The 72,089-nt window shown below is 39.4% G+C and overlaps 1 non-coding gene across 1 annotated transcript; it reads right to left on the bottom strand.

Annotated features, from left to right (window-relative positions):
* Window positions 1-44,195: 44,195 nt before the first annotated feature.
* LOC112719257 (small nucleolar RNA R71) lies at window positions 44,196-44,303 on the bottom strand. Its single transcript, XR_003161566.1, has one exon. It is a non-coding gene; the product is annotated as a small nucleolar RNA R71 (small nucleolar RNA).
* Between the last annotated feature and the right edge of the window lie 27,786 nt (window positions 44,304-72,089).

Raw genomic sequence — 72,089 nt, 5'->3', positions numbered from 1 at the left:
TCTTTTCCATATTATTTTTCTTTTTTCTTTTGTTTTTCTCTTTTTTTTCTATATACAACAGCATCAATACATAAGGTTTTACATTTGATCAATACATGAGCATGTGCCCAATTTCCAATATTTCCAATAAAAATACAAAACTACCCTTTGTTTCCACCCAATGTCCCAAGGTTCCCACACTTTAATGATACTCACACACACTAGCCTAAGCTAATCAAAGATCCAAATTAAGGACTTTTATTATTTTCCGCTTTAAGGCTTGTAATGTGCTAAAATTAAGAACAAGTGGGTTAATCGTAGGCTCAAATTTGGCTAACAATGGAAGATAAAAGGTAAGGCTTTTTGGGTAAGTGAGCTAAATGAAATGATGTCCTCAATCATATAAATGCATAAATACACAAAATAATGGACATAAAGAATCAGACAATTCAAAGATTACAATCATACAAAGAGAATAATGCACACAAGAAGGAAAATAAGTGGTAATAAGATGTAACCACATCATTAGGCTCAAGTCTCACAAGCTTGTGTTCTTAGCTCAAAACATGATCCATAATATATATAATTCAAGCAAGTTCTATGAAAAGTTTTAACGCAAATCAATTGGTGTGCCATATAGATAGAAATCTTGAGAAATTTTCATTATTTTGACTAAGCTTATTGTGTATATATATGCAAAAATAAGAAAATGCAACAAAAATCCTAAAATCTTAGAATGAAATGCAAAAGTGTTGGGATTAGAAATTTGTCACCCAAAATCGCCGACCGGTCGGACGACCTCCCCACACTTAAAAGTTTGCACCGTCCTCGGTGCACTTAAAGATGAGTGGTGGACGAAATTGTGATCATCAATATTGGCTCTTTGGCATATACACAAAAACTATTGTGGCTCTTGGTTAAGTTCACAACTCCGTTCAACTAACCAGCAAGTGTACTGGGTCGTCCAAGTAATAAACCTTACGTGAGTAAGGGTCGATCCCACAGAGATTGTTGGTATGAAGCAAGCTATGGCCACCTTGCAAATCTCAGTCAGGCAGATTAAAATGGTTTATGGGTTTTCGAAAATAAAGATAAGAAAATAGAAACAATAAACGAGATAGAAGACTTATGTAGATTCATTGGTGAGAATTTCAGATAAGCGAATGGAGATGCTGTATGGCTCAAGGACGCCTGCTCTCCTACTGCTTCTATTCAATCCTTCTTACTCCTTTCCATGGCAAGCTTTGTATAGGGGTTCACCATCAGCTGTGGCTACTTTCAATCCTCTCGGGAAAATGATCCTATGCGGTTGTCAGTCGCACGGCTAATCGTCTGGAGGCATCACCCATGGTTGATGGCTACATCCCATCCTCGCAGTGAAAACTAATGCTCACGCACTCTGTCACAGTACGGCTAATCACTGGTTGGTTCCCGCTCCTACTGGAATAGAATCCCTTGATTCTTTTGCGTCTGTCACTAACGCCCAGCAGGTTGCAAGTTTGAAGCACGTCACAGTCATTCATTACCGGAATCCTACTCGGAATACCACAGACAAGGTTAGACTTTCCGGATTCCCAGGATCCTACTCGGAATACCACAGACAAGGTGAGACTTTCCGGATCCTCATAAATGCCGCCATCTATCTAACTTATACCATGAAGATTCTGTTGGGGAATCTAAGAGATACGCATTCAAGCTCTGTTGCATGTAGAACGGAAGTGGTTGTCAATCACGCGCGTTCATAAGTGAGAATGATAATGAGGGTTACTTATCATCACATTCATCATGTTCTTGGGTACGAATGAATATCTTGGAATAAGAATAAGAGAGATTTGAATAAAAGAAAATAGAATTGCATTAATACTTGAGGTACAGCAGAGCTCCACACCCTTAATCTATGGTGTGCAGAAACTCCACCGTTGAAAATACATAAGTAAAAGAGGTTCAGGCATGGCCAAATGGCCAGCCCTCCCTAACGTGATCAATGATCTCCTAGGATGAAGAATAAAACAAAACTGAGACCAAAGATGAAACGTGGTCAAAAAGACCTCTAATACAATAGATAAATGTTCTATATATACTTAGACTAGCTCCTAGGGTTTACATGAGTAAGTAATTGATGCTTAAATCCACTTCCGGGGCCCACTTGGTGTATGCTTGGGCTGAGCTTGATTAATCCACGAGCTGAGGCATTTCCTGGAGTTGAACTCCGAGTTATGACGTGTTTTGGGCGTTCAACTCCGGATCATGACGTTTTTCTGGCGTTTAACTCCAGACAGCAGCATGAACTTGGCGTTCAACGCCAAGTTACGTCATCATTCTTCGAATAAAGTATGGACTATTATATATTGCTGGAAAGCCCTGGATGTCTACTTTCCAACGCCGTTGAGAGCGCGCCAATTGGAGTTCTGTAGCTCCAGAAAATCCATTTCGAGTGCAGGGAGGTCAGATTCCAACAGCATCAGCAGTCCTTTTGTCAGCCTTCTTCAGAGTTTTGCTCAAGTCCCTCAATTTCAACCAGAATTTACCTGAAATCACAGAAAAACACACAAACTCATAGTAAAGTCCAGAAATGTGAATTTAACATAAAAACTAATGAAAACATCCCTAAAAGTAGCTCAAACTTACTAAAAACTATATAAAAACAATACCAAAAAGCGTATAAATTATCCGCTCATCACAACACCAAACTTAAATTGTTGCTTGTCCCCAAGCAACTAAAAATTAAATAGGATAAAAGAAGAGAATATACTATAAATTACAGAATATCAATGAATATTAATTTAATTAGATGAGCGGGACTTGTAGCTTTTTGCTTCTGAATAGTTTTGGCATCTCACTTTTTCCTTTGTAGTTCAGAGTGATTGGCGTCTCTGGGAACTCAGAATTTCAGATAGTGTTATTGACTTTCCTAGTTAAGCATGTTGATTCTTGAACACAGCTACTTATGAGTCTTGGCTGTGGCCCTAAGCACTTTGTTTTCCAGTATTACCACCGGATACACAAATGCCACAGACACATAACTGGGTGAACCTTTTCAGATTGTGACTCAGCTTTGCTAGAGTCCCCAGTTAGTGGTGTCCAGAGCTCTTAAGCACACTCTTTTGCTTTGGATCACGACTTTAACCACTTAGTCTCAAGCTTTTCACTTGGACCTTCATGACACAAGCACATGGTTAGGGACAGCTTGATTTAGCCGCTTAGGCCTGGATTTAATTTCCTTGGGCCCTCCTATCCATTGATGCTCAAAGCCTTGGGTCCTTTTTACCTTTGCCTTTTGGTTTTAAGGGCTATTGGCTTTTTCTACTGTTCCTTCTTTTTCTTTCGAAATTTTTTTTTTCGCCATTTTTTTTCAAGCTTTTGCTTTTTCACTGCTTTTTCTTGCTTCAAGAATCAATTTCATGATTTTTCAGATCATCAATAACATTTCTCCTTGTTCATCATTCTTTCAAGAGCCAACAATTTTTACACTCATAAACAACAAGATCAAAAATATGCACTGTTCAAGGATTCATTCAGAAAACAAAAATTATTGCCACCACATCAATATAATTAAATTAAATTTAATAATAAATTCGAAATTTATGTACTTCTTGTTCTTTTGAATTAAAACATTTTTCATTTAAGAGAGGTGAAGGATTCATGGAATTATTCATAATCTTTAAAGCATGGTTACATACTAATGATCATGGAGTAAAGACACAAAACATAGATAAACACAATATTAAAAACAAAAACAGAAAGAAATAAAGAACAAGGAATGAATCCACCTTTAGTGGCATCTTCTTCTTGAAGGTCCAATGGTGCTTTTTGAGCTCCTCTATATCTCTTCCTTGTTTCTGTTGAATGATTCCTAATATTTTTGGTGTTTCTACCCTTAGTTGCTTCCAATATTTGTGTGGAGGACAACTTATCCCCTGAGGTATCTCAGGGATCTCTTGATTTGCAGCCACATGTTCTAACCAACTGAGCTATTCCAGCTTATATATAAGTCTTTCCATCTCCCATGACTCAGAGGTGGAAGCTTTTTGTCTTCCCTTTGAGGTTTCTTTGGCTTTAGGTGCCATTAATGGTAATGGAAAAGCAAAAAAGCTATGCCTTTACCACACCAAACTTAAAATATTGCTCGCCCTCGAGCAAGAGAAGAAAGAAAAGAAGAAGAAGAATGAAAATGGAGGAGAGTGAGGGGAGATGGATTCGGCTATATGGGTGGGATTGGGTGGGAAGGAGAAGTTGAATTGTAAAGGTAGGTGGGGTGTATGGGGAAGAGTGGATAGATGTAGGTGGTGAATGAAAAATAGAAGGAATGACCATGAATGGAAAGAGAGAGGGCGAGGTAGGTGGGGATCCTGTGAGGTCCACAGATCCTGAGATGATCCTGTGGGGTCCATAGATCCTGAGGTGAAAAGAAATACCATTCCTTCACCATATAGGCATGTAAATTGCCTTAGCACACCATTCTGGCGTTTAAACGCCCATTGGTGCACGTTCTGGGCGTTCAACGCCCATGTAATGCATGTTTCTAGCGTTGAACGCCAGTTTCATGCTTGTTACTGGCGTTCAGCGCCAGTTTTTCCTCTCTGGGCACATTCCTGGCGTTCAGCGCCAGGATGTTGCTTGTTTCTGGCGTTCAGCGCCAGAATGGTGCTCTGTTCTGGCGTTGAACGCCGGCCAGATGCACCTTACTGGCGTTGAACGCCAGCCCGTGCGTCCTCCAGGGTGAAAAAATTTTTTTCTTCTGTTTTTCACTCTATTTTTAATTTTTTGATTTTTTCGTGACTCCTCATGATCATGTACCTAATAAAACACAAAATAACAAGAAAAACAAAATAAAATAAAAATTAGATAAATAAAATTGGGTTGCCTCCCAACAAGCGCTTCTTTAATGTCAATAGCTTGACAGTGGCTCTCATGGAGCCACAAGGTGATCAGGTCAATGTTAGTGTAGTCCCAACACCAAACTTAGAGTTTGGATATGGGGTCTGAACACCAAACTTAGAGTTTGGTTGTGGCCTCACAACACCAAACTTAGAGTTTGACTGTGTGGGTTCTTCTTGACTCTGAACTGAGAGAAGCTCTTCATGCGTACTCTCTTTTGTCACAGAGGGATGGCCATGTGCTTTAAACACAAGGTAGTCCCCATTCAATTGAAGGACTAACTCACCTCTGTTGACATCTATTACAGCTTTTGCTGTGGCTAGGAAAGGTCTTCCTAGGATGATGCATTCATCATCTTCCTTCCTAGTGTCTAGGATTATGAAATCAGCAGGGATGTAAAGGCCTTCAACCTTTACTAGCACGTCCTCTACTATTCCATAAGCTTGTCTCACTGACTTGTCTGCCAATTGTAATGAGAACAAGGCAGGTTGTACCTTAATGATCCCTAGCTTCTCCATTACAGAGAGTGGCATCAGATTTATCCCTGACCCAAGATCACATAGAGCTTTTTCAAAGCTCATGGTGCCAATGGTGCAAGGTATTAAGAACTTGCCAGGATCTTGTTTCTTTTGAGGTAGAGTTTTCTGAATCCAAGTATCTAGTTCACTAATGAGCAAGGGAGGTTCACTTTCCCAAGTCTCATTACCAAACAGCTTGGCATTCAGCTTCATGATAGCTCCTAAATATTGAGCAACTTGCTCTCCAGTCACATCTTCATCCTCTTCAGAGGATGAATAGTCTTCAGAGCTCATGAATGGCAGAAGGAGGTTTAATGGAATCTCTATGGTCTCTGTATGAGCCTCAGATTCCTCAGGATCCTTAATAGGAAACTCCTTCTTGCTTGAAGGACATCCCAGGAGGTCTTCCTCACTAGGATTTTCGTCCTCCTCCTCCCCTATGCATTCGGCCACTTTGATTAAATCAATGGCCTTGCACTCTCCTTTTGGATTTTCTTCTGTATTGCTTGGGAGAGTACTGGGAGGAGTTTCAATAACTTTCTTACTCAGCTGGCCCACTTGTGCCTCCAAATTTCTAATGGAAGATCTGGTTTCATTCATGAAACTGAAAGTGGCATTTGACAGATCAGAGACTATATTGGCTAAATTAGAAGTGTTTTGTTCAGAATTCTCTGTCTGTTGCTGAGAAGATGATGGATATGGCTTGCTATTGCTCAGCCTATTACGTCCACCATTGTTAAAGCCTTGTTGAGGCTTTTGTTGATCCTTCCAGGAGAAATTTGGGTGATTTCTCCATGATGGGTTATAGGTGTTTCCATATGGTTCACCCATGTAATTAACCTCTGCCATGGCAGGGTTCTCAGGATCATAAGCTTCTTCAGAAGCTACCTCTCTAGTACTGTTGGATGCATGTTGCAATCAATTCAGATTTTGAGAGATTATGTTAACCTGTTGAGTCAACATTTTGTTCTGAGCCAATATGGCATTCAGAGCATCAATTTCAAGAACTCCTTTCTTCTGGGGTATCCCATTGTTCACGGAATTCCTCTCAGAGGTATACATGAACTGGTTGTTTGCAACCATGTCAATGAGTTCTTGAGCCTCTTCAGGCGTTTTCTTCAGGTGAATAGATCCACCTGCAGAATGATCCAGTGACATTTTCGAAAATTCAGAGAGACCATAATAGAATATATCTAATATGGTCCATTCTGAAAACATGTCAGATGGACATCTTTTGGTCAGCTGCTTGTATCTTTCCCAAGCTTCATAGAGGGATTCACCATCTTTTTGCTTGAAGGTTTGAACATCCACTCTCAGCTTGCTCAGCTTTTGAGGAGGAAAGAATTTATCCAAGAAGGCAGTGACCAGCTTATCCCAGGAGTCCAGGCTATCCTTAGGTTGTGAATCCAACCATATTCTAGCTCTGTCTCTCACAGCAAAAGGGAAAAGCATGAGTCTGTAGACTTCAGGATCAACTCCATTCGTCTTTTCAGTCTCACAGATCTGCAAGAACTCAGTTAAAAACTGATAAGGATCTTCAGATGGAAGTCCATAAAACTTGCAGTTTTGTTGCATTAATGCAACTAGTTGAGGCTTAAGCTCAAAGTTATTGGCTCCAATGGCAGGAATGGAGATGCTTCTTCCATCAAACTTGGATGTTGGCTTTGCGAAGTCACCAAGCATTCTCCTTGCATTATTATTATTATTATTTTCGGCTGCCATGTCCTTCTCTTGTTCGAAAATTTCTGAAAGGTTGTTTCTGGATTGTTGTAATTTAGCTTCTCTTAATTTTCTCTTCAGAGTCCTTTCAGGTTCTGGATCAATTTCAACAAGAGTGCCTTTTTCCCTGTTCCTGCTCATATGAAAGAGAAGAAAACAAGAAAAGGAAGAGGAATCTTCTATGTCACAGTATAGAGATTCCTTTATGTTAGTAGAAGAAGAAGGGGGTAGAAGAATCCAAATACAAGGGATATAAGAAGTTCGGATTCTTAGATGAAGAGAGGTGAAGAGAAGTGTTAGTAATTAATTAATTAAATAGAATAAGAGAAGAGAAGAGAATTTTCGAAAATAATTTTTGAAAAAGAGGTTAGTAATTTTCGAAAATCAAAGACAAAATATAATTAAAATTAAAATTTAAAACAAAAAGAATTTTTGAAAAAGAGAGGGAGAATTTTCGAAAATTAGAGAGGGAAAAGTAGTTAGGTGGTTTTGAAAAAGATAAGAAACAAACAAAAAGTTAGTTAGTTGATTGAAAAAGATTTGAAATCAAATTTTGAAAAAGATAAAATTTTTGAAAAAGATAAGATAAAAGATAAAAAGATAAGATAAAAATTTTAATAAAAAGATATTTTGAAAAAGATTTAATTTTTTAAAAAGACTCAACTAACAAGAAACTACAAGATAAGATTCTAGAACTTAAAGATTGAACCTTTCTTAACAAGAAAGTAACAAACTTCAAATTTTTGAACCAATCACATTAATTGTTAGCTAATTTTCGAAAATTTGATATAAAGATAAGAAAAAGATTTTGAAAAGATTTTGAAAAAGATTTTTGAAATTTTCGAAATTTATAAAAAAAATGAAAAAGATATGATTTTTGAAAAAGATTTTGAAAAGATAAGATTTTTAAAATTGAAATTTTGACTTGACTTGTAAGAAACAACTAATTTTAAAAATTTTTTGACCAAGTCAACCCAAAATTTCGAAAATTTGGAGGAAAATAAGGAAAAGATATTTTTTTTATTTTTGAATTTTTAAAGAAAAACACAAAAATGACCCAAAACATGAGAATTTTGGATCAAGACACAAGATGCATGCAAGAATGCTATGAATGTCAAGATGAACACCAAGAACACTTTGAAGATTATGATGAACATCAAGAACATAATTTTGAAAAATTTTTTGATGCAAATAAAACATGCAAGACACCAAACTTAGAAATTTTTAATGCATGGAAAATATGAATGCAAGAGTGCACATGAAAAACAAGAAAAGACACACAACAAGAAATCATCAAGATCAAACAAGAAGACTTGTCAAGAACAACTTGAAGATCATGAAGAACACTATGAATGCATGAGATTTTCGAAAAAATGCAAGAAAAATTTTTAAAAGCATGCAATTGACACCAAACTTAAAAATTAACACAAGACTCAAACAAGAACACAAAATATTTTTGGTTTTTTTTTTATGATTTTTTTTTGGATTTTTATTAATTAATTTCGAAAATATTTTTGGAAAAAATGAAAAAGAAAAGAAAAAATTTGAAAAATATTTTTGAAAGAAAAAAATTACCTAATCTGAGCAACAAGATGAACCGTCAGTTGTCCATACTCGAACAATCCCCGGCAACGGCGCCAAAAACTTGGTGGACGAAATTGTGATTTATACTTTCACACAACTCGAATAATCCCCGGCAACGGCGCCAAAAACTTGGTGGACGAAATTGTGATCATCAATATTGGCTCTTTGGCATATACACAAAAACTATTGTGGCTCTTGGTTAAGTTCACAACTCCGTTCAGCTAACCAGCAAGTGTACTGGGTCGTCCAAGTAATAAACCTTACGTGAGTAAGGGTCGATCCCACAGAGATTGTTGGTATGAAGCAAGCTATGGCCACCTTGCAAATCTCAGTCAGGCAGATTAAAATGGTTTATGGGTTTTCGAAAATAAAGATAAGAAAATAGAAATAATAAACGAGATAGAAGACTTATGTAGATTCATTGGTGAGAATTTCAGATAAGCAAATGGAGATGCTGTATGGCTCAAGGACGCCTGCTCTCCTACTGCTTCTATTCAATCCTTCTTACTCCTTTCCATGGCAAGCTTTGTATAGGGGTTCACCATCAGCTGTGGCTACTTTCAATCCTCTCGGGAAAATGATCCTATGCGGTTGTCAGTCGCACGGCTAATCGTCTGGAGGCATCACCCATGGTTGATGGCTACATCTCATCCTCGCAGTGAAAACTAATGCTCACGCACTCTGTCACAGTACGGCTAATCACTGGTTGGTTCCCGCTCCTACTGGAATAGAATCCCTTGATTCTTTTGCGTCTGTCACTAACGCCCAGCAGGTTGCAAGTTTGAAGCACGTCACAGTCATTCATTACCGGAATCCTACTCGGAATACCACAGACAAGGTTAGACTTTCCGGATTCCCAGGATCCTACTCGAAATACCACAGACAAGGTGAGACTTTCCGGATCCTCATAAATGCCGCCATCTATCTAACTTATACCACGAAGATTCTGTTGGGGAATCTAAGAGATACGCATTCAAGCTCTGTTGCATGTAGAACGGAAGTGGTTGTCAATCACGCGCGTTCATAAGTGAGAATGATAATGAGGGTTACTTATCATCACATTCATCATGTTCTTGGGTACGAATGAATATCTTGGAATAAGAATAAGAGAGATTTGAATAAAAGAAAATAGAATTGCATTAATACTTGAGGTACAGCAGAGCTCCACACCCTTAATCTATGGTGTGCAGAAACTCCACCGTTGAAAATACATAAGTAAAAGAGGTTCAGGCATGGCCGAATGGCCAGCCCTCCCTAACATGATCAATGATCTCCTAGGATGAAGAATAAAACAAAACTGAGACCAAAGATGAAACGTGGTCAAAAAGACCTCTAATACAATAGATAAATGTTCTATATATACTTAGACTAGCTCCTAGGGTTTACATGAGTAAGTAATTGATGCTTAAATCCACTTTCGGGGCCCACTTGGTGTATGCTTGGGCTGAGCTTGATTAATCCACGAGCTGAGGCATTTCCTGGAGTTGAACTCCGAGTTATGACGTGTTTTGGGCGTTCAACTCCGGATCATGACGTTTTTCTGGCGTTTAACTCCAGACAGCAGCATGAACTTGGCGTTCAACGCCAAGTTACGTCATCATTCTTCGAATAAAGTATGAACTATTATATATTTCTGGAAAGCCCTGGATGTCTACTTTCCAACGCCGTTGAGAGCGCGCCAATTGGAGTTCTGTAGCTCCAGAAAATCCATTTCGAGTGCAGGGAGGTCAGATTCCAACAGCATCAGCAGTCCTTTTGTCAGCCTTCTTCAGAGTTTTGCTCAAGTCCCTCAATTTCAGCCAGAATTTACCTGAAATCATAAAAAAATACACAAACTCATAGTAAAGTCCAGAAATGTGAATTTAACATAAAAACTAATGAAAACATCCCTAAAAGTAGCTCAAACTTACTAAAAACTATATAAAAATAATACCAAAAAGCGTATAAATTATCCGCTCATCAATGAGCAAGGGGGTACGGTGAATCTCCAGATTGCTACGTGTTCTTTCTTCCGCTTCCATGTTTCCTTGTGGTGCATTGTTCATGAAAAATAAAAATATAACACTATAAGATGAGAAGATATAAAAGCAAGGAAGCATACATTGTTGGAATAAGGTAAATCACTAGAATTGAGTGAGTGAATTAGTGTGACATTAAGACATATTAGTTATGTGAATTCTAAATTCCCGGTTTAGAACACACATTAGCATAAAAAGCTATGTCACAAAAGAAGCATGCACTTCACTTATCCTAGTGTGCTTGAGATGCTCTAAGTAAACTTGTAAGGTAAAACAAGCATTAGAGAAGCATGAAAGTATTCAAGCTAAACACATATGGATGCATAGAATCATGAAATATAATGCATTAAGATAAATGCACAACATCCATCAAGAAATTGCCCACTCAAAGAGAGAGTTCAAATCACATGGTGGCTAGCTACAACATGCAATTCAAAAGAGTTATAAGCTCAAAGGCAATTCTCATCACTTGGTATTTTTCAAAAGGTAAGCATGAAAAACTCAAAACCAAGTAACAAAATATAACCTCAATCATAGAATCCAACAAAGATTATAAACATAATGATGTTAAGAAAACATCCCTTTTTTTTATTACTCAGCAACAATTAATGGTAAACAAGAATAACAATCCAACACTTACAATGAGAAAGAGAAAATGAAATGAAAACTAACTAAGCAACTAACTAACTAACTAATTAACTAACTAAAATAAATGGTTATCAATGGTGTTTGGAAGAAGAAAGGAGAAGGAAAGAAAGAGGAGAAGAAAAGGAATGTAGTGAAGGAAGGAAATCCGCACGTACGTGCGCATGGCGCGCGCGCGTCGATGGCTTATTTCGAGAGTGGTGCGTACGCGTCATGTGCGCATCCGTGCAAGTAGGGTTGTGCCAAAGGCACAACGATGGCGTGGCGTAGGCATAACTCTCTGGAAAATGTATGGAATGTGGAACTTCTCAATCCACGCGTGCGCACGCATAGCGCGCGCGCATGGATGGTCTAAAATGCTAGATGCACGCGTACGCACGCAGTGCGCATACGCGTGGATGGTGCTCTGTTTTTTTCAAAAAAAAATTTTTTGCTATGTTTTTGCACCAATCCAAGCATTCCAAACCTCCAAACAGCTACCAAAATACCATAAAACCTTATTTAATTACCAATTAAACTCATTAAAACAATCAAAACAAGAATTTAAACTAATTCTACCAATATGTACAAAAAGATAAGATGAAAAGAAGTTACGATGGTGGGGTGTCTCCCACCTAGCACTTTTGTTTATTGTCCTTAAGTCGGACTTATGGGAGCTCCTCATCAAGGTGGCTTGTGCTTGTACTCATCTTGGAACTTCCACCAATGCTTGGACTTCCAATAAGCTCCATCATTCAAGATTAATATCTCCAAGCTTTGATGGAGTTCTTCACAAACCATGGGCTCCCACTATTGATCCTCATGTGTTCCCGGATCCCATATTTTGTCTTCACACCCATCTCCAAGTTGATTATCGTTAATCCATGTGGGTGGTGAGCAAGGTGAATTCTCAACAAAGTGACCAAACATCCTTCTAAACCCATGTATTCTAGTTATACACCAACCTTTTCTATCAAGCTTTGGACATGTGACCATAATGAACCTAGAATGATGCTTCCAATCACTAACCATCTCCTTTTTACTCTTAAAGCCACTAATTTTTCTAAGTTGACCATCTATCTCAAGAAAACCATATTCAAGGGGAATAACAAAGCTTAAGTATAAGGAATTTACCCACTTGAATGAGAGAATGGATGGTGGTGGCTTGGGGAGAGGTATCTCCAATGTGCTTGCAAGCTCTACTCCCTTGCTTGCTTCTTCGTCAATCTCCACCTATTCATAAACCTCTTCATTCTCAATCCTTTGTTCATCAACTTCATCTAACTCTTCTCCATCACTGAAGTCATAAATGGGAGGTTGAGAGAAATCTACCTCCACATCACTTTCAAATTCATTGGGAGAAGGTTCTTCAAATTCAAAGGATTCTTCACCAAGAAGATTGGATGCTTGGTCTTCATCACCACGGGAACTCAATTCTTGCTTCATTCTCTCCAAGTCTTCATATAGAATATGCCTCGGAGGTTGTGCATGATGACAGGTCATCATATACCCATTTTTCAAGCTAATTTCACTTGTTTTATTAGTCTTTATGCACTTTCTTGCATCCTAAGTAAGTAACTTGATGGTTGGAAAATGATCCAACACAAAACTCACCGGCAAGTGTACCGGCTTGCATCAAGTAATAAAACTCACGGGAGTGAGGTCGATCCCACAGGGATTGAAGGATTGAGCAATTTTAGTTCGGTGGTTGATTTAGTCAAGCGAATCAAGTATTGGTTGAGTGATTTTGTATCCAACAGTAAGTAATTAGCAGAAAATGTAAAGGGAGAGGGGTGAATTGCAGAAATTAAAGAAAACTGAAAGTAAAAGAGCTGAATCTTAAAGAACAAGAAATTAAATGACTGAAACTTAAAGTGCAAGAAATGTAAATTGCAGTAACTTAAAGTGCAAGAAACATAAATTGCTTGAATGGAAAAGGGATTTGAGGACTGGGAATTCAGAAATTAAGCAAGGGAAATTTAATTGCAGCAATTATCAAAGCAAGAAATGATTTGAATTCTGTTAGATCTCAAACAGAAAGGGAAATTTAATTGCAGCAGGGGTTCACAGAAGAACCAAAAGGAAAATGGGATCTCAGAACTCCAGAGACTAGATAGCAAAGTCTAGATCTCAATTGCCTTCCCAGATCCAAATTCACAAAGCAATTAACAAGAAATTAAAGAGGAAGCAGTAAAGGAATTGGGATTCAATTCAATTAGGCAGCAGAGAAATCAAAGAGATCTTAAATGGAGATTGAGACAGAAATTCCTCAATTCTTCACACCCAAGACTCAAACAAGAAAAGTAAAAATGCTCAAGCAAGAACAAGGAAGAAGAGAGATCAACCTTCCCAATTCTCTCAAATCTCAGTTCAAAGCTCTCAGAGAAAATTGAAGTTTCAAAATGTAAAAATTCAAAAATCAAAAGAAGGTTCACAAGTCAAAAGTCAAAGAAGCTCCTAATTACATCAAACTATCTCCTATTTATACACATTCTATTCTTGGATTTTGGCATTTGGATGGGCTTTTGATTTGGTGAAGAAATGAATTAAATTGGATTTTTAATCCAATTTTCAGCCCATGAGAAAGTAGCTTCCAGGAGGCTGCCCTGCCCTTGTGGAGGGCAGAGCAGGAAATGGTGCGTGTGGCTCATTGCGTGCGTGCTTGGTGTGTGTGATGCATCAGGATGCTGCCCTGCCCTTATGGAGGGCAGGGCAGAGTTGCCATGGTGCGCCAAGTGCTGCCCGTGCGCGCTGCTGCTGGCCGAGACTCCCTTGGTGCATGCCAATCTTGTGCGCTGGCCATACACCACAAAATGCTGCCCTGCCCTTGCGGAGGGCAGGGCAATGTTGCCAAAAAGTGAGGTTCCAAGTTCGAAACTTGGTGGAGGCACACGCTGCTTCTTTTTCTTTGGTTTTCTTGGCACCAAAGTAATGCTTAGTTCCTTGCTTCCTCATGGTGCTGTGTTCGATCCTGGGAGATTGAAAGCAAGCCAATTTTTGCTTGTTTTCATTGTGCTTGAGCGCTACTCCTTTCCTCTTTGTCCTTGGGTTCGAAACCCATAGGAAGCATTATGAATCAATTTCTTTTGAATTTATTCTTAGATGAAGCCCGATATTGCTCTTGAGGAGGGCAGGGCAGAGTTTTTGCTTCCTTTGGTCCTTGGCATCAAACTGTGCTCTGCCCTTGTCGTGGGCAGGGCAGTGATGCTTTTCAAGGTTTGGCTCATTATGTTGCTCTCCTGGAGGGCAGTGTGCCCTTGTGGAGGGCAATGTTTGCTTCCTCCTTCTATGCGCCACATTCTTTTTTCCTTGGGCCACGCTTTCTTAAGCCACGTCTTTCTTCTTTTCTTCCCTTCTTCACCTACACGAAACCAAAGCAACCAATCAAAGTATCTCTAAACTCATAAGGTTTATAATTCGTTAAAAATCAATTAATTCTTGCTCAAACCTCATGATTTAGCATCAATTTAATGGTAGTTGCTTGATTTAAAGAAGTTATGCATTTTCATTCCAAATCACTTGCTTAGGATGCAAGAAAGTGCATAAAGACTAATAAAACAAGTGAAATTAGCTTGAAAAATGGGTATATGATGACCTGTCATCACAACACCAAAATTAATTCTTGCTTGTCCCCAAGCAAGCATCAAAACTAAGAGAAAATGAAATGAACAAGAAGAGCAATTATATCCTTATTAGGCATATAACAGGACTTGATTTATGGAGTTTTTATGCAAATAATGACAACCCAAGTTATTGTTTGCTGTTACATAATATACATTTTTCCTCAAAGGCTTACTAAACTTGCTGTTATAAGGTTTACTCTTTAATTGCTCCCTTGCTAACTTTACTTTTCTCATTTTGCTTAACAAGCTTATTATTCTTTGAAGGCTTGGTGTCTAATGTTGCAGAAGTAGCCTTTGGCTTTATTTTTACTCAACATCTTTCCACCACAGACACATGGCTTACTATTTCCTCCTAGGATCATTGATGCCTAGCATCTCTTTGGATAACTAAATGTTCTGTATCTAAGTTGCTCTTTATTGTGGACTTTCAATTGGTCATCCCAAATCAGATGATCTAAGTGACCGGGTTTTGAAATACTCCTCAGAATTTACTTATCCAAGCGTATCCTAGTACAAGAACACCACGGGCATGTGTCCTAGGGTCCAAGATATTGGTGTCCAGCCTTTATTCTTTGTTTTTCTTGCCACATTGGCTTTTTCTTCTTCCTTTTCTTTCTGTTTATTTTGTTCTCAAGGGATTTTTTTCTTTATTGATAAGAACCTTTATAACAGCAAGCTAGCTCATACTTCAATGAAAATGACATTATGCAGTAATTATTTCATGAGTTATACATTTGATCAAACACATTCACCACCATTAATTTCCATTCTAACTTATGCAACATTGGATATTTACTTTCTAATTCAATCAATTCTCTTTTATTCAAGCATATGGGAAACAAAACAAAATTCAGCTAGGTGATGAATGACGAGCATTATGCAGATTAGCATTCTTAATCAAGCAACTTCACTTGCAACTAGATAAACACTTTAGCAGGATACATAATGGTTCCCATGTTCAAAACAATTCACAGCAGCAATGATTAAGTTTAGATACAACCTTTGAAGTTGCAGCCCTTTGATTCTTCCTTCTGTTGTGTTTTCTTTGAGTTAAGATGCACAATATCTTCAATTGTTGACTCATGTCCTGCATAATTCTCAAAGTTGCTTGCTTCTCAAGCCCTTAATTGCATGGTTAGTATGCATAAATTGAGTGTGTCTTTTGGATTTATTTTGGTGTGGGAACACCAAACTTAATTGCTTGCCACTGCCTCTGATGCAACAAGTTAACCATATGTGAAACCTTGTGTCCTTGCTAAAGGTTATGGAATTAAAGCTAAAATGCAGTTAAATAGTTGGATAATTTGTTTGATTGCTTAGAGCTAGCACTATGCAAGAGGTGAGAATGTGTTTTTAAATGAGATTTTTGGTGGAATACCAAACTTAGAATCTTTTGTTCTCCCTTAAATTATTTTGGTGTGCAACACCAAACTTAGCTCCTTGCAATGCATACCAATTATTCAACATTTTTATTGAAAAAGCTATGAAAAGAAAACTACCTCAGGTTGGGTTACCTCCCAACAAGCGCTTCTTTATTGTCACTAGCTTGACATCTTCTGTTTTTACTTCAAGAAGGATTTAGGTTCTGAACCTCTTTTTCCTTGTCCCATTGTCTTCCTAGGTATAGCTTTGCTCTGTGACCATTTGCTATGAATCGACTCCTTGTTGCTTCGTCTAGCAATTCAATACTCCCATAAGGAAAGACCTTAGTTACCAAATATGGACCAGTCCACTTAGATTTAAGCTTGCCAGGGAATATCTTGAGTCGTGAGTTGTACAAGAGTACTTGTTGCCCAGGTCTGAATTCTTTCTTCAGGATCTTCCTGTCATGCCACCTCTTGGCTTTTTCCTTGTATATCTTGGTATTTTGATAGGCTTCTAGCCTAAATTCATCCAGCTTATTTAGCTGCAACAACCTTTTCTCCCCTGCTGCTTCAGAGTCAAGGTTTAGAAGTTTAGTAGCCCAAAAGGCTTTGTGTTCAAGCTCTACAGGGAGGTGACAAGATTTGCCTCATGATGGGATATTCCTCGTCCTTCAACTCAAGGCCTTTCTCATAAATAACATTCTTTGTCTTCATGAATCTATGATATCTCCCTTCATGGAACTGGGACCTAAATTTTCTTGTATCATATGATGGAGGCTCGGTCACCATTGGTTCCTTTCCCGGCCTTCTTTTTGAGGCTATTAGATTTGACGTGAGAAGAAGGGAAAAATGGAAGTAAGAGAAAAATGTGTTGTGTTTGGGATGATACTCGGTTTTGTTGTGCAAGAGGAAGGAATTGTTGGCTTTAGTTTTGGGAGTAGAGGAGATTATGGTTTACAAGTGAAAGTAGTTTGTATGAATGTATAAGCCATTTAGTGCTAACGGCTATTTATAGGCAGATTCTTCAAACTTTCTAACAAAACCATAATAAATGAGGGGGGAGCTCATTGGTGATCATGAAGGGTTGAGATTGAGTTGAACATATAGACGGCTTATGGATTTGAACGGCTTACATGCATTGTTAAGGCTTGACGAGGATCTTCTTCCATTGGTTGCATGTATTTAGATGTTCGATGGTGCATGCATGCAGATTCTACTTCCCAAGGAGCACATTTCTCTAGGCACATGTGACCACTCCTCACTTAGCTTGTCCTAGCCGTGGCCCCTCCTTGTATTTGTCTCAATCTCTTCCTCCTAAATAAACCAAAACAGCTAGCCTTAGAACATTAATATATACGTTGGCAAGTGATTTGCAATAAAGAAGAAAGTTGTTTTTTTTTTCATAAATGATCAATTGTGTCCCTTAATTAGAAATGCTAAAGGTTGGTGAACACCAAACTTATCTCTTACTGAGGGGATGGCTTAGCAATGCAGACAATTCTTCACAATTGATATATTTTATATTTCAAAATATAATGATGCATGATCCCTTTCTGTATGATTTTGATTCCATGAATAGGAAATGATCTTCTGAACAGTGTTACACATGCAGACACCAAACTTAGTGTTTGGTCATATGCTTCATCAAAAATGATTATGCATATGTTCTAAGAATAGCCCCCCTTCTTTTGAAAAACAAATATTGGGTGTGCCTTAAGGTACACCAAACTTAGAAGTCTGACTTATGCTCTAAAACAATGTATGCATTTATCAATTATGAAAGTTCAAAATCATGCTCAGGTAATCATAGCTTATTGGATAAAAGAAAAGACAGAAATCTTAAATCATGGGTTGCCTCCCATGAAGCGCTCTTTTATTGTCACTAGCTTGACATTGAACTCCCTTTAGGGCGGGTGATGCTGGTGATATCTCAACTTGTCCCCTCTCACTGTAAGCTTTCTCTGTGTGCCTTGATGCTCAATTTCAATGTGCTCAAGAGAGAGTACTTGGTTGACAGTGTAATGATCTTCTGTTCCCAGCTGTTGATATACTAATTGCACCTTGTCACCTTTGGAAAATCCTTCAGTTGGGATTTTCTTATTTTTTCACCCTTTGTAAACCTTCTTCTTGTTCTTCATCTTTTTCTTTCTTGTTGATCTTTCCCCTTTGACAGTGACTTGAGTTGTGATACCTTCCTGTTTGTTTATCATCCCGGCCTCTTTTTGAATTCCTTTCCCTCATTGTACCTGCTCATTCTTCTGTTCTACTGTGTTGTTGGTTGCTTGCCTTGGAAGACAGTCACTTATCTTGCTAGTTTCTTCATTACTTCGTGATTCTGGAAACACTTTCAAGGTGATGCTCTCTGCATGCATCCTGAGGGTTAGCTCTCCCTGCTCTATATCTACAATGGCTCTAGCAGTGGCCAAAAATGGTCGACCAAGTATTATGGAGTCATTCTCATTCTCTAATGAATCTAGGATCACAAAGTCTGCAGGAAAGATGAACTTGTCAACCTTGACTAAAAGGTTCTCAATCAACCCTTTAGGATATACCACTGATTGGTCCACCAATTCCAAGGACATCTGTATTGGTTTCACCTCTCTTATGCCAAGCTTTTTCACTAAAGAATATGGAATTAGATTTATACTTGCTCCTAAGTCACACATCCCCTTGTTGATGAATAGGCTTCCAATAGTGCAAGGTAGGAAGAAACCTCCAGGATCTTCAAGCTTGGAGGGAGCCCTTTTTTTATTAGTGCACTACATTATTCGCTGAGCATTACAGTCTCCTTCTCATTCCAACTCCTTCTCTTATTGATGAGCTCCTTTAAGAACTTGGCATATAGAGGCATTTGCTCCAATGCCTCAGCCAAGGGTATGTTGATTTCTAGCTTCTTGAAAGTCTCAAGGAATTTAGAAAAGTGTTGGTCCTTAGTCTCTTTGTGGAATCTTTGGGGATAAGGCAGTGGAGATGTCAAGCTTTTCTCCACTTGATGTTGTCTTGGATTTGGTTCTTCCATGATCTGCTTTCCCTTCTTCAGATTTTGTGGTCTATCTTCTTTTTCTTGAGGTTGATTTTGAGGGTGCTTGCTTGCTGTTGCATCTTCATCATTGGCTGCCTCTTTTTCAACTTGTTTCTCGTCACTTTCCTTGGGTTTCTTGGTGGCTTCTTCATCTCTCAGCAGGATTCTTCCACTCCTTAACTGTATTGCCTTGCACTCCTCTTTTGGATTAGGAATGGTGTCACTTGGTAGTGAGCTTGATGGTTTTTCAACAGAAATCTGCTTGGAGATTTGCCCAATCTGCCTCTCTAGGTTCTTCATGGAGGCTTCTTAGTTCTTTATCATCTTCTCCATGAGCATCTCCAAATTAGTAATCCTCTGAGAGTCTTGTGAGATTGGTTAGTTTTGAGGTGCTGATGGATGATGGTAAGTGTTTTGGTTAGTTGGGTGGTTATTGGGTGGATAATGGTTAGAGTTGGGATAAGTGTTTTGTGGTTTTCTGTAAGTGTTTTGGTTAGTGTTTGGCTGGTTGTTGTGGTTTGTTTTTTTCCAATTGTTTTGAGTTGAGTTCCTTTGCCATGGCTGCTGAGTTTGATTGTGGTTGTCTCCCCATCTGAGGTTGGGATGGTTTTTCCAAGAGGGATTGTAAGTATCACCATAGACTTCATTTGATCCAGGATTTTGGTTGTGCATGTATTGGACTTGCTCTTGCTGTTGCTCCTCTTGAATTTCTTCATTTTGCCCCCAAGTAGTTGATGGTTGGCTTGTGGCACTCACTGATGCAACTTGAAGGCTATCAATTCTCTTGGCCATCTGCTCAAACTGTTGTTGAATTTGCTGCTGCATCATTTTGTTCTGAGCTAGGATTGAATCCACTCCTTCCAACTCCATTACTCATCTCCTTTGTGGTGGTTGGCGTTGCCTTTGGTGAGCAAAGAAATATTGGTTGTTGGCCACCATATCAATGAGGTTCTGAGCTTCCTCTGCAGTTTTCATCAATTGCAATGATCCTCCAGCTGAGTGATCAAGTGCCTCTTGAGCCTTCAGAGTAAGTCCTTCGTAGAAGTTCTGTAGCTTGTCCCACTCAGTGAACATCTCTGGTGGATATTTCCTCAGCAGACCCTTATATCTTTCCCATGCTTCATATAAATTTTCAGCCTCCATTTGAGTGAATGTCTGCACCTCAGTCTTCAATCTTATGATCCTTTGAGGGGGATAAAATTTGGCAAGAAACTTGCTCACCAAATCATCCCAAGTGTTGATGCTCTCCTTTGGAAATGTTTCTAGCCATTGAGTGGCTTTGTCCCTGATAGAGAATGGGAACAACAGCAGCTTGTATATGTCAGGGTGCACTCCATTGCTCTTAACTGTGTCACAGATCCTCAAGAAAATGGATAGATGTTGGTTGGGGTCTTCCAATGGTCCTCCTCCAAAAGAACAGTTGTTTTGGACCAAAGTGATGAGTTGTGGCTTTAGTTCAAAGTTGTTTGCATTGACATTAGGAGTAAGAATGCTACTCCCACAGTGTCTAGCATTTGCAAATGTGTATGAAGCCAGTACTCTTCTTTGTTGTGGGTTATTGTTGGCTCCTCCTTCTGGTTGATTGGGATTTGATGGATCTCCTTCCATCTCTTGGAATTCCTCCTCAGATTCTTCCTCTCCAACGATGTTCTTCCCTCTTTCAGCTCTTCTTAATCTTCGAAGAGTTCTTTGGTCAATTTCAGAGAGAATAGGAGAAGATCTTCCTGTACCTGACATACAAACACACAACAAGAAACACACAGTTCCAGAAAACCAGTGAAACTTCAATCTATTGCTAGAATGAAGTTTTAGTTAGTTTAAGCAAAAATTCAAACAGTTAGTGTGTTAATTAAAAATTAAAGAAACAGAAAAGAAAAAGTGCTTGATCTAGACCTCCACTTCACTTAATCATTGTCAATCTATTTCAATCCCCGACAACGGTGCCAAAAACTTGATGTGTGGAAAACGATCCAACACAAAACTCAACGGCAAGTGTACCGGGTCGCATCAAGTAATAAAACTCACGGGAGTGAGGTCGATCCCATAGGGATTGAAGGATTGAGCAATTTTAGTTCGGTGGTTGATTTAGTCAAGCGAATCAAGTATTGGTTGAGTGATTTTGTATCCAACAGTAAGTAATTAGCAGAAAAAGTAACGGGAGAGGGGTGAATTGCAGAAATTAAAGAAAACTGAAAGTAAAAGAGTTGAATCTTAAAGAACAAGAAATTAAATAACTGAAACTTAAAGTGCAAGAAATGAAAATTGCAGTAACTTAAAGTGCAAGAAATATAAATTGCTTGAATGGAAAAGGGATTTGAGGACTGGGAATTCAGAAATTAAGCAAGGGAAATTTAATTGCAGAAATTATCAAAGCAAGAAATGATTTGAATTCTGTTAGATCTCAAACAGAAAGGGAAATTTAATTGCAGCAGGGGTTCACAGAAGAACCAAAAGGAAAATGGGATCTCAGAACTCCAGAGACTAGATAGCAAAGTCTAGATCTCAATTGCCTTCCCATATCCAAATTCACAAAGCAATTAACAAGAAATTAAAGAGGAAGCAGTAAAGGAATTGGGATTCAATTCAATTAGGCAGCAGAGAAATCAAAGAGATCTTAAATGGAGATTGAGATAGAAATTCCTCAATTCTTCACACCCAAGACTCAAACAAAAAAAGTAAAAATGCTCAAGCAAGAACAAGGAAGAAGAGAGATCAATTCTCCTTCCCAATTCTCTCAAATCTCAGTTCAAAGCACTCAGAGAAAATTGAAGTTTCAAAATGTAAAAATTCAAAAATCAAAAGAAGGTTCACAAGTCAAAAGTCAAAAAAGCTCCTAATTACATCAAGCTATCTCCTATTTATACACTTTCTATTCTTGGATTTTGGCATTTGGATGGGCTTTTGATTTGGTGAAGAAATGAATTAAATTGGATTTTTAATCCAATTTTCAGCCCATGAGAAAGTAGCTTCAAGGAGGCTGCCCTGCCCTTGTGGAGGGCAGAGCAGGAAATGGTGCGTGCGGCTCATTGCGTACGTGCTTGGTGTGTGTGATGCATCAGGATGCTGCCCTACCCTTGTGGAGGGTAGGGCAGTGTTGCCATGGTGCGCCAAGTGCTGCCCGTGCGCGCTGCTGCTGGCCGAGACTCCCTTGGTGCGTGCCAGTCTTGTGCGCTGGCCATGCACCACAAAATGCTGCCCTGCCCTTGCGGAGGGCAGGGCAATGTTGCCAAAAAGTGAGGTTCCAAGTTCGAAACTTGGTGGAGGCACACGCTGCTTCTTTTTCTTTGGTTTTCTTGGCACCAAAGTAATGCTTAGTTCCTTGCTTCCTCATGGTGCCGTGTTCGATCCTGGGAGATTGAAAGCAAGCCAATTTTTTCTTGTTTTCATTGTGCTTGAGCGCTACTCCTTTCCTCTTTGTCCTTGGGTTCGAAACCCATAGGAAGTATTATGAATCAATTTCTTTTGAATTTATTCTTGGATGAAGCCCGATATTGCTCTTGAGGAGGGCAGGGCAGAGTTTTTGCTTCCTTTGGTCCTTGGCATCAAACTGTGCTCCGCCCTTGTTGTGGGCAGCACAGTGATGCTTTTCAAGGTTTGGCTCATTATGTTGCTCTCCTGGAGGGCAGTGTGCCCTTGTGGAGGGCAATGTTTGCTTCCTCCTTCTATGTGCCACATTCTTTTTTCCTTGGGCCACACTTTCTTAAGCCACGTTTTTCTTCTTTTCTTCCCTTCTTCACCTACACGAAATCAAAGCAACCAATCAAAGTATCTCTAAACTCATAAGGTTTATAATTCATTAAAAATCAATTAATTCTTGCTCAAACCTCATGATTTAGCATCAATTTAATGGTAGTTGCTTGATTTAAAGAAGTTATGCATTTTCATTCCAAATCACTTACTTAGGATGCAAGAAAGTGCATAAAGACTAATAAAACAAGTGAAATTAGCTTGAAAAATGGGTATATGATGACCTGTCATCAATGCACATTCCTCCTCAACATCAAATTTACTCTTCTTGGAGGGAGTTTCTTTGATTTTAGCTTCCTATGGAAGTTCCGCATCTCATAAGTCTTCAACTACTTCTTCCTTTTCTTCAATAATCATAGGCTTCTCCAATTGTTCTAATACAAAGTGGCATTCCTCATTTTCCACCGAAGTTTCCAATCTCTCATTCATGCTATGTTCTTTAATAGGTTCTCCACATGTGACCATGGGAGTGCTTTGAGTGCTCAAGCATTGGGAGGCTAAAATGCTTACTACCTTGGTCAAGGTAGCCATAAATTCTAGTGTCTCCCTTTGCATTTCTCCTTGCCCTTGAAGTATAAGGCTAAGGATTTCATCCATTGAGGATTGGGGTGGATAAGAGGATTCATTGTCTTGGAGAAAGGGTTCATTATAGGAAGGTGGTTCTTCTTGGTAAGGTGGTGGTGTGTATTGAGTTGATTCTTGGGAATAGTAATCTTGGAATTGTGGTTCCATATATGGCTCATATGGTTCAAAAGGTGGTTGGTATGGTGGATAAGGATTAGACTCACATGGAGGTATTTGGTAAAAATAGGCTTGTGAGTGCGGTTGAGGCTCATGTTGAGGGTATGACTCATAGGCATATAGTGGTGGTTCTTGAAAGCCACAAGGAGATTCACCATAGCCATTTGATTGGTATGCATCATGGAAGGGCTCTTCTTCATAGTGCATTGGTGGAGGTTGTTGCCATGAAGATTGATCATATGCATATGGCTCCTCCCACCTTTGGTTGTCCCATCCTTGATACGCATCTTCATTGTAGCTCCCATCACCTACAACATAGTTGTAATCACAATCATAGCCAAAACGAGAATTCATGGTGAAAAGAGAAAACAAAAATTAAAAGCTAAAAGAAAATAAGAGAAGCAAAATTCTACAAATAGCAAACAAAGCAAAAAAAACAAGATATTCACACTATTCACATATGTGCAATAACCAATAACATAAAACCATTGCAATTCCCCGGCAACGGCGCCATTTTGATGATTGGATTTTTGATGGTATAGAATTTCACAAATGAATTCTCGTTGCAAGTATAGTTTCTAAACCAATCAATAATCCTTTCATACAAAAAGTTGTTTGTCACTAGTACAAACCCCTAAAATTTATAAACCGAAGTATTCAAACCTCGGGTCGTTCTCCCTAGGAATTACACTAAAGTGTCTTGTTATTGGTTGTGATTTATATTTGGGGTTTTTAGGATTTTTAGACAAGAATTATAAATGGCAAGAAAAGTAAACTAACAACTATAAAAGGCTCTTGGTAAGGTGTGAGAACTAGAAGTCCTATCCTAGTTATCCTTCTCAATTGTGATGAGAATTGTTCATTGCTACCACTTAGCTAACCCTTACTAAATAAAGGAAAGTCAAGTGGATGAATTGACGTGAGCCACAAGTCCTAGCCAACTCCCAAGGAAAGACTAGCTTTAGTGCACTCCAAACCAATTAGCAATCTCTCCAATTATCAATCAACAAAGGAATTAGATAACTCAAGTGTCACTAATTACTCTACCTAGGCCAAGAGGAGCAAAATCTACACTATATCTAGAAGAGGCATTTCAACAAACACATAAAGTGCAATAGAAGTAAACATTATTAAATGCAAGAATTAAAGGAATCTACAACTACAAAAACAAGAGATCAACAATAGAAATGCAAAGAAGACACATTTATTATGAATTACCTCTTATTCAATTGGAAGAATGTAGAAGGAATAATACTAGATCTACAACAAAATATAAGAACAACACAAAGGAAATTACAACAAAAGAATAGAAGAAAATGAATGTAGCAACAAAGAATTGAGAGATAGAAGTGGAAGAAAGCAAAGACTAAAACCTAGATCTAAGAACTAACCCTAATCCTAATCCTAATCCTATAGAGAAGTGAGAGCTTCTCTCTCTAAAACTAACTCTAAACTAATTCTAATGAGTGTGAATGATTGGAATCCCCCTTTGCTCTTCAATCCTTGGCTTTAAATAGCATTTCTGGTGCCAACGTTAGTTGAGATTGGGCCCCACAACCCTTGAGAATTCGTTGGTCACGTTTTCATTAAAAAATCATAAACCAGCATCGACGCATACGCGCACAGCACGCGTACGCGTCCATGGGGTGATTTGCAGGTGCGCGCAAGCGCCAGGTGCACGTGCGCGTCCATGGGCCAGTTCAACTCCTTTGACTTTTCATGATTTCTCCACTTTGCATGCTTTCCTCTTCACTCCTTTGATCCATTCCTAGCCTTTTTCAATCTAAAATCACTAACAAACATATCAAGGCATCTAGTGGAATCAAAGGGAGATTAAAACCATCAAATTAAGGGTCTAAAAGCATGTTTTCACATCTAAGCACAAATAAGGAGACAATCACAAAACCATGCTATTTCATTGAATAAATGTGGGTAAAAGGTGATAAAATCTCTTAAAATCAATATATGATAAACCATCAAAACGGGGTTTATCATACGTGTGAAGAGCGTTCGTTCAATGAACGCTGCCAAGGGATGCGCAGGAATTCCTCCCTGAATTCCCAAGAATTGACTACTGGACCAGCCTAGAAGCATCTATTAACAAGCTGCAAGAGACTATGGAGCAACTGAAGGAAGAACAGCAGAATCAGAACTGCATGCTCTGCAAATTGCTGAAGGAATAAGAGAAGCAAGGGCGTGAACTCCAAGAGTTGAAACGCCAAAAGCTCTCCTCTCAAGCTGAGGGAGCATCCACTTCTCAAAATCAAGGTTGTTGAGTCCTAACTCTGTGAAAACCTCTATCATTAGGAGCCTCTGTTTTTCGTTTTTTATTTTCTTGAGTTTTGTTTTTATTTTTCGTTTTTCTAGTCTCATTCTATATCTATTTTTGAGTCTCGTTTTAATTCATAATTAATAAAATTGAACTTTTATGCCTTAAAGATATGAATGTCCTATGAATCCATCACCTCTCTTAAATGAAAAATGCTTTAATCACAAAAGAACAAGAAGTACAGGATTTCGAAATTTATCATTGAAACTAGTTGAATTAGCTTGATGTGATGACAATACTCTTTGCTTTCTGAATGAATGCTTGAACAGTGCATATGTCTCTTGAATCTGTTGTTTTGAGAATGTTAAAAAATTTTTTTTGTTGGCTCTTGAAAGAATGAGGAGAAAGAGAACTGTTATTGAGGATCTAAAAATCATTAGAGTGATTCTTGAAGCAAGAAAAAGCAGTGATACCAAAAAAAAAATTCGAAAAAAATAATAAAATATATTTTTCGAAAAAAAAAGAGAGAGAAAGAAAGAAAGAAAAAAAGAAGAAGAAAAGAAATAAAGTTGTGATCCAAGGCAACAAGAGTGTGCTTAAGAACCTTGGACACCTCTAATTGGGGACTTTAGCAAAGCTGAGTCACAATCTGAAAAGGTTCACCCAATTATGTGTCTGTGGCATGTATGTATCCGGTGGTAATACTGGAAGACAGAGTGCTTTGGGCCACAGCCAAGACTCATACACTAGCTATGTTCAAGAATCATTATGCTTAACTAAGAGAATCAATAACACTATCTGAGTTCTGAGTTCTTATAGATGCCAATCATTCTGAACTTCAAGGGATAGAGTGAGATGCCAAAACTGTTCGGAGGCAAAAAGCTACTAGTCCCGCTCATCTAATTGGAACTATGTTTCCTTGATATTTTGGAGTCTATAGTATATTCTCTTCTTTTTATCCTATTTTGATTTTCAGTTGCTTGGGGACAAGCAACAATTTAAGTTTGGTGTTGTGATGAGCGGATAATTTGTATGCTTTTTGGCATTGTTTTTAGTATGTTTTTAGTATAATCTAGTTAGTTTTTAGTATATTTTTATTAGTTTTTAGCTAAAATTCACTTTTCTGGACTTTACTATGAGTTTGTGTGTTTTTCTGTGATTTCAGGTATTTTCTGACTGAAATTGAGGGTCCTGAGCAAAAATCTGATTCCGAGACCAAAAAGGACTACAGATGCTGTTGGATTCTGACCTCCCTGCATTCGAAGCGGATTTTCTGGAGCTACAGAAGCCCAATTGGCACGCTCTCAACGGCATTGGAAATTAGACATCCTGGGCTTTCCAGAAATATATGATAGTCCATACTTTGCCCGAGATTTGATGGCCCAAACCGGCGCTGAAAGTCTCCCTCAGAAATTCCAGCGTTAAACGCCGGAACTGGCATAAAATTTGGAGTTAAACGCCCAAACTGGCATGAGAACTGGCGTTTAACTCCAGAAAACGTCTCTACACATAAAAGCTTCATTGCTCAGCCCAAGCACACACCAAGTGGACCCAGAAGTGGATTTTTACGTCATTTACTCATTTCTGTACACCCTAGGATACTAGTTTACTATTAATAGGATCTTTTGACATTGTATCAACACCTGATGACCTTATGACATTCTACACGTTTTCTTCCATAGCATGAGTCTCTAAACCCCATGGTTGGGGGTGAGGAGCTCTGTTGTGTCTTGATGGATTAATGCAATTACTACTGTTTCTCATTCAATCATGCTTGCTTCCATTCTAAGATAATACTTGTTCTTAACCCGGATGAATGTGATGATCCGTGACAATCATCATCATTCTCAACCATGAACGTGTGACTGACAACCACCTCCGTTCTACCTTAGATTAAGTAGTTATCTCTTGGATTCTTTAATCGGAATCTTCGTGGTATAAGCTAGAACTGATGGCGGCATTCAAGAGAATCCGGAAGGTCTAAACCTTGTCTGTGGTATTCTGAGTAGGATTCAATGATTGAATGACTGTGACGTGCTTCAATCTCCTGAAGGCGGGGCGTTAGTGACAGACGCAAAAGAATCACTGGATTCTATTCTGGCCTGATTGAGAACCGACAGATGAATTCCGCTATGCTGTGACAGAGCATATGCAATCGCTTTCACTGAGAGGATGGGAGGTAGCTATTGACAACGGTGAAACCCTACATACAGCTTGCCATGGAAGGAGACTTGCGTGTTTGAAGAAGAAGACAGTAGAAAAGCAGAGATTCAGAAGATGGAGCATCTCCAAACCTCAACCTATTCTCCATTACTGCAAAACAAGTAAACATTTCATGTTCTTCTGCTTTTCACAATCAATCCTGATAATTTCTGGTATCCTGACTAAGATTTACAAGATAACCATAGCTTGCTTCAAGCCGACAATCTCCGTGGGATCGACCCTTGCTTACGCAAGGTATTACTTGGACGACCCAGTGCACGTGCTGGTTAGTTGTGCGGGATTGCAAAAGTGTGATTGCAATTTCGTGCACCAAGTTTTTGGCGCCGTTGCCGGGGATTGTTGAGTTTGGACAACTGACGGCTTATCTTGTTGCTTAGATTAGGACTGTTTTATTTTTGTTGGTTTAGAGTCTTTTAGTTGAGTCTAGTCTCATATTCTAAGTTTGGTGTCAATTGCATGCTTTTGTTTCTCTTTTAATTTTCGATTTTTTGCATGTTCTTAGTCCCTTTTTGATTCATAAAAATTCTAAGTTTGGTGTCCTCTTTGTGTTTTTCCTTTAAAAATTTTCGAAAAATTTTGTGTTTGATTTTCTAAAATTTTAAGTTTGGTGTCTTTTTGTTGTTTTTCTCTTTCCTCTTTTTAAAAATCAAATCTTTTTCATAAAAATTTTTCAATCAGATCTTTTCAATCATTTTTATTTGCAATCATATCTTCTCAATCATATCTTTTTCAAAATAATTTTCAATCATATCTTTTTAATTTCCAATTCCAAAATCTTTTTAATTAGTTGATTGATTTAGTCTCCAATTTGCTTTAATTTTATTTTTTTTCTTTTAGTTTTTCAAAATTTTATTTTATTTTCCATTTATTTTCTTTTATTATTTTCGGTCACTTTTAAATAAAAAAAATTAAAAAAAAAAAAAACTTTACTTGTGAATCCATATCATATTCCCTTTCTCCATCATGGACCTAAGTGGAATTGAACAGTCCAGAAGGACTCTGGGGTCATATGCTAACCCCATTACAGCTGCATATGGGAGTAGCATCTGTACACCTCCCATCAAAGCAAGCAGCTTTGAGCTAAATCCTCAACTCATTATCATAGTGCAGCAAAATTGCCAGTATTCCGGTCTTCCACAGGAAGAACCTACTGAGTTTCTGGCACAGTTTTTACAAATTGCTGACACAGTACATGATAAAGAGGTGGATCAGGATGTCTACAGACTATTACTGTTTCCATTTGCTGTAAAAGATCAAGCTAAAAGGTGGTTGAATAACCAACCTACAACAAGCATAAAGACATGAAAACAGTTGTCAGACAAATTCCTGAATCACTTTTACCCTCCAAAAAGGATGACACAGTTAAGGCTGGACATCCAAGGCTTTAAACAAGAGGATAATGAATCCCTTTACAATGCCTGGGAGAGGTATAGAGGTATGCTAAGAAAATGTCCCTCTGAAATGTTTTCAGAGTGGGTACAGTTAGACATTTTCTACTATGGGCTTACAGAAAAAGCTCAGATGTCTTTAGACCACTCAGCTGGTGGATCTATACACATGAGAAAGACAATTGAAGAAGCTCAAGAGCTCATAGACACTGTTGCTAGAAACCAATATTTGTACTCTAGCAATGAGTTCTCTCCAAAAGAGGAAGTCATGGCTGTAGTCACTGACCCTAGTCCTCAAGAACAGATAACTGAGCTTAATCAGCAACTGCTCCTAATGACAGAACAATTAGCAGACTTTAAAGAGATGCTCCATGAAACTAAAGTTGCTAACAAGAGCATAGAACTGCAGTTGAATCAAGCAAAACAGCAATTATCTAAACAGATAACAGAGGAATGTCAAGCAGTTCAATTGAGGAGTGGGAAGACCCTGAATAACACTGTTCAAAAGAGTAAAAAGCCAAACAAGGAACAATTGATAGAGGACAACCAAACCACTGTGCAAAATCCCTCGGAGGACAGTAAGAGCCCAGAGAGGAATGTTATTGGCGTTCAAACGCCAGAAAGGGAAGGAAAGTTGGCGTTAAACGCCCATTCCTTGCCCAGTTCTGGCGTTCAAACGCCAGAAAAGGGGGAAAAGCTGGCGTTAAACGCCCAATCTCCACCCAATCCTGGCGTTCAAATGCCAAGGGAAGATCAGACACCTGAGAGTGCTGACAGTAATCCCTCTAACAAGGCTCCTTCAACCACTTCTGTAAGGAATAAACCTGCAGCATCTAAGGTTGAAGAATATAAAGCCAAGATGCCTTATCCTCAAAAACTCCGCCAAGCGGAACAGGATAAGCAATTTGCCCGCTTTGCAGACTATCTAAGGACTCTTGAAATAAAGATTCCGTTTGCAGAGGCACTTGAGCAAATACCTTCTTATGCTAAGTTCATGAAAGAAATCTTAAGCCATAAGAAGGATTGGAGAGAAACTGAAAAAGTGTTTCTCACTGAAGAATGCAGTGCAGTCATATTAAAGAGCTTACCAGAAAAGCTTCAAGATCCAGGGAGCTTTATGATACCATGCACATTAGAAGGTGCTTGCACCAAGACAGCTCTGTGTGACCTTGGAGCAAGCATCAATCTAATACCTGCATCCACTATCAGAAAGCTTGGGTTGACTGGAGAAGTCAAACCAACCCGGATATGCCTCCAACTTGCTGATGGCTCCATTAAATACCCATCAGGCATAATTGAGGACATGATTGTCAAGGTTGGGCCATTTGCCTTTCCAACTGACTTTGTGGTGCTGGAAATGGAGGAGCACAAGAGTGCAACTCTCATTTTAGGAAGACCTTTCCTAGCAACTGGACGAACTCTCATTGATGTACAAAAAGGGGAAGTAACCTTGAGTGTCAATGAGGATGAGTTCAAGCTGAATGCTGTAAAAGCCATGCAGCATCCAGACACACCAAATGACTGCATGGGCGCTGACATTATTGACTCTCTGGTAGAAGAGATCAATATGGCTGAGAGCCTAGAATCAGAACTTGAGGACATCTTCAAGGATGCTCAACCTGATCAAGAAGAACTAGAGGAGGCAAAGGAATTTTCGAAAATTCCTCAAGAGGAGGATAAGCCTCCCAAGCCTGAACTCAAACCACTACCACCATCCCTGAAATATGCATTTCTGGGAGAGGGTGATACTTTTCCAGTAATTATAAGCTCTGCTTTAAATCCACAAGAAGAGGAAGCACTGATTCAAGTGCTAAGGACACACAAGACAGCTCTTGGGTGGTCCATAAGTGATCTTAAGGGTATTAGCCCAGCTAGATGCATGCACAAGATCCTATTGGAGGATAATGCCAAACCAGTGGTTCAACCACAGAGGAGGCTAAATCCTGCCATGAAGGAGGTGGTGCAGAAAGAGGTCACTAAATTACTAGAGGCTGGGATTATTTATCCTATTTCTGATAGCCCCTGGGTGAGCCCTGTCCAAGTTGTTCCCAAAAAGGGAGGCATGACAGTGGTTCATAATGAAAAAAATGAACTGGTTCCTACAAGGACAGTCACAGGGTGGCGCATGTGTATTGACTACAGAAGGCTCAATACAGCCACCAGAAAGGATCATTTTCCTTTACCATTCATAGACCAAATGCTAGAAAGACTAGCTGGTCATGACTACTACTGCTTTTTGGATGGCTATTCAGGCTACAACCAAATTGCAGTAGATCCTCAGGACCAAGAGAAAACAGCATTCACTTGTCCTTCTGGCGTGTTTGCCTATAGGAGGATGCCTTTTGGTCTGTGCAATGCACCTGCAACCTTTCAGAGGTGCATGCTCTCTATCTTCTCAGATATGGTAGAGAAATTTCTGGAAGTCTTCATGGATGACTTTTCAGTATATGGAGACTCATTTAACTCCTGTCTTAATCACCTAGCACTTGTCTTGAAAAGATGCCAAGAGACTAACCTGGTTTTGAACTGGGAGAAATGTCACTTTATGGTGACTGAAGGAATTGTCCTTGGGCACAAAATTTCAAGCAAGGGAATAGAGGTGGATAAGGCAAAGGTAGAGGTAATTGAAAAATTACCACCACCTGCCAATGTTAAGGCAATCAGAAGCTTTCTTGGGCATGCAGGGTTCTATAGAAGGTTTATAAAGGATTTTTCAAAAATTGCAAAACCTTTGAGTAACCTGTTAGCTGCTGACACACCATTTGTGTTTGACACACAGTGTCTGCAGGCGTTTGAGACCCTGAAAGCTAAGCTGGTCACAGCACCAGTTATCTCTGCACCAGATTGGACATTACCATTTGAACTAATGTGTGATGCCAGTGACCATGCCATTGGTGCAGTGTTGGGACAGAGGCATAACAAGCTTCTGCACGTCATTTACTATGCCAGCCGTGTTCTAAATGACGCACAGAAGAACTACACAACCACAGAAAAAGAGTTACTTGCAGTGGTCTATGCCATTGACAAGTTTAGATCCTATCTAGTGGGATCCAAAGTGGTTGTGTACACTGACCATGCTGCTCTTAAATATCTACTCACAAAGCAGGATTCAAAACCCAGGCTCATCAGATGGGTGTTACTTCTGCAAGAGTTTGATATAGAAATAAGAGACAGAAAAGGGACAGAGAACCAAGTAGCCGATCATCTGTCCCGAATAGAACCAGTAGCTAGGGCGTCCCTCCCTTCTACTGAGATTTCTGAGACTTTCCCAGATGAGCAACTATTTGCCATTCAGGAAGCTCCATGGTTTGCAGATATTGCAAATTTTAAAGCTGTGAGGTTCATTCCCAAGGAGTATAGCCACGTGCAGAGAAAGAAATTAATTTCAGATGCCAAGTACTACCTCTGGGATGAACCATATCTCTTTAAGAGATGTGCTGACGGAGTGATCCGCAGGTGTGTACCCAGAGAAGAAGCACAAAGGATCCTATGGCACTGCCATGGATCACAGTATGGAGGACATTTTGGAAGTGAGCGAACAGCCACTAAAGTCCTCCAATGTGGCTTCTACTGGCCTACTCTCTATAAAGATTCCCGAGAGTTTGTGCGTAACTGTGACAGTTGCCAAAGAGCTGGTAACCTGCCTCATGGATATGCCATGCCTCAACAAGGGATATTAGAGATAGAACTGTTTGATGTATGGGGAATTGACTTCATGGGGCCATTCCCACCATCATACTCAAACACTTACATTCTGGTGGCAGTGGACTATGTGTCTAAGTGGGTAGAAGCGATTGCTACACCCACCAATGATACTAAGACCGTACTGAAATTCCTCCAGAAAAACATTTTCAGCAGATTTGGCGTTCCCAGAGTGCTAATCAGTGATGGGGGCACTCATTTCTGCAATAAACAGCTACACCTTGCTATGGTTAGATATGGAATTAGCCACAAAGTGGCAACTCCGTATCATCCACAGACAAATGGGCAAGCTGAGGTCTCTAACAGAGAGCTAAAGAGAATCCTGGAACGGACTGTGATGGCCCGAAGAAAGGATTGGGCAAAGAGCTTGGATGATGCTCTATGGGCATACAGAACAGCATTCAAGACTCCTATAGGAACCTCTCCATACCAATTGGTGTATGGGAAGGCCTGTCATTTGCCTGTGGAACTGGAACATAAAGCCTACTGGGCAACCAGATTCCTAAACATGGATGCACAGTTAGCTGGTGAAAAAAGACTGCTCCAGCTAAATGAGCTAGAGGAGTTCAGACTCAATGCCTTTGAAAATGCAAAAATTTATAAGGAAAAGGCAAAGAAATGGCATGACAAGAAGTTGTCAACCAGAGTCTTTGAGCCAAGACAAAAAGTTCTGCTCTTCAACTCTAGGCTCAGACTGTTTCCAGGAAAACTCAAATCCCGTTGGAGGGGTCCGTATGTGATTACAGGAGTGTCACCATATGGATATGTTGAGCTTCAGGATACTGATTCTGACAAAAGGTTCATTGTTAATGGACAAAGAATCAAGCACTATCTTGAAGGAAACTGTGAGCAGGAGTGCTCAAAACTGAGGCTTGAGTGATTCTCAGTGAAAGTCCAGCTAAAGACAGTAAAGAAGCGCTTGCTAGGAGGCAACCCAGTCATTAGTAGGTTGTATGATTGGTTCTTACAGAGGCAAATATCAAAAATGAAGGAATTCACAGGGTTACAGAAGGATTCAGCTCAAAAAGCAGAGAAAATGAGCTTACTGGCGAAAAAACGCCAGTAAGGTGCATTTTGGGCGTTAAACGCCAGAATGGGTACCATTCTGGGCGTTTAACGCCAGGAATGGTGCCATTTTGGGCGTTAAATGCCAGAATGGGCACCATTCTAGGCGTTTAACGCCAGGTGTGCAGCATCCTGGGCGTTCAAAAAAACGCCCAGTGAGGAAGGTTTTCTGGCGTTTAACGCCAGCCAGGGCACCTGGCTGGGCGTTAAACGCCCAAAAGGGGTGCCAAGTGGGCGTTAAACGCCAGAATGGGTGCCATTCTGGGCGTTTAACGCCAGAAAGGTGGGGGGACCACATTTTTATTTTCAACTCAATTTTTTTCAAACTTTCCTCTTTTTACCCATACTCTTCTACATAAATGCACTTCAACCTTTCATCATTCTCTTTCAAATCTCTCTTTTTTTTCGAAAATACTCTCCCCCTCACCTTATAAATTCGTGTTTGGCTCCCTCTTTCCACCACACCATTCGAATTTCCTCTTCCTCTCTCTCTCTCTTCTCTTCTTTCTTCTCTTTTTGCTTGAGGACAAGCAAAACCTCTAAGTTTGGTGTGCTTTTCCGTGATCACTAAGCCAAGATTCATCAAGATCATGGCTCCTAAGGGAAAACAAACCAACTCAAGAGGAAAGAAAGAGACTAATCCAAAGAATCTTTGGAATCAAGAGAAGTTCTTAACCAAAGAACATGAAGACCATTATCACAAAATAATAGGTCTGAGGTCAGTGATCCCGGAAGTTAAATTTGATCTGAAAGAAGATGAATATCCGGAGATCCAAGAGCAAATTCGAAACAGAGGATGGGAAGTTCTGACCAATCCTGAAATAAAGGTTGGAAGGAACATGGTTCAAGAATTCTACTCTAATCTGTGGCTAACAGATAAGCAGAGAATGACTGGAACTGCTTACCATACCTACAGAACCATGGTCAGAGGGAAAGTTATGTACTTCCATCTGGACAAAATAAGAGAAATCTTCAAACTACCTCAACTGCAAGATGATCCTGACTCCTTCAATAGGAGGATGGTGAGAGTAGATAAAGGGTTGGATCAAGTTCTAGAGGACATATGCCTCCCTGGGACTAAGTGGATAACCAATTCAAAGGGTGTCCCAAACCAACTTAAGAGGGGAGACCTCAAGCCAATTGCAAGAGGTTGGCTAGACTTTATTGGGCGTTCCATATTGCCCACTAGCAACCGTTCTGAGGTCACCATCAAGAGGGCAGTGATGATTCATTGCATTATGCTTGGAAAAGAAGTGGAGGTTCATCATGTGATTGCTTGTGAGATCTACACCATTGCAAATAAGAATTCCACTGAAGCCAAATTGGCTTACCCAAGCTTGATCTCTTTGCTCTGTAAAGAGGCTGGGGTGAAGATGGGAGTAGATGCGTTCATACCCATTGAACACCCAATCACCAAGAAGTCAATGGAAGGACAAGTGCAAGACAACTCCATCAAGAGGAGGGCGCAGGAATTCCTCCCTGAATTCCCAAGAATTGACTACTGGACCAGCCTAGAAGCATCTATTAACAAGCTGCAAGAGACTATGGAGCAACTGAAGGAAGAACAGCAGAATCAGAACTGCATGCTCTGCAAATTGCTGAAGGAACAAGAGAAGCAGGGGCGTGAACTCCAAGAGTTGAAACGCCAAAAGCTCTTCTCTCAAGCTGAGGGAGCATCCACTTCTCAAAATCAAGGTTGTTGAGTCCTAACTCTGTGAAAACCTCTATCATTAGGAGCCTCTGTTTTTCATTTTTTATTTTCTTGAGTTTTGTTTTTATTTTTCGTTTTTCTAGTCTCATTCTATATCTATTTTTGAGTCTCGTTTTAATTCATAATTAATAAAATTGAACTTTTATGCCTTAAAGATATGAATGTCCTATGAATCCATCACCTCTCTTAAATGAAAAATGCTTTAATCACAAAAGAACAAGAAGTACAGGATTTCGAAATTTATCATTGAAACTAGTTGAATTAGCTTGATGTGGTGACAATACTCTTTGCTTTCTGAATGAATGCTTGAACAGTGCATATGTCTCTTGAATCTGTTGTTTTGAGAATGTTAAAAAAATTTTTTTGTTGGCTCTTGAAAGAATGAGGAGAAAGAGAACTGTTATTGAGGATCTAAAAATCATTAGAGTGATTCTTGAAGCAAGAAAAAGCAGTGATACAAAAAAAAAATTTCGAAAAAAAATAATAAAATATATTTTTCGAAAAAAAAAAGAGAGAGAAAGAAAGAAAGAAAAAAAGAAGAAGAAAAGAAATAAAGTTGTGATCCAAGGCAACAAGAGTGTGCTTAAGAAACTTGGATACCTCTAATTGGGGACTTTAGCAAAGCTGAGTCACAATCTGAAAAGGTTCACCCAATTATGTGTCTGTGGCATGTATGTATCCGGTGGTAATACTGGAAGACAGAGTGCTTTGGGCCACAGCCAAGACTCATACACTAGCTATGTTCAAGAATCATTATGCTTAACTAAGAGAATCAATAACACTATCTGAGTTCTGAGTTCTTATAGATGCCAATCATTCTGAACTTCAAGGGATAGAGTGAGATGCCAAAACTGTTCGGAGGCAAAAAGCTACTAGTCCCGCTCATCTAATTGGAACTATGTTTCCTTGATATTTTGGAGTCTATAGTATATTCTCTTCTTTTTATCCTATTTTGATTTTCAGTTGCTTGGGGACAAGCAACAATTTAAGTTTGGTGTTGTGATGAGCGGATAATTTGTATGCTTTTTGGCATTGTTTTTAGTATGTTTTTAGTATAATCTAGTTAGTTTTTAGTATATTTTTATTAGTTTTTAGCTAAAATTCACTTTTCTGGACTTTACTATGAGTTTGTGTATTTTTCTGTGATTTCAGGTATTTTCTGGCTGAAATTGAGGGTCCTGAGCAAAAATCTGATTCTGAGACCAAAAAGGACTACAGATGCTGTTGGATTCTGACCTCCCTGCATTCGAAGCGGATTTTCTGGAGCTACAGAAGCCCAATTGGCACGCTCTCAACGGCATTGGAAAGTAGACATCCTGGGCTTTCCAGCAATATATGATAGTCCATACTTTGTCCGAGTTTGATGGCCCAAACCGGCGCTCAAAGTCTCCCTCAGAAATTCCAGCGTTAAACGCCGAAACTGGCATAAAATTTGGAGTTAAACGCCCAAACTGGCATGAGAACTGGCGTTTAACTCCAGAAAACGTCTCTACACATAAAAGCTTCATTGCTCAGCCCAAGCACACACCAAGTGGACCCAGAAGTGGATTTTTACGTCATTTACTCATTTCTGTATACCCTAGGATACTAGTTTACTATTAATAGGATCTTTTGACATTGTATCAACACCTGATGACCTTATGACATTCTACACGTTTTCTTCCACAGCATGAGTCTCTAAACCCCATGGTTGGGGGTGAGGAGCTCTGCTGTGTCTTGATGGATTAATGCAATTACTACTGTTTCTCATTCAATCATGCTTGCTTCCATTCTAAGATAATACTTGTTCTTAACCCGGATGAATGTGATGATCCGTGACAATCATCATCATTCTCAACCATGAACGTGTGACTGACAACCACCTCCGTTCTACCTTAGATTAAGTAGTTATCTCTTGGATTCTTTAATCGGAATCTTCGTGGTATAAGCTAGAACTGATGGCGGCATTCAAGAGAATCCGGAAGGTCTAAACCTTGTCTGTGGTATTCTGAGTAGGATTCAATGATTGAATGACTGTGACGTGCTTCAATCTCCTGAAGGCGGGGCGTTAGTGACAGACGCAAAAGAATCACTGGATTCTATTCCGGCCTGATTGAGAACCGACAGATGAATTCCGCTATGCTGTGACAAAGCATATGCAATCGCTTTCACTGAGAGGATGGGAGGTAGCTATTGACAACGGTGAAACCCTACATACAGCTTGCCATGGAAGGAGACTTGCGTGTTTGAAGAAGAAGACAGTAGGAAAGCAGAGATTCAGAAGATGGAGCATCTCCAAACCTCAACCTATTCTCCATTACTGCAAAACAAGTAAACATTTCATGTTCTTCTGCTTTTCACAATCAATCCTGATAATTTCTGGTATCCTGACTAAGATTTACAAGATAACCATAGCTTGCTTCAAGCCGACAATCTCCGTGGGATCGACCCTTGCTCACGCAAGGTATTACTTGGACGACCCAGTGCACTTGCTGGTTAGTTGTGCGGGATTGCAAAAGTGTGATTGCAATTTCGTGCACCAACAGCATCGACGCGCATGCATGTAGAATGAGCATGCGTCAATGGGGAAGATGCAAGGGACGTGCACGCACCAAGGACGCGCACGCGTCGGTGAAAGAACGCTACGTTCAATCTTAGAACACTACATTCATCTGATGTTGCATGGAAGCACCAATTTTGGACCCACTTCTTCAGAAGGCCAAGTAGCCCACTCCAAGCACTGAATGACTGAATTAGAAAGTGTATTAATAGAAGAATATTTGATTTCATAGGGGCTTTTTGGGATCGGATCTGATTTTTATATTTTTTCTAGTTTTCTTTAGAGAGTTTTCTTAGATTTGGAGATTTGGTTTATTCTCCTTTCTGTTCTTCATTTTCTTCTACAATTTCCTTTCTGTTTTGGTACTAGAGCAATGATTAACTAAACCCCACTTTCATTTGGGGGAGGAGCTCTATTCTAATTCCAATGAATTAACGAAATTCCTCTTCGTCTCAATTCATTTTTGTAGATATTGGATATCTTCTGTGTTGATATAGAATTCTTCACTCCAGAAGGAGGCTGAATTCAGTTGAATGCTTGTGTGAGCCTCGGAAGGGGAATCACTTGCATTAGAATTGGAGCTCTATCCTTCACTACTCTCTTAATCAACACCATTCGGGAGGAATTGAGATCCTCGGAGTTATTGTGGCTTATGGATGAGAGATTTGCACTTAACCTCTTCTCATGACAATTAGATCAAGGAATTGGCAAGATTGACTTTGAATCCCTTATGAATCACTTCCTTTGAATCTCTTTCACTTTAATTCCTCTGCACCTACTGCAATTTCATGTTATATAGTTTTATTTTTAATTCCCCAAAATCCCTTTATTATTCATGGAATTAAGTTTCCTTACCATTTAATATTTCTGCACTTTTAATTTCTGCACCTTAAGATCCAGTTATTTGCTTTCCGTGCGATTTAAGATTCAGCTCTTTTTAATTTCTGGCACTTTAAGTTTCAGTCAATTTAGCTTTCTGCCATTTACTTTCCTGTCAATTTACATTCTGCATTTAGAATTCTTGCAATTAACATTCTGTCAATCCAATTCATCAATATTAGCTTAACTAAATTCATCACCTAACTAAAGTTGTTTAATCCAATCAAACCTCGTGGGATCGACCTCACTCTTGGGAGTTTTACTACTTGATGCGACCCAGTGCACTTGCCGGTTAAATAGTGTGGAAACTAAATTGTCACTCCATCACCCAGATTTTGAAAAATTAACAATAAATTATTTATGATATATTTTATTTATTTGAGAGCATATTTTCAGAAATTTTTGTATTAATTCAGTACTTTCTTATTATTGATTTAAAACTTTAGTGATTTAAAAACAATGAGGATTTTATATGCGCTAATTTGAATAATTAGATTTTGAACATTATTTTATAATTTTAAAGAAAATTAATTTGATTATCTCTAATTAATGAATTAGACTCTTTATTTGAAAAATAAATTGTAAGTGATAATTAAATAGTATTTTCATAAATATTATTATTTTATTAAATTTGATTTCAAATTATTACTCTATTACCTTTAATTTTATTAAAATTACTAAATTACCAAAAATCCCCAATTTCAAACACAAAAACCCTAAATTCCAAATTTCAAACCTAATTTCACTAACCCTAATCCCTTCTACCCAACTCACACACACAGGTAACTGATGAGCGGATAATTTGTACGCTTTTTGGCATTGTTTTTAGTATGTTTTTAGTATAATCTAGTTAGTTTTTAGTATATTTTTATTAGTTTTTAGTTAAAATTCACTTTTCTGGACTTTACTATGAGTTTGTGTGTTTTTCTGTGATTTCAGGTATTTTCTGGCTGAAATTGAGGGACCTGAGCAAAAATCTGATTCAGAGACTGAAAAGGACTGCAGATGCTGTTGGATTCTGACCTCCCTGCACTCGAAGTGGATTTTCTGGAGCTACAGAAGCCCAATTGGCGCGCTCTCAACGGCGTTGGAAAGTAGACATCCTGGGCTTTCCAGCAATATATGATAGTCCATACTTTGCCCAAGCTTTGATGGCCCAAACCGGCGTTCAAAGTCACCCTCAGAAATCCCAGCGTTAAACGCCGGAACTGGCACCCAAATGGGAGTTAAACGCCCAAACTGGCACTAAAGCTGGCGTTTAACTCCAAGTAGCGTCTCTACACGAAAATGATTCATTGCACAGCCCAAGCACACACCAAGTGGGCCCGGAAGTGGATTTTTATGTCATTTACTCATTTCTGTACACCCTAGGCTACTAGTTTTCTATAAGTAGGACATTATACTATTGTATTTTCATCTTGGTTCTTCTGGTTCCCTCTCTGGGGCCAAAACCAATGATCACTCTTGTTCTTATGTATTTTCAACGGTGGAGTTTCTACACACCATAGATTAAGGTGTGGAGCTCTGCTGTACCTCGAGTATTAATGCAATTACTATTGTTCTTCCATTCAATTCCGCTTGTTCTTGTTCTAAGATATCACTTGTTCTTCAACTTGATGAATGTGATGATCCGTGACACTCATCATCATTCTCACCTATGAACGTGTGACTGACAACCACCTCCGTTCTACCTTCGATTGGGTGAATATCTCTTGGATTCCTGATTGCACGATGCATGGTTGATCGCCTGACAACCGAGTGCTCGCCTGACAACTGAGCCAACCATTCCGTGAGATCAGAGTCTTTGTGGTATAGGCGAGAACCGATGGCAGCATTCAAGAGAATTCGGAAGGTCTAACCTTGTCTGTGGTATTCTGAGTAGGATTCAATGATTAAATGACTGTGACGTGCTTCAAACTCTTAGCAGGCGGGGCGTTAGTGACAGACGCAAAAGAATCGCTGGATTCTATTCTGGCCTGACCGAGAACCGACAGATGATTACCCATGCTGTGACAGAGCATAGGCAACGTTTTCACTGAAAGGATGGGAGGTAGCCATTGACAACGGTATCTTATTGTTTATTTTCGTTCATCACCATATCCATTTGAGTTTTCCTGACTAAGATTTACAAGATGACCATAGCTTGCTTCATACTAACAATCTCCGTGGGATCGACCCTTACTCGCGTAAGGTTTATTACTTGGACGACCCAGTGCACTTGCTGGTTAGTTGTGCGAAGTTGTGTAATGCCATGGTACTGAGCTACCAAGTTTTTGGGGTTCATGACCGGGGATTATGAGAGTTGTGAAAAGTATTGTTCACAATTTCGCGCACCAAGTTTTTGGCGCCGTTGCCGGGGATTGTTCAAGTTTTGAGCAAGCTTTTGGTCCGATAACATCAGTGCCAAGATCCGGCAACAGCACCAAGTTTTTGGCGCCGTTGCCGGGGATTGTTCAGTTTGGACAACTGACGGTTCATCTTGTTGCTTAGATTAGGTATTTATTTTTTTCGAAATTCTTGAAGATGAATTCTAGAGTTTCATGATGATTTGTTGAAGTCTGGCTGGCTGAGAAGCCATGTCTAATCTCATTGGACCGAGGTTTCAACTTATCACCACAAAAGCTTGTTGATCTTTATCAATCTTGCTTTTGGAGCAGTGACCTGCTAAGGCTTGGCTGGCCATTGGCCATGTCTAGTGTTTTGGACCGAAGCTTTCTTTGAAGGCTTGGCTGGCTGTGAAGCCATGTCTAATCCCTGGACCGGAGTCTTAGACTAGCATTGCACTGATTCCTGGAATTCTCATTAAGAATTTTGATATCTTCTTCCTTTTAATTTTCGAAAAACACAAAAAAAATTAAAAAAAAATCATAAAATCCAAAAATTTCTTGTTTGAGTCTAGTGTCTCATCTTAAGTCTAGTGTCAATTGCATGCATTCATTCATGTGTATTAAGGATTCCCAAGTAATTCTTGATAATTTTCGTGCTCTGATCTTTGAATTCAATTGACTTGAGTGTTTTGTGTGTCTCATATGCATTTTCATTCTGATAGTGTCAGTAGTATACAAACTGCTAAGTTTGGTGTCTTGCATGCATTGTTATTTGATTCTTGTTGCATTTTGATTTGTTCTTATTATTAAAAATCCAAAAATATTTTTAATTTGTGTCTTCTCAAGTCAATGATACAGAGAATTGAAGATTCAGAACATACAGCAGAGGAATTATACAGAAAAAGCTGGGCGTTCAAAACGCCCAGTGAAGAAGGACAGACTGGCGTTTAAACGCCAGCCAGGGTACCTGGTTGGGCGTTTAACGCCCAAAAAGGTATAGTTTTGGGCGTTAAACGCCAGAATGTGCACCATTCTGGGCGTTTAACGCCAGGATGGCACAAGGGGGAAGATTCTGTTTTTCAATGCAATTTTTTTCAGTTTTCAAAGTTTTTCAAAATCAAATCTTTTTCAAATCATATCTTTTCAATCAAATCTCTTTCAAATTCAATTTCTTTCTATTTTCAAAAATACTTGCTATCAATTAATGATTTGATTCAACATCTCAAGTATGTTGCCTTTTCTGTTGAGAAAGGTTTAATGTTTGAATCATATCTTTTCTTGTTAGCCAAGTTTTTAATTTTCAAAATCAAATCTTTTTAAAATGTTTTTCAAATCATATCTTCTCAATCACATCTTTTTAAGAACCAATCATATTTTCTTAACCACATCTTTTTCAAAATAATTTTCAATCAAATCTCTTTGATTTCTAATTTCAAAATATTTTTCAAAAATCACTTTACTTCTTTCCCACTTTCATTTTCGAAAATTAAGTAATGTTTTTCAAAAATGTTTTCAAAATTTTTACTTAATTTTCGAAAATCACTTCCCTTCTTCTCACATCCTTCTGTTTATGGACTAACACTATTCCTTAATGCAAAATTCGAACTCCATCTCCTTTGACAAGTTCGAATTTTCTACTTCTGTCTTCTACTCTTCTTTTCCTCTAACACTTCAAGGAATCTCTATACTGTGACATAGAGGATTCCACATTTCTTGTTCTCTTCTCTCTCATATGAGCAGGAGCAAAGACAAAGGCATTCTTGTTGAGGCTGATCTTGAACCTGAAAGGACCTTGAAGAGAAAGCTAAGAGAAGACAAAGCACAACTCTCTTTAGAGGACCTAACCGAATTCTTCAAAGAAGAAGAACATATGGCAGCCGAAAACAACAACAATGCCAACAATGCAAGGAAGGTGCTGGGTGACTTTACTGCACCTACTCCCGATTTCTATGGGAGAAGCATCTCTATCCCTGCCATTGGAGCAAACAACTTTGAGCTTAAGCCTCAATTAGTTTCTCTAATGCAACAGAATTGCAAGTTCCATGGACTTCCACTAGAAGATCCTCATCAGTTTTTAGCTGAGTTCTTGCAAATCTGTGACACAGTCAAGACTAATGGGGTTGACCCTGAGGTCTACAGACTTATGCTATTCCCTTTTACTGTAAGGGACAGAGCTAGGACATGGTTGGACTCACAACCTAAAGAAAGTCTGGACTCTTGGGAAAAGCTAGTCAATGCCTTCTTGGCAAAGTTCTTTCCACCTCAAAAATTGAGTAAGCTTAGAGTGGAAGTCCAAACCTTCAGACAGAAGGAAGGAGAATCCCTCTATGAAGCTTGGGAAAGATACAAACAATTAATCAGAAAGTGTCCTTCTGATATGCTTTCTGAATGGAGCATCATAGGAATTTTCTATGATGGTCTCTCTGAACTGTCCAAGATGTCCTTGGATAGCTCTGCTGGAGGCTCTCTTCATTTGAAGAAGACGCCTACAGAAGCTCAAGAGCTAATTGAAATGGTTGCAAATAACCAATTCATGTACACTTTTGAAAGAAATCCTGTGAACAATGGGATTAGTCAGAAGAAAGGAGTTCTTGAGATTGACACTCTGAATGCCATATTGGCACAGAACAAAATATTGACCCAACAAGTCAATATGATTTCTCAAAGTCTGTCTGGAATGCAAAATGCACCAAGCAGTACTAAGGAAGCTTCATCTGAGGAAGAAGCTTACGATCCTGAGAACCCTTCAATGGAAGAGGTGAATTACATGGGAGAAGCCTATGGAAACACCTATAATCCTTCATGGAGAAATCATCCAAATTTTTCATGGAAGGATCAACAAAGACCTCAACAAGGTTTCAATAACAATAATAGTGGAAGAAACAGGTTTAGCAACAGCAAGCCTTTTCCATCATCTTCTCAGCAACAGACAGAGAGTTCTAAGCAGAATACCTCTGACTTAGCAACCATGGTCTCTGATCTAATCAAAACCACTCAAAGTTTCATGACTGAAACAAGGTCCTCCATTAGAAATTTGGAAGGACAAGTGGGTCAGCTGAGCAAGAAAATTACTGAGCTCCCTCCTAGTACTCTTCCAAGCAATACAGAAGAAAATGCAAAAGGAGAGTGCAAGGCCATCAACATGGCCGAATTTTGGGAGGAAGAAGAGGCAGTGAACGCCACTGAGGAAGGCCTCACTGGGCGTCCACTGGCCTCCAATGAGTTCCCCAATGAGGAACCATGGGAATCTGAGGCTCAAACTGAGACCATAGAGATTCTATTGGACTTACTTCTGCCATTCATGAGCTCTGATGAGTATTCTTCCTCTGAAGAGGATGAGTATGTCACTGAAGAGCAAGTTGCTAAATACCTTGGAGCAATCATGAAGCTAAATGACAAGTTATTTGGAAATGAGACTTGGGAGGATGAACCCCCTTTGCTCACCAAAGAACTGGATGACTTGTCTAGGCAGAAACTACCTCAAAAGAGACAGGATCCTGGGAAGTTTTCAATACCTTGTACCATAGGCACCATGACCTTCAAGAAGGCCTTGTGTGACTTAGGGTCAAGTGTAAACCTCATGCCTCTCTCTGTAATGGAGAAGTTAGGGATCTCTGAGGTGCAAGCTGCAAAAATCTCACTAGAGATGGCAGACAATTCAAGAAAACAAGCCCATGGACTTGTAGAGGATGTTCTGGTTAAAGTTGAAGATCATTACATCCCTACTGATTTCATAGTCCTAGAGACAGGGAAGTGCATGGATGAATCCATCATCCTTGGCAGACCCTTCCTAGCCACAGCAAAGGCTGTGATTGATGTTGATAGAGGAGAGTTGATCATTCAAGTGAATGAAGAATCCTTGGTGTTTAAGGCTCAAGGATATCCCTCTGTCATCATGAAGAGGAAGCATGAAGAGCTTCTCTCAAAACAGAGCCAAACAGAGCCCCCACAGTCAAACTCTAAGTTTGGTGTTGGGAGGCCACAACCAAACTCTAAGTTTGGTGTTGAACCCCCACATTCAAACTCTAAGTTTGGTGTTGGGAGTTTCCAACATGGCTCTGAGCATTTCTGAGGCTCCATGAGAGTCCTCTGTCAAGCTACTGACATTAAAGAAGCGCTTGTTGGGAGGCAACCCAATATTATGTTTTACATATTTTTCTTTTGTTATTTTATCTTTTTTGTAGGTTGATGATCATGAGAAGTCACAAAATTAATGAAAAAAGCAAAAACAGAATGAAAAATAGGAAGAAAAACAGCACATCCTGGAGGACGCACCCACTGGCGTTTAAACGCCAGTGAGGTTAGCTGTTGGGCGTTTAACGCCCAGTCTGGCACCATTCTGGGCGTTTAACGCCAGAAAGGGGCACCAAACTGGCGTTAAACGCCAGAAAGGGGCAAGAAGCTGGCGTTAAACGCCAGAAATGGGCACCAGCCCGGCGTTTAATGCCAGAAATGGCTAAAAACGTGATTTTGTTAGCCATTTGGTGCAGGGATGACTTTTCCTTGACACCTCAGGATCTGCGGACCCCACAGGATCCCCACCTACCCTACCACTCTCTCTCTCTTCTTCACCCATTCACCAATCACCTCAACACCTCTTCCCCAAAAACCCTTCACCTATCAAACCCCATCTTTCTCTTCACCACTCACATCCATCCTTCATAAAACCCCACCTACCTCACCATTCAAATTCAAACCACTTTCCCACCCAAACCCACCCTCAAGTGACCGAAACCTACCCTTTCCCCCTCCTATATAAACCCTCCTTCACTCCTTCATTTTCACACCTCCTAAACACCATTTCTCTCCCCTTTGGCCGAACACATAGCCATTCCCTTCTTCCTCTTTTCTTCTTCTTCTACTCTCTTCTTTCTTCTTTTGCTCGAGGACGAGCAAACATTTTAAGTTTGGTGTGGTAAAAGCATTGCTTTTTGTTTTTCTATAACCATTTATGGCATCCAAGGCCGGAGAAACCTCTAGAAAGAGGAAAGGGAAGGCAAAGGCTTCCACCTCCGAGTCATGGGAGATGGAAAGATTCATCTCTAGGGTGCATCAAGACCACTTCTATGAAGTTGTGGCCTTGAAGAAGGTGATCCCCGAGGTCCCTTTTTCACTCAAAAAGGGTGAATATCCGGAGATCCGACATGAGATCCGAAGAAGAGGTTGGGAAGTTCTTACCAACCCCATTCAACAAGTCAGAATCTTGATGGTTCAAGAGTTCTATGCCAATGCATGGATCACCAAGAACCATGACCAAAGTGTGAACCCGAATCCAAAGAATTATCTTACTATGGTTCGGGGGAAATACTTGGATTTTAGTCCGGAAAGTGTAAGGTTGGCATTCAATTTGCCTATGATGCAAGGAGATGAACATCCTTACACTAGAAGGGTCAACTTTGATCAAAGGTTGGACCAAGTCTTCACAGTCATATATGAAGAGGGCGCCCAATGGAAGAGAGATTCAAGAGGGAAGCCGGTTCAATTGAGAAGGCATGACTTCAAACCCGTGGCTAGAGGATGGTTGGAGTTTATCCAACGCTCAATCATTCCCACTAGCAACCGGTCCGAAGTTACCATAGACCGGGCTATCATGATCCATAGCATCATGATTGGAGAAGAAATAGAGGTTCATGAGGTTATAGCCCAAGAACTCTATAAGGTGGCAGACAAGTCCTCTACCTTGGCAAGGTTAGCCTTTCCTCATCTCATTTGTCACCTCTGTTATTCAGTTGGAGTTGACATAGAGGGAGACATCCCCATTGATGAGGACAAGCCCATCACTAAGAAGAGGATGGAGCACACAAGAGACCCCACTCATCATGAGATCCCTGAGATTCCTCAAGGGATGCACTTTCCTCCACAAAACTATTGGGAGCAACTAAACACCTCCCTAGGAGAATTGAGTTCCAACATGGGACAACTAAGGGTGGAGCACCAAGAACACTCCATCATCCTCCATGAAATTAGAGAAGATCAAAGAATCATGAGGGAGGAGCAACAAAGACAAGGAAGAGACATTGAGGAGCTCAAGCACTCCATAGGATCTTCAAGAGGAAGAAAGAGCCGCCATCACTAAGGTGGACCCGTTCTTTGAATTCCTTGTTCTTTATTCTTCTGTTTTTCGAATTTTAGTGCTTATGTTTATCTATGTTTGTGTCTTGTGATCATTAGTGTCGTAGTGTCTATGCCTTAAAGTTATGAATGTCCTATGAATCCATCACCTTTCTTGAATAAAAATGTGCTTAATTGAAAAAGAAAGAATTGCATGAATTTTAAATTTTATAACAGTTTAATTATTTTGATGTGGTGGCAATATTTTTGTTTTCTGAATGTATGCTTAAACAGTGCATATGTATCTTGAATTTGTGGTTCATGAATGTTGGCTCTTGAAAGAATGATGAAAAAGGAGAAATGTTACTGAGGATCTGAAAAATCATTAAAATGATTCTTGAAGCAAGAAAAAGCAATGAAAAAAAAAGAAAATTTCGAAAAAAAAAAGAAAAAAAGAGAGAAGGAAAAAGAAAACGAAAAAAAGAGGGAAAAGAAAGAAAAATAAAGTTGTGATCCAAGGCAATAAGAGTGTGCTTAAGAACCCTGGACACCTTTAGTTGGGGACTCTAGCAAAGCTGAGTCACAATCTGAAAAGGTTCACCCAATTATGTGTCTGTGGCATGTATGTATCCGGTGGTAATACTGGAAGACAGAGTGCTTTGGGCCACGGCCAAGACTCAAAAAGTAGCTATGTTCAAGAATCATCATACTTTACTAGGAGAATCATTAACACTATCTGGATTCTGAGTTCCTAAAGAAGCCAATCATTCTGAATTTCAAAGGATAGAGTGAGATGCCAAAACTGTTCAGAGGCAAAAAGCTAAAAGCCCCGCTCATCTAATTGATACTGATCTTCATAGATGTTTTTGGAATTCATTGCATATTCTCTTCTTTTTATCTTATTTGATTTTCAGTTGCTTGAGGACAAGCAACAATTTAAGTTTGGTGTTGTGATGAGCGGATAATTTATACGCTTTTTGGCATTGTTTTTAGTATGTTTTTAGTATAATCTAGTTAGTTTTTAGTATATTTTTATTAGTTTTTAGTTAAAATTCACTTTTCTGGACTTTACTATGAGTTTGTGTGTTTTTCTGTGATTTCAGGTATTTTCTGGCTGAAATTGAGGGACCTGAGCAAAAATCTGATTCAGAGACTGAAAAGGACTGCAGATGCTGTTGGATTCTGACCTCTCTGCACTCAAAGTGGATTTTCTGGAGCTACAGAAGCCCAATTGGCGCGCTCTCAGCGGCGTTGGAAAGTAGACATCCTGGGCTTTCCAACAATATATGATAGTCCATACTTTGCCCAAGATTTGATGGCCCAAACCGGCGTTCAAAGTCACCCTCAGAAATCCCAGCGTTAAACGCCGGAACTGGCACCCAAATGGGAGTTAAACGCCCAAACTGGCACTAAAGCTGGCGTTTAACTCCAAGTAGAGTCTCTACACGAAAATGCTTCATTGCTCAGCCCAAGCACACACGAAGTAGGCCCGGAAGTGGATTTTTATGTCATTTACTCATTTCTGTACACCCTAGGCTACTAGTTTTCTATAAGTAGGACATTATACTATTGTATTTTCATCTTGGTTCTTCTGGTTCCCTCTCTGGGGCCGAAACCAATGATCACTCTTGTTCTTATGTATTTTCAACGGTGGAGTTTCTACACACCATAGATTAAGGTGTGGAGCTCTGCTGTACCTCGAGTATTAATGCAATTACTATTGTTCTTCCATTCAATTCCGCTTGTTCTTGTTCTAAGATATCACTTGTTCTTCAACTTGATGAATGTGATGATCCGTGACACTCATCATCATTCTCACCTATGAACGTGTGACTGACAACCACCTCTGTTCTACCTTCGATTGGGTGAATATCTCTTGGATTCCTGATTGCACGATGCATGGTTGATCGCCTGACAACCGAGTGCTCGCCTGACAACCGAGCCAACCATTCCATGAGATCAGAGTCTTTGTGGTATAGGCGAGAACCGATGGCAGCATTCAAGAGAATCCGGAAGGTCTAACCTTGTCTGTGGTATTCTGAGTAGGATTCAATGATTGAATGACTGTGACGTGCTTCAAACTCCTAGCAGGCGGGGCGTTAGTGACAGACGCAAAAGAATCGCTGGATTCTATTCTGGCCTGACCGAGAACCGACAGATGATTACCCATGCTGTGACAGAGCATAGGCAACGTTTTCACTGAGAGGATGGGAGGTAGCCATTGACAACGGTGAAACCCTACATAAGCTTGCCATGGAAAGGAGTAAGAAGGATTGGATGAAGACAGTAGGAAAGCAGAGAGACGGAAGGGAAGGCATCTTCATGCGCTTATCTGAAGTTCCTACCAATGAATTACATAAGTATCTCTATCTTTATCTTATTGTTTATTTTCGTTCATCACCATATCCATTTGAGTTTGCCTGACTAAGATTTACAAGATGACCATAGCTTGCTTCATACTAACAATCTCCGTGGGATCGACCCTTACTCGCGTAAGGTTTATTACTTGGACGACCCAGTGCACTTGCTGGTTAGTTGTGCGAAGTTGTGTAATGCCATGGTACTGAGCTACCAAGTTTTTGGGGTTCATGACCGGGGATTATGAGAGTTGTGAAAAGTATTGTTCACAATTTCGCGCACCAGTAACCCTCCTCCTCTCTACCTGTGCATCCCTCAATATTACACGTTCACTTCCACACCATACTCAGCACTACTCTTTCCCCAACAGAAATTAAGGAACAAAAGAAATCAGATAAGAGGAGGATTAGAGAACTGGAAGAAAGGGAAGAGAAAGTTGGATCTGAGAGAAGAGAGGGAAGAGTGTTGCCAGAGGGGACTTGGCACCGTTGCCGTCTCTGTTCGTTGGGCCCTGTTGCGCCGTTGCCACCGTCTGTCACACCACCACCCCGCCACGTCGCAATTGACGAGCAGAGCCGCGAGGAGAAAGAGTTCATGAGTGAGAGAGAGAGCGACATGGAGGATAAGAGTCGTGAGCTTGGGACCGCCGCCTCCTCGCGCCAGCCATCGCCACTATCGGTGAAGAGGAGCCATCGCGCTCTGCCAATGACCAGCTGCTATCGAACTTTGAAGAGAGAGAGAAAGACCATGCGCGAAGATGAGAGAGAGAGGGGAGCCAATTCAGTCACTACCACCGCACCGAGTCGCTGCCATCATCACGGGAGCTCGTCGCTGTCATTGGCAGGAGTCGCCACCGCTACTGTTGCGAAGCCACAGTCTCCGTTAGTTGCTCAGCCTTGTCTCTGTTTTTGGTTCCCCTTTTATGTGCCGAAGTCAGTGCTGCCGTGATGGTGGCCGTGGGGTTGCTTATGCTTAAACAAAGTTGTTAATGCTGCTTCACCATTCCTCTGTTCTTTTCAAGTTTTAGTAAGTTGTCCTTGTTCCAAAACCCTCATTGTTATCGTTCTGCTTCCATGGTTGATCGAGAATGTTGAGATGTTAATATGTTAGGGTTATGTCAATACCACTGCAAATTGTTCGATGGCATTGCTGTTACTGATTCGGTTTAAAGCTGTTGCTGCTGCTGCTACTGCGAGTTGAAACGAAGTTAGAGTCACGCTTAATTTTGCGGATTTTGACTAGCTGAGGTAGGCGATTTATTTTAAAATTATTCGTTTAAATTTATGAATGCCATTGAAGTCTAGTGAGTAATTACAAATAATTTATAAATGTCATGCGTGATTAATTGATGAATTGGTTGAGTTGTGGCTGTGAAAGGTGATTAAATTAGTATTACTTGTTAATTGAAAGATGATGAGTTAGTTATTGAAAAAATTGTTGTATTGATAATTGTTGAATGGAGTTGGATTTGAGTTTGGTTTGGAAAGTGAGGAATCTGAGGGAGCCCGCATAGGTGGTAAAGTCCAATATTAAAGGGAGATGTTGTCCAAATTTATGTAAAAAGCATACGAAAAGGTGTTTTTGTTTGAAAATCTGATTTAATTATGTATTTACATTAAGAAGGAACTTTATATTAAAAATCAGATTTACAGGCTTATTTTGAGACATGATTTTATATTGGAAAACATTTGGTTTACATATTTACTCATATTAAGAAGAGGGTTTTGAATTGAAAATTTATTTTATTGGTAATGAATTAAGAATTGGAAAAGATTTTGACATTGGAACTGGTTAGATTTTAGATTTATAAATGTTTTGGATATTGGACTTGATTTATTGATTTGTTTGAAGTGATTTTCTGAGAATTGAAAATGGTTTGGTTGAAACCCTTGAAGGGTGGCAAAGCCCGAATTTTAGAGAAAATGCTGCAAAAATTTTTATAACACTTCGAGGCTTTACTTAAAGTGTTATTCAAAGGAAAACCTTATTTAAAGACTTATTCTATTTTGCTTTCAGTTTTTCAAGAAAAGTATTATGTTCTAAGTTTACACCATTGAGAAAAGATTCTTGTTTTATAGTAAAGTATCGTTTTTGTCCCCAACGTTTGGGGTAAGTCCCAAAGTTATCCCTAACATTTTAATCGTCCTATTTAAGTCCCTAAAATTTTAAAATTGACTCAATGTTGTCCTGCCGTTAGGAATCCATTAACAGAATTGACGGCGGGACAAAATTATGATTATTTTAAAACGTTAGGGACTTAAATAGGATGAAAACGTTGGGGACAAAAACGATACATAGAAATAAATTTCAGTTTTATCCTTCAATAATATCAATTTTTTACTCTACATAGTATTCAATTATTTTTTAATCACACATAAGTAAATTACACTTAATCACATTACTTCCATTCTAAATAAATTTATTTTTTTTATAATTTTACACTTAAAGTTATAAGTTAATATAAAAATATAAAAAGAATATTTAGAATGAAAGTAACGTGATTAAGTGTAATTTACTTAGATGTAATTAAAAATAATTGAATATTATGTACAACAAAATATTGATATTATTAATGGATAAAATTAAAATTTATTTCTATGTATCATTTTTGTCCCCAATGTTTTCGTTCTATTTAAGTCACTAACGTTTCAAAATTATCTCAATTTTGTCCCGCCGTCAATTCTGTTAACGAATTCCTAACGACAGGACAACATTGAGCCAATTTTGAAACATTAGGGACTTAAATAGGACGATTGAAACGTTAGGGACAACTTTAGGACTTACCCTAAACGTTGGGGATAAAAACAATACTTTACTCCTTTTAACTAATGATTTGAATTCGATTTATTAAGAAGATGAATTTTTATTAAACGTTTTAAGGTTATTATAGGTGAATGACTGTATGGTGATGCAGAGGTATGAATAATAATAAGATGATGCGGAGGTATGTATAGTTAAGCGGTAATGCGGAGCTATGAGTATGTAATTGGTGAGGTGGAGAAATAATAAAAAGAAAGAAAATGAAAAGTCATGAATGAAAGAAATAATTAAAATGGATAAAGAATCATGCAAATGGAATGTGAATGGGCCTTTTGCCAAATTGCTAATGCGAAAAGGCCCGTCTAACTAATAGCTTGAGGTTGCTAATGCAGGAATGTTCGCCTAACTAATAGTACTATTTCTTACTGTGATACACATTAAAATGTTATTATGATGGGGCCTAACTGACACGGGTAACCGTGATGCCAAGGTGTTTAACTAACACAGTAAAGAAACCATATTCAGGGTTCGCCCCGAGTAGCGTCAGGTTGTGGATAGACATGCATCATATTGATTGTGCATTTGCATTTGGTCTTGTTTTGCTTGTTATATTTTCTCTGTGTTTGTGCTGCTTGACTTGTTTGTTTTGTTGTAATTTGTTTGTTTGTTGATCTGTTTGTTTCTCTGTAATTGGGAACTGAGGTTGTGATTGAGATTAGTTTAAGTTTAGAAATTTAAAGAAGTTAATAAGTTAATAAAGTAAAAATAAAAAGTATTTCCAAAGTTTTAACAAAATAGTTTTATTGAGTAAAGTTAGTTATTTGTGTTCCGAGGGTTACCAGAAACTGTAGGTCGATCTCGGACGAGATCTTCGGTACTGATCGAAGCTGTTGAGTCTGACTTGATGATGGTGGCCGGAGCCACCATGTCCGACTTGTTGGAAACGGTGGTGGTGCTGATCCTTCGTCACCGGAGGGTGGTGGTACCTATAAGGGACTCCGATGCTTAAGTTAGCAAGGGTATTAAGCAGGTTTTTAGTAGAATCAGAGTATGAGTTATACCTGGGTGCTCCAGTGTATTTATAATAGTGTGGAGTGACCTTTCTAGAGATAAGATAGTTATCTTATCTTATCTTTTAGTGAAGTCATCTTATCTTTAAGGGGAACTGCCTTTATATTTCTAGGCTTTGGCTGTCTTTAGATTTTGGCTGTGTTCCTTCGTTTTGGGCTTGCTTTGGGCTCCTCTGGCGATTTAGCCGACCTCTTTGAGAAGAAGTCGGCAATGGGCCAACCTTCTAAGAGGTCGGTCATGGGTCAACCTTCTAAGAGGTCGGTCATGGGTCAACCTTCTAAGAGATCCGCCAACCCGGTCCTTTATAGCACGAACCGATGCATGAACAGTGCCCCTACTTGAGTTCGGACCTTTCCGTGAGATCGTGCTTTCAAATCTTTAATCTCTTTGGGGAAGTCGTGCTCAAGCATCCTGACTTTGAGTAGTTTCTCCTTGTGCAAGTCTAGTATTGCCCCTTTTAGTTTGTTGAGGGAGCTTTTCAGTATTCTTCTGATTTGTTTGTCTTCACTGTTCGGGCTTTTTAGTCATAATCCAACAACTTTTTAGGTAGTGTTCCGATGGAGAACCCTTTTATAGTTTGTTTGGATGACTTTTTAGCACCGTTTTGATTTGTGCTATTGCCTTTTAAGTAGTGTTTTTTTCGAGACTTCATACCTTTCAGCAAAGCATTCTTGGCCTTTCTCTGGCCGTTTGTGAGATGTCTTTGTCCCTTTTGTGGATCTTTGTAGAGTGTTGGTACTTTGTTGTCCGACCTCTTTTGATCACTTCTGGTTTCGTCCACTTTCTGTTTGGTCGAGGTGGTCCTTGGGGATAACTTGTCCGATGAGTTTTTAGTGTTCTCGTAGAACACTTTTCAGTCAGTCTGAACAATTTTGATAGCCTTGTCGTGGAGTCGTGGCTTTTTGGGCAAAGTTGTGTCCCATTTTAGCGCACGCCTTCTGTTGATCGATTTTTCTTGTCGGATCTCCTCGAGTTATTTCTAGTAATCCATTTTTATTTGGACCTCGTTGGATCTCTTTTTTATGGATTTAATTTTTTATAACTCTATCGCTTTAATCGGCTTGGGTCGACTTCTTCGTCTTGGTCCTTTCTAAGTTATTTCTAGTAATCTATTTTATTTGGACCTTGTCAGGTCTCTTTTTATGGATTACTTTTTATAACTTTTTGTAGCTTTTTTGGCTGACATCATCATGTCGGTCCTTTCTAAGTTATTTTTAGTAATCCATTTTATTTGGACCTTGTCAGGTCTTTTTTTATTGATTACTTTTATAACTTTTTGTAGCTTTGTCGGGCCGACTTCATCATGTCGGTCCCTTCTAAGTTATTTCTAGTACTCCTTTTTTAGGGCTGGCCAGGCCTCTTTTAGGGATTACTTTTTATAACTTTTCGTCGCTTTGATCTGGTCCGGCTTCTTTTATGTCGGTCTATTCTAAGTTATTTCTAGCAATCCATTTTAGAAGGCCTGTTTGCACGCTGTCGTCCTATTCAAACCTCTCTCCCTTCCTTAATATATCTCTTTGAGGTGTCTTTTGCGAGATGATTTAGAGATCCCTTCTCCTGCGAATCCTCCATTTATCATATGAACATGTCTCTCAGGGGTGTGAGGTGGATGTTCAACTCGTCCGACCTCTTCGATGTGGGGTGGACGTTCTACTCATCCGACCTCTTGATACTAAATTGACCATAACTTGAGCTAAAAAGGTTCAAATTATGTGATTTTAGTTGCGTTGGAAAGCTAACGTTATGAGCTTCGCAATAATATATAATTTGCTATAGCTGCCCCGAAGCCAGGCGATGCAAACGCATGGACTAGACGGTCGCGTGAGCTGGCAAAAACCCAATCCACGCTAACGCGTGGACGACGCTTCCGCGTGACTTTGTAGCAACCTGTACGTACCAGAAATTATTGGGGGCAATTTCTGGGCTATTTTTGACCCAATTTTCGGCCCATAAAACACAGATTATAGGCTATAAAATGGGAGAATCCATCCATTCAATTGATACAACATAACACAACATTCATATTTCACAATTTTAGCTTTTAGATGTAGTTTTAGAGAGAGAGAGAGAGGCTCTCTCCTCTCTCTTAGGATTTAGGATTAGGATTCCTCTTAAAGGATTTAGGATTTCTTCTTCTCAATTTCCAGGTTTAATGTTCCTTTATTTATTTTCCCAATTTAATTTATGAACTTTTCCATGTTAGATTTGATTTCTTGTATTTAATGCAATTTGAGGTATTTCAGATATATGATTTTTAATTTAGCTTTTTACACTCTTAGCTTGGGTTGAGTAATTAGAGACTCTTGAGTTATCAAACTCAGCTGATGATTGAAAATTGGAATTCTTTACTGATTGATTTGAATTCCCCTAACTCTAGTCTTTTCTTAGGAATTAACTAGGACTTGAGGAATCAAATTGATTTATCCACTTAACATACCTTCATAGTTAGAGGTTGACCAAGTGGGAGCAAAAGCCAATTCCCATCACAATTGATAAGGATAACTAGGATAGGACTTCTAATCTCATACCTTGCCAAGAGCTTTATTAGTTATTAATTTAATTTCTTGCAATTTATTTCTCTTGTTCAAACCTTTCAAAAACTCAAAAATACTATTTTCCATAACCAATAATAAAATACACCTCCATGCAATTCCTTGAGAAGACGACCCGAGGTTTGAATACTTTGGTTATAAATTTTATTGGGTTTGCTTAAGTGACAACCAAAACTTTTGTGCGAAAGGATTTTCTGTTGGTTTAGAAACTATACTTACAACGCGATTATATTTGTGAATTTATTTACCATCAATTAATCCGATCGTCAAAATAGCGCCGTTGCCGGAGAATTGCAAACGTGTGCCTCATTTTATTGTTTTTCTCTTTCCTCATTAATTTCAAAAATATCTTTTTCTCTTTATTTTAATTGATTTTTTCGAAAATTACAAAAAAATTCAGATTTTTATTTTAAAATTTTTATCTTATCTTATCTTAGTTTTAAGTTTCAAAATTCAAATCTTTTTCAAAAATCAAATCTTTTTCAAAATCTTATCTTATCTTATTTCATAATCAAAATTTCAAATTTCAATATTTAAAATTCCAAAATTCAAATTTCAAATTTCAAATTTTAAATTTTAAATTTAAAAATCAAACCTTTTCAAAATTTAAACCTTTTTCAAATCTTTATCTTATATTGTTGTCAGTGTTTCTAAGTTTTAGGACTTTATTTTCGTTAATTTCTTTTTATTAATTTTTGTTTTCATTTTCTCTCACTACTATAAACTCTCACAACTTTGGCTATGAGTCTGGTTACAATTATGTTGCAGGAAGAGGAGATTACAATGAGAACATACATCAAGGATGGGACAACCAAAGATGGAAGGAGCCACAAAGATTTGATCAACCCTCTTGGCAACAACCTCCACCAATATACTAAGAGCAAGAACCCTTCTAAGAGTCATACCAAGATAATGGCTATGGTGAGCGTTAATGCCAGGGCATCTTGGCCAGTTTCACTGACCTTTTCTTTTCTATTTTAGGGTAGTTTCATGCATTTTCTTAGTAAATAAGCAAGTTTTGGATGAAAATACACTTACATCTTGATTTAAGCAAACATTGTGAACTTTACATGATTTCATGAGAATTATGCAAGAATCGAATGACAAATTGGATAATGCATGATCTCATGACTTGGAATAGAGCTTTGATGCACTTTATTTGCTTGATTTTAGGACAAAGGAAGCAAGGAAGAGCCACGTTAGTAGCCACGTTAGTCTAATTAACGTGACCACTAACGTGGAATGGGAATAAGCTTGTAGCGTTAATGAGAAAAGTGATCGCCAATAACGCCTTAGAAGCCATCATAGCCCACGTTAGTTGCCATGTTAATTACATTAACGTGGTAGCTAATGTGGAGGAAAAAGGGAGCTCCAATGTTAGTGGTAAAAGTGAATACCACTAATGTTCCAAAATGGCACACTTAGCCCCATTAAGTGTCACGTTAAAGCAATTAACGTGAACTCTAACGTGGGAGGAAGAGGAAATTGCCAACGTTAGTGACACTCACCTTTGTCACTAACGTTGGACTAAGCCAACATTGCCCACCTTAGTGGTCACGTTAAGACCACTAACGTGAAGAGTAACGTGGAGCTAAGCATGATAGGCCAATGTTAGTGACACCCACCTTTGTCACTAATGTTGGAGATGGCAATCACCACCACGTTAGTGGTCTTGTTAATCTAATTAACGTGAACTTTAATGTGGGAAGGAGGGGCGTTTGGAGCGTTAGTAACAAAGGTAAGTGTCACTAACGCTCTCAAAGCTTAGGCATGCCCACGTTAAGGGTCACGTTAGTTATACTAACGTGAACTCTAACGTGGGGAAAAGAGGCAAATAACAACGTTAATGGAAAAGGTGAATGCCAATAACGTTTGTGAAGGACCAAGAGGAAACGTTAGTGGTCACGTTAGTGCCACTAACGTTGAAGTTAACGTGGATCATTTTGGTTTGGAACGTTAGTGAAAAAGGTGATCGTCACTAACGTTCTCGAACCCACATTTTCACTTAACGTTAACACCACTAACGTCCTAACTAACGTCCATGCCTAACTCACACTCTGCTTAAACTCAAGATCAAAGGCCCATATCCAAGACTTGAAGAACTAACTAGAAGATCAAGAAGAGTAGTATATAGGAGTAGTTTTGAACTAGAAAGGAGCTTGGCATTTTGGAGAACTACACTATGTATATTTACTTTTCTGCAACTTCTAGTTACTGGGGAATGGACTCTTCTCTATCATTTTCTGTTCCCAGAGCTATGAACAACTAAACCCCTTTCATTGGATTAGGGAGCTTGATAAACCCCAATTTTGTGATTTATCTTGTGCTTATTTTGGGGGATTTTATCGCCTTTTCCCACATTTATTCAATGAAATAGCATGGTTTTGTAATTCTCCTTTGAATTGTGCTTAAATGTAAAAACATGCTTTTTAGGCCTTAAACTGGTGATTTTAATTCACTTTAATTCCATTCAATTCCGTGATGTGTTTGTTGAGTGATTTTAGGATCATAAGGCAAGTATTGGATGGAAGAAATGAGGAGAAAAGCATACAAGGAGGAGAATGCATGAAGAAACAAAGATTGGAATTGCATCAAAGGGGCGCGCACGTGCAGAAGAGGTTCATGTAGCAATGTGCACGCGAACATGATGCGCCCGCGCAGATGAAGGATTTGCCGATCGGCGCGCCAGCACAAAGCGCGCGTACGCACCGATACTCGCACGTGACTCACTTAAGGGCAAATTGCTGGGGGCGATTTCTGAGCTGCTGATGAGCGGATAATTTATACGCTTTTTGGCATTGTTTTTAGTATGTTTTTAGTATGTTTTTAGTATGTTTTAGTTAGTTTTTATTATATTTTTATCAATTTTTAGTTAAAATTCACTTTTCTGGACTTTACTATAAGTTTGTGTGTTTTTCTGTGATTTCAAGTATTTTCTGGCTGAAATTGAGGGACCTGAGCAAAAATCTGATTCAGAGGCTGAAAAGGACTGCAGATGCTGTTGGATTCTGACCTCCCTGCACTCGAAGTGGATTTTCTGGAGCTACAGAAGCCCAATTGGCGCGCTCTCAACTGCGTTGGAAAGCAGACATCCTGGGCTTTCCAGCAATGTATAATAGTCCAAACTTTGCTCGAGATTTGATGGCCCAAACCGGCATTCCAAATCAGCTCAAAACTGCCCGGCGTTAAACGCCGGAACTGGCACAAGAATGGAAGTTAAATGCCCAAACTGGCACAAAAGCTGGCGTTTAACTCCAAGAAAAGTCTCTACACATAGAAGCTTCAATGCTCAGCCCAAGCAAACACCATGTGGGCCCGGAAGTGGATTTTTATGTCATTTACTCATCTTTGTAAACCCTAAGCTACTAGTTCTCCACAAATAGGACCTTTTGCTATTGTATTTTACATCTTTGGACGTCTAGTTCTTAGATCATGGGGGCTGGCCTCACGGCCATGCCTAGACTTTGTTCTTATGTATTTTCAACGGTGGAGTTTCTACACACCATAGATTAAGGTGTGGAGCTCTACTGTACCTCGAGTATTAATGCAATTACTATTGTTCTTCTATTCAATTAAGCTTATTGGTGCGCGAAATTGTGAACAATACTTTTCACAACTCTCATATTCCCCGGTCATGAACCCCAAAAACATGGTAGCTCAATACCATGGCATTACACAACTTCGCACAACTAACCAGCAAGTGCACTGGGTCGTCCAAGTAATAAACCTTACGCGAGTAAGGGTCGATCCCACGGAGATTGTTAGTATTGAAGCAAGCTATGGTCATCTTGTAAATCTTAGTCAGGAAAACTCAAATGGATATGGTGATGAACGAAAATAACACAAAGATAGAGATAGAGATACTTATGTAATTCATTGGTAGGAACTTCAGATAAGCGCATGAAGATGCCTTCCCTTCCGTCTCTCTGCTTTCCTACTGTCTTCATCCAATCCTTCTTACTCCTTTCCATGGCAAGCTTGTGTAGGGTTTCACCGTTGTCAATGGCTACCTCCCATCCTCTCAGTGAAAGCGATTGCATATGCTCTGTCACAGCATAGCGGAATTCATCTGTCGGTTCTCAATCAGGCCGGAATAGAATCCCGTGATTCTTTTGCGTCTGTCACTAACGCCCCGCCTTCAGGAGTTTGAAGCTCGTCACAGTCATTCAATCCTTGAATCCTACTCAGAATACCACAGACAAGGTTTAGACCTTCCGGATTCTCTTGAATGCCGCCATCAGTTCTCGCCTATACCACGAAGACTCTGATCTCACGGAATGGTTGGCTCGTTTGTCAGACGAGCACTCGGTTGTCAGGCGATCAACCATGCATCGTGCAATCAGGAATCCAAGAGATATTCACTAGAGCCTTGTTGCTTTGTAGAACAGAGTGGTTGTCAGTCACTTTGTTCATAAGTGAGAATGATGATGAGTGTCACGGATCATCACATTCATCAAGTTGAAGAACAAGTGATATCTTAGAACAAGAACAAGCGGAATTGAATGGAAGAACAATAGTAATTGCATTAATACGCGAGGTACAGCAGAGCTCCACACCTTAATCTATGGTGTGTAGAAACTCCACCGTTGAAAATACATAAGAACAAGGTCTAGGCATGGCCGAATGGCCAGCCTCCCAAAGTGATCAAAAGATCTAAAGAAAAAGGTTCCAAAGATCAAAAGATGAAAATACAATAGTAAAAGGTCCTATTTATAGAAAACTAGTAGCCTAGGGTGTACAGAGATGAGTAAAAGACATAAAAATCCACTTCCGGGCCCACTTGGTGTGTGCTTGGGCTTTGCAATGAAGCATTTTCGTGTAGAGACTCTTCCTGGAGTTAAACGCCAGCTTTAGTGCCAGTTTGGGCGTTTAACTCCCATTTGGGTGCCAGTTCCGGCGTTTAACGCTGGAATTCCTGAGGGTGACTTTGAACGCCGGTTTGGGCCATCAAATCTTGGGCAAAGTATGGACTATCATATATTGCTGGAAAGCCCAGGATGTCTACTTTCCAAAGCCGTTGAGAGCGCGCCAATTGAGCTTCTGTAGCTCCAGAAAATCTACTTCGAGTGCAGGGAGGTCAGAATCCAACAGCATCTGCAGTCCTTTTTAGTCTCTGAATCAGATTTTTGCTCAGGTCCCTCAATTTCAGCCAGAAAATACCTGAAATCACAGAAAAACACAAAAACTCATAGTAAAGTCCAGAAAAGTGAATTTTAACTAAAAACTAATAAAAATATACTAAAAACTAACTAGATCATACTAAAAACATACTAAAAACAATGCCAAAAAGTATACAAATTATCCGCTCATCACAACACCAAACTTAAATTGTTGCTTGTCCTCAAGCAACTGAAAATCAAATAAGATAAAAAGAAGAGAATATGCAATGAATTCCAAAAACATCTATGAAGATCAGTATTAATTAGATGAGCGGGGCTTTTAGCTTTTTGCCTCTGAACAGTCTTGGCATCTCACTCTATCCTTTGAAATTCAGAATGATTGGCTTCTTTAGGAACTTAGAATCCAGATAGTGTTAATGATTCTCCTAGTAAAGTATGATGATTCTTGAACATAGCTACTTATTGAGTCTTGGCTGTGGCCCAAAGCACTCTGTCTTCCAGTATTACCACCGGATACATACATGCCACAGACACATAATTGGGTGAACCTTTTCAGATTGTGACTCAGCTTTGCTAAAGTCCCCAATTAGAGGTGTCCAGGGTTCTTAAGCACACTCTTATTTGCCTTGGATCACAACTCTTATTTCTCTAAAAAAAAATTTTTTCGTTTTTCTTTTCTTTTTCTCTTTTTTTCGTTTTTTTTTTTTTTGCTTTTTCTTGCTTCAAGAATCATTTTTATGATTTTTCAGATCCTCAGTAACATGTCTCCTTTTTCATCATTCTTTCAAGAGCCAACATTCATGAACCACAAATTCAAGATACATATGCACTGTTTAAGCATACATTCAGAGAACAAAAATATTGCCACCACATCAAAATAATTAAACTGTTATAAAATTCAAAATTCATGCAATTCTTTCCTTTTCAATTAAGCACGTTTTTATTCAAGAAAGGTGATGGATTCATAGGACATTCATAACTTTAAGGCATAGACACTAAGACACTAATGATCACAAGACACAAACATAGATAAACATAAGCATAAAATTCGAAAAACAGAAGAATAAAGAACAAGGAAATCAAGGAACGGGTCCACCTTAGTGATGGCGGCTCTTTCTTCCTCTTGAAGATCCTATGGAGTGCTTGAGCTCCTCAATGTCTCTTCCTTGTCTTTGTTGCTCCTCCCTCATGATTCTTTGATCTTCTCTAATCTCATGAAGGATGATGGAGTGTTCTTGATGCTCCACCCTTAGTTGTCCCATGTTGGAACTCAACTCTCCTAGGGAGGTGTTTAATTGCTCCCAATAGTTTTGTGGAGGAAAGTGCATCCCTTGAGGAATCTCAGGGATCTCATGATGAGTGGGATCTCTTGTGTGCTCCATCCTCTTCTTAGTGATGGGCTTGTCCTCATCAATGGGGATGTCTCCCTCTATGTCAACTCCAACTGAATAACAGAGGTGACAAATGAGATGAGGAAAGGCTAACCTTGCCAAGGTAGAGGACTTGTCCGCCACCTTATAGAGTTCTTTGGGCTATAACCTCATGAACCTCTATTTCTTCTCCAATCATGATGCTATGGATCATGATAGCCCGGTCTATGGTAACTTCGGACCGGTTGCTAGTGGGAATGATTGAGCGTTGTATAAACTCTAACCATCCTCTAGCCACGGGCTTGAGGTCATGCCTTCTTAATTGAACCGGCTTTCCTCTTGAATCTCTCTTCCATTGAGCGCCCTCTTCACATATGACTGTGAGGACTTGGTCCAACCTTTGATCAAAGTTGACCCTTCTAGTGTAAGGATGTTCATCTCCTTGCATCATAGGCAAGTTGAACGCCACCCTCACACTTTCCGGACTAAAATCCAAGTATTTCCCCCGAACCATAGTAAGATAATTCTTTGGATTCGGGTTCACACTTTGGTCATGGTTCTTGGTGATCCATGCATTGGCATAGAACTCTTGAACCATCAAGATTCCGACTTGTTGAATGGGGTTGGTAAGGACTTCCCAACCTCTTCTTCGGATCTCATGTCGGATCTCTGGATATTCACTCTTTTTGAGTGAAAAAGGGACCTCGGGGATCACCTTCTTCAAGGCCACAACTTCATAGAAATGGTCTTGATGCACCCTTGAGATGAATCTTTCCATCTCCCATGACTCGGAGGTGGAAGCTTTTGCCTTCCCTTTCCTCTTTCTAGAGGTTTCTCCGGCCTTGGATGCCATAAATGGTTATGGAAAAACAAAAAGCAATGCTTTTACCACACCAAACTTAAAATGTTTGCTCGTCCTCGAGCAAAAGAAGAAAGAAGAGAGTAGAAGAAGACGAAAGGAGGAGAAAGGGAATGGCTTTGTATTCGGCAAAAGGGGAGAGAGAAGGTGTTTAAGGTGTGTGAAAATGAAGGAATGAAGGAGGGTTTATATAGGAGAGTAGGAGAGGGATGTTCGGCCATTTGAGGGTGGGTTTGGGTGGGAAAGTGGTTTGAATTTGAATGGTGGGGTAGATGGGGTTTTATTAAGGATGGATGTGAGTGGTGAAGAAAAAGATGGGATTTGATAGGTGAGGGGTTTTTGGGGAAGAGGTGTTGAGGTGATTGGTGAATGGGGAAGAAGAAGAGAGAGGGTGGTGGGTTTGGTGGGGATCCTGTGGGGTCCACAGATCCTTAGGTGTCAAGGAAAAGTCATCCCTGCACCAAATGGCATTCAAAATCACGTTTTGAGCCAATTCTGGCGTTAAACGCCGGGCTGGTGCCCATTTCTGGCGTTTAACGCCAGCTTCTTGCCCCTTTCTGGCGTTTAACGCCAGTCTGGTGCCCCTTTCTGGCGTTAAACGCCCAGAATGGTGCCAGACTGGGCGTTAAACGCCCACCAGCTAACCTCACTGGCGTTTAAACGCCAGTGGGTGCGTCCTCCAGGGTGTGCTATTTTTCTTTCTGTTTTTCATTCTGTTTTTGCTTTTTTCATGGATTTTGTGACTTCTTATGATCATCAACCTACAAAAGACATAAAATAACAAAAGAAAATAGTTAATTATAAAACATTGGGTTGCCTCCCAACAAGCGCTTCTTTAATGTCAGTAGCTTGACAGAGGACTCTCATGGAGCCTCACAGATATTCAGAGCCATGTTGGAACCTCCCAACACCAAACTTAGAGTTTGAATGTGGGGGTTCAACACCAAACTTAGAGTTTGGTTGTGGCCTCCCAACACCAAACTTAGAGTTTGACTGTGGGGGCTCTGTTTGGCTCTGTTTTGAGAGAAGCTCTTCATGCTTCCTCTCCATGATGACAGAGGGATATCCTTGAGCCTTAAACACCAAGGATTCTTCATTCACTTGAATGATCAACTCTCCTCTATCAACATCAATCACAGCCTTTGCAGTGGCTAGGAAGGGTCTGCCAAGGATGATGGACTCATCCATGCACTTCCCAGTCTCTAGGACTATGAAATCAGTAGGGATGTAATGGGCTTCAACTTTAACCAGAACATCCTCCACAAGTCCATGGGCTTGTTTTCTTGAGTTGTCTGCCATTTCTAGTGAGATTTTTGCAGCTTGCACCTCAGAGATCCCTAACTTCTCCATTACAGAGAGGGGCATGAGGTTTACACTTGACCCTAAGTCACACAAGGCCTTCTTGAAGGTCATGGTGCCTATGGTGCAAGGTATTGAAAACTTCCCAGGATCCTGTCTCTTTTGAAGCAGTTTCTGCCTAGACAAGTCATCCAGTTCTTTGGTGAGCAAAGGGGGTTCATCCTCCCAAGTCTCATTTCCAAATAACTTGTCATTTAGCTTCATGATTGCTCCAAGGTATTTAGCAACTTGCTCTTCAGTGACATACGCATCCTCTTCAGAGGAAGAATACTCATCAGAGCTCATGAATGGCAGAAGTAAGTCCAATGGAATCTCTATGGTCTCATTTTGAGCCTCAGATTCCCATGGTTCCTCATTGGGGAACTCATTGGAGGTCAATGGACGTCCAGTGAGGTCTTCCTCAGTGGCGTTCACTGCCTCTTCTTCCTCCCAGAATTCGGCCATGTTGATGGCCTTGCACTCTCCTTTTGGATTTTCTTCTGTATTGCTTGGGAGAGTACTAGGAGGGAGTTCAGTAATTTTCTTGCTCAGCTGACCCACTTGTCCTTCCAAGTTTCTAATGGAGGACCTTGCTTCAGTCATGAAACTTTGAGTTGTTTTGATTAGATCAGAGACCATGGTTGCTAAGTCAGAGTTATTCTGCTTATAACTCTCTATCTGTTGCTGAGAAGATGATGGAAAAGGCTTGCTATTGCTAAACCTGTTTCTTCCACCATTATTGTTATTGAAACCTTGTTGAGGTCTCTGTTGATCCTTCCATGAAAGATTTGGATGATTCCTCCATGAAGGATTATAGGTGTTTCCATAGGGTTCTCCCATGTAATTCACCTCTTCTATTGAAGGGTTCTCAAGATCATAAGCTTCTTCCTCAGATGAAGCTTCCTTAGTACTGCTTGGTGCATTTTGCATTCCAGACAGACTTTGAGAAATCATATTGACTTGTTGAGTCAATATTTTGTTCTGAGCCAATATGGCATTCAGAGTGTCAATCTCAAGAACTCCTTTCTTCTGACTAGTCCCATTGTTCACAGGATTTCTTTCAGAAGTGTACATGAATTGGTTATTTGCAACCATTTCAATCAGTTCTTGAGCCTCAGTAGGCGTCTTCTTCAGATGAAGAGATCCTCCAGAAGAGCTATCCAAAGACATCTTGGACAGTTCAAAGAGACCATCATAGAAAATACCTATGATGCTCCATTCAGAAAGCATGTCAGAGGGACACTTTCTGATTAATTGTTTGTATCTTTCCCAAGCTTCATAGAGGGATTCTCCTTCCTTCTGTCTGAAGGTTTGGACATCCACTCTAAGCTTATTCAATTTTTGAGGTGGAAAGAACTTTGCCAAGAAGGCATTGACTAGCTTTTCCCAAGAGTCCAGGCTTTCTTTAGGTTGTGAATCCAACCATGTTCTAGCTCTGTCTCTTACAGCAAAAGGGAACAGCATTAGTCTGTAGACCTCAGGGTCAACCCCATTAGTCTTGACTGTGTCACAGATTTGCAAGAACTCAGCTAAAAACTGATGAGGATCTTCCAATGGAAGTCCATGGAACTTGCAATTCTGTTGCATTAGAGAAACTAATTGAGGCTTAAGCTCAAAGTTGTTTGCTCCAATGGCAGGGATAGAGATGCTTCTCCCATAGAAGTCGGGAGTAGGTGCAGTAAAGTCACCCAGCACCTTCCTTGCATTGTTGGCATTGTTGTTGTTTTCGGCTGCCATGTGTTCTTCTTCTTTGAAGAATTCGGTTAGGTGCTCTAAAGAGAGTTGTGCTTTGGCTTCTCTGAGCTTTCTCTTCAAGGTCCTTTCAGGTTCAGGATCAGCCTCAACAAGAATGCCTTTGTCTTTGCTCCTGCTCATAAGAAAGAGAAGAGAACAAGAAAATGTGGAATCCTCTATGTCACACTATAGAGATTCCTTGAAGTGTCAGAGGAAAAGAAGAGTAGAAGACAGAAGTAGAAAATTCGAACTTATCAAAGGAGATGGAGTTCGAATTTTGCATTAAGGGATAGTGTTAGTCCATAAATAGAAGGATGTGAGAAGAAGGGAAGTGATTTTCGAAAATTTAGTAGAAATTTTGAAAACATTTTTGAAAAACATTACTTAATTTTTGAAAATGAAAGTGGGAAAGAAGTAAAGTGATTTTTGAAAAAGATTTTGAAATTAGAAATCAAAGAGATTTGATTGAAAATTATTTTGAAAAAGATGTGGTTAAGAAAATATGATTGGTTTTAAAAAAAATGTGATTGAGAAGATATGATTTGAAAAACATTTAAAAAGATTTGATTTGAAAATTAAAAACTTGACTAACAAGAAAAGATATGATTCAAACATTAAACCTTTCTCAACAGAAAAGGCAACATATTTGAAATGTTGAATCAAATCATTAATTGATAGTAAGTATCTTTGAAAATAGAAAGAAATTGATTTTGAAAGAGATTTGATTGAAAAATTGATTTGAAAAAGATTTGATTTTGAAAAGATTTTGAAAACTTAGAAAAAATTTGATTTGAAAACAAAATCTTCCCTTCTAGCCATCCTGGCGTTAAACGCCCAGAATGGTGCACATTCTGGCGTTTAACGCCCAAAATGCTACCCTTTTGGGCGTTAAACGCCCAACCAGGTACCCTGGCTGGCGTTTAAACACCAGTCTGTCCTTCTTCACTGGGCGTTTTGAACGCCCAGCTTTTTCTGTGCAATTCCTCTGCTGTATGTTCTGAATCTTCAATTCTCTGTATTATTGACTTGAAAAGACACAAATTAAAAATATTTTTGGATTTTTAATAATAAGGAAAAATCCAAATGCAACAAGAATCAAATAACAATGCATGCAGGACACCAAACTTAGCAGTTTGTATAATACTGACACTTACAGGATGAAAATGCATATGAGACACACAAAACACTCAAGTCAATAGAATTCAAAGATTAGAGCAAGTAAATCGTCAAGAACATCTTGAAGATCACCAAGATACATGAATGAATGCATGCAATTGACACCAAACTTAAGATGAGACTCTAGACTCAAACAAGAAATTTTTGGATTTTATGATTTTTTTAATTTTTTTGTGTTTTTCGAAAACTAAGTGGAAAAAGATATCAAAATTCTTAATGAGAATTCCAGGAATCAGTGCAATGCTAGTCTAAGACTCCGGTCCAGGAATTAGACATGGCTTCACAGCCAGCCAAGCTTTCAAAGAAAGCTTCGGTCCAAAACACTAGACATGGCCAAAGGCCAGCCAAGCCTTAGCAGATCACTGCTCCAAAAGCAAGATTGATAGAAATCAACAAGCTCTTGTGATGATAAGTTGAAACCTCAGTCCAATGAGATTAGACATGGCTTCTCAGCCAGCCAGACTTCAACAAATCATCATGAAACTCTAGAATTCATCTTCAAGAATTTCAAAAAAAATAAATACCTAATCTAAGCAACAAGATGAACCGTCAGTTGTCCAAACTTGAACAATCCCTGGCAATAACGCCAAAAACTTGGTGTTGTTGCCGGATCTTGGCACTGATGTTACCAAAAGCTTGCTCAAAACTTGAACAATCCCCGGCAATGGCGCCAAAAACTTGGTGCGCGAAATTGTGAACAATACTTTTCACAACTCTCATAATCCCCGGTCATGAACCCCAAAAACTTGGTAGCTCAATACCATGGCATTACACAACTTCGCACAACTAACCAGCAAGTGCACTGGGTCGTCCAAGTAATAAACCTTACGCGAGTAAGGGTCGATCCCACGGAGATTGTTAGTATTGAAGCAAGCTATGGTCATCTTGTAAATCTTAGTCAGGCAAACTCAAATGGATATGGTGATGAACGAAAATAACACAAAGATAGAGATAGAGATACTTATGTAATTCATTGGTAGGAACTTCAGATAAGCGCATGAAGATGCCTTCCCTTCCGTCTCTCTGCTTTCCTACTGTCTTCATCCAATCCTTCTTACTCCTTTCCATGGCAAGCTTGTGTAGGGTTTCACCGTTGTCAATGGCTACCTCCCATCCTCTCAGTGAAAGCGATTGCATATGCTCTGTCACAACATAGCGGAATTCATCTGTCGGTTCTCAATCAGGCCGGAATAGAATCCAGTGATTCTTTTGCGTCTGTTAGTAACGCCCCGCCTTCAGGAGTTTGAAGCTCGTCATAGTCATTCAATCCTTGAATCCTACTCAGAATACCACAGACAAGGTTTAGACCTTCCGGATTCTCTTGAATGCCGCCATCAGTTCTCGCCTATACCACGAAGACTCTGATCTCACGGAATGGTTGGCTCGTTTGTCAGACGAGCACTCGGTTGTCAGGCGATCAACCATGCATCGTGCAATCAGGAATCCAAGAGATATTCACTAGAGCCTTGTTGCTTTGTAGAACAGAGTGGTTGTCAGTCACTTTGTTCATAAGTGAGAATGATGATGAGTGTCACGGATCATCACATTCATCAAGTTGAAGAACAAGTGATATCTTAGAACAAGAACAAGCGGAATTGAATGGAAGAACAATAGTAATTGCATTAATACTCGAGGTACAGCAGAGCTCCACACCTTAATCTATGGTGTGTAGAAACTCCACCGTTGAAAATACATAAGAACAAGGTCTAGGCATGGCCGAATGGCCAGCCTCCCAAAGTGATCAAAAGATCTAAAGAAAAAGGTTCCAAAGATCAAAAGATGAAAATACAATAGTAAAAGGTCCTATTTATAGAAAACTAGTAATCTAGGGTGTACAGAGATGAGTAAAAGACATAAAAATCCACTTCCGGGCCCACTTGGTGTGTGCTTGGGCTGAGCAATGAAGCATTTTCATGTAGAGACTCTTCCTGGAGTTAAACGCCAGCTTTAGTGCCAGTTTGGGCGTTTAACTCCCATTTGGGTGCCAGTTCCGGCGTTTAACGATGGAATTCCTGAGGGTGACTTTGAACGCCGGTTTGGGCCATCAAATCTTGAGAAAAGTATGGACTATCATATATTGCTGGAAAGCCCAGGATGTCTACTTTCCAACGCCATTGAGAGCGCGCCAATTGGGCTTCTGTAGCTCCAGAAAATCCACTTCGAGTGCAGGGAGGTCAGAATCCAACAGCATCTGCAGTCCTTTTTAGTCTCTGAATCAGATTTTTGCTCAGGTCCCTCAATTTCAGCCAGAAAATACCTGAAATCACAGAAAAACACACAAACTTATAGTAAAGTCCAGAAAAGTGAATTTTAACTAAAAACTAATAAAAATATACTAAAAACTAACTAGATCATACTAAAAACATACTAAAAACAATGCCAAAAGGTATACAAATTATCCGCTCATCACATATTCTTGTTCTAAGATATCACTTGTTCCTCAACTTGATGAATGTGATGATCCGTGACACTCATCATCATTCTCACCTATGATCGTATGCCTGACAACCACCTCCGTTCTACCTTAGATTGAGTGGATATCTCTTGGATCCCTTAATCGGAATCTTCGTGGTATAAGCTAGAATTGATGGCGGCATTCAAGAGAATCCGGAAGATCTAAACCTTGTCTGTGGTATTCTGAGTAGGATTCAAGGATTGAATGACTGTGACGAGCTTCAAACTCCTGAAGGCTGGGCGTAAAAGAATCAATGGATTCTATTCCAACCTGATTGAGAACCGACAAATGATTAGCCGTGCTGTGACAGAGCGCGTTGAACATTTTCACTGAGAGGACGGGACTGTAGCCACTGATAACGGTGATGCCCAACATACAGCTTGCCATGGAAAGGAGTAAGAAGGATTGGATGAAGACAGTAGGAAAGCAGAGAGACGGAAGGGATAAAGCATCTCCATACGCTTATCTGAAATTCTCACCAATGAATTACATAAGTATCTCTATCTTTATTTTATGCTTTATTCATATATCATCCATAACCATTTGAATCTGCCTGACTGAGATTTACAATATGACCATAGCTTGCTTCATACCAACAATCTCCGTGGGATCAACCCTTACTCGTGTAAGGTTTATTACTTGGACGACCCAGTGTACTTGCTGGTTAGTTGTGCGAAGTTGTGATAAAGAGTTGAGATTGCAATTGAGCGTACCATGTTGATGGCACCATTAATGATCACAATTTCGTGCACCAAGTTTTTGGCGCCGTTGCCGGGGATTGTTTGAGTTTGGACAACTGACGGTTCATCTTGTTGCTTAGCTTAGGTATTTTTCTTCAGAGTTCTTAAGAATGAATTCTAGTGTTTCAAGGTGATGTTCTTATCATCACCAAAGCTGATTGATTCTCATCAATTTAGCTCTTGAATGTAATGTCCTGCTGAAGCTTGGCTAGCCATGTCTAATTTCTTTGGACTAAAGCTTTAGACTAACATTGCATGATTCTTGGAATTGTCATTAAGAATTTTGATATCTTTATTTTCTTTTCCACTTAATTTTCGAAAAAAAATCCAAAAAATTACAAAATCATAAAAACCAAAAAAAAAATTTATGTGTCTTATTGAGTCTAGTGTCTCATTTTAAGTTTGGTGTCAATTGCATGTTTTTGTTCTTCTTGCATTTTTCGAATTCATTCATGTGTCTTAATTGATCTTCAAGATATTCTTGATGATTTCCTTGCTCTGATCTTTACATTCTCTTGTCTTGAGTGCTTTGTTGTTTCTCATATGCATTCTCATTTTGTTAAGTGTCAATAGTATACAAACTTC

This window comes from Arachis hypogaea, chromosome 10 (assembly GCF_003086295.3).
Source record: "Arachis hypogaea cultivar Tifrunner chromosome 10, arahy.Tifrunner.gnm2.J5K5, whole genome shotgun sequence".
In the NCBI taxonomy this organism is placed as follows: domain Eukaryota; kingdom Viridiplantae; phylum Streptophyta; class Magnoliopsida; order Fabales; family Fabaceae; genus Arachis; species Arachis hypogaea.
Note: the sequence above shows the minus strand (reverse complement) of the source record. Positions and strands in the feature narration are given on the sequence as shown.